We start from the raw sequence: 70614 nt of genomic DNA on the forward strand, positions 1-70614 counted from the left end.
GGATCAAAAAGGAGAGCTAGTGAAATTGTATTCTGGCCACAGATGAATAGTGAGATCAGAGAAATGTGAGCATATGGGGAACATGTCTGAAGTACAGAGATTCCCAGCAGAAAGAACTGCACAATACTGCAGTGATACTGCATAAACAACTCGCAATTCCACGGGACAAAATAGGAACTGACATGTTCACCTTGGGAAAGCATGATCACCTGGTTATAATCTTACCAATTTCTGAAAATTAGTCAAACTTGAAGACACCACAGTTATCAGGCACATTGAATCTGTATTTGCACATCATGGAATTCCAAGAACAGTAATAACTGACTATGGATCCCTGTTCAAGAATAGGGAATTCCAGGACTTTACTAAAATGTACAATTTTCATCATCAGACATATAGTCCCAGATAGTCTCAAACCAACGGATTAGCTAAGTGTGCAGTGTGTATAGTGAAAAACTTGCTTAAAAAGGTAACGGATGGAAGAGAAGATACATACATAGCACTATTTAACTATAGAGCTACTGCTGCACCGTGGAAAGTCACCCACAGAACTCTTCTACCACAGATGTATAAATATTCAATTTTTAGATATGGGATAAAAACAAAGAGGACTAAGGAGTCTGTGATAGTGAGGAGAAGACTGGGAAAATACAGTCAGACAAAATATTACAATAAAGGAGCAAAACCTCTTCCACTGCTGAAAAACAAAGATTTGGCAAGAATTTGGTAAGATGGGCACTAACCAGTCAAAGCTACAGTGATCTAAGAAAAGTCACCTCATTCATACTCAGTGATCACGGATGAAGGCTATGATAAATATTGCAACCTCCATCTTTGGGGACCATTGTATTAAATTTATGATTGGTTTAGGTATGATTGTGCTCTGCGCCATGAAGGAGGGTTACCACAGCTGCTCCAGGAATTAAAAAGAGGGTGGGGGGATTGATTACCTCCGGGATTGCAAATAATTCCAGAGAAGCACCATCCCCTAAAGTGCTTTGCATAGACTGATTCAAACTAGATTTTCCAGACTAGGAAACAAAGACAAGACTTTTGGTATGAAAGGATCAGCTGGAACTGACTTGTGATTCTTCCTTTTGATTCAACAAACTGACTATAACTTGGCTGGGCTCTAGGGTGATTCCAACCCTTGCTAAAGGATTGGAAAGGTTAATGCCTACCTATGCTGGAGTTAGGGGTGACCTCTGGCAATCTTTTAGTAAGCATGTAGGAACTTTTCTTACTTTTTATATGTTTCCTCTGTAATGCTTCTGCCTTAAGAATAAATTTACCTTGTTTTGGAAGGGCTGTATGGTAACTTATCACTGCTGGCAATACACTGTTTATAGCCCTTGGAGAGAAAGCATAGCCCATGTGCTGGCCTTTAGGCAGATTGGTTTGTTCTGGATATCACAGTGTACGTCAGGAGCTGTGCAGCTTTAAAACCCCCCAATCAGAAAGGAGTGGGGCAAGGTTTCCTGACCAGAGACAAGTGAGGTTGGAAGCCTGCAGCATGACTGGGCATGGGCACTCCTGGAGAGGAATAGAGAAGGAGAATACAGGTGCAGTTACCCTGAAACTGTGACAAAGGCAAATCTTACGAAGGAATCCTAAGCATCCGATCAAGACACCTGATAGCTTGGACTCTGTTATTGATCATATAAGACTGAATGGTCTGTTACAGACAAGGATTTGACTAGAGAGGTTTTGCAATACAGAAGATAGGGAAGATTGCTGAAACGCCCTAAGAGACGGATCAAGACATGTTAGAGTTGTGTTTAAGCAACCTGAGAAGTTGTTTGTTATCATATTTGCTATAGTTCAATTTATTAGCATTTTAGTTCAGTCCAGAAATTTTAAAAAGGGATCTAAAAAAGTGGGGAAGTGTTATAGAGCGAGTCTTCCAGGAAGTGTAGAGATGCCACACTTCTTTACACTCTAAATGCAGTCTTTGGTTTCCTGGGACAGTTGCCTGCTGAGGCAGAAACAAAGAACCCCAGGACAGGATAGGGCAATGGCAGACTGCAGCTACACAGGGTAGTAGCACATAGTTCTGTTCATCATAAAGCATTTACCTTGACACAGATTTGCTCATTGGTAAGATAATACACTGGACCAACTCATCCCTGGAGTGGCTACAAGGACAGCTGTGGGTGCTGGAATTCAGTCCCAAACAGTGAGGAAGGCACTATACTGGTCATGAATGGATGGACAGGAGCACCACTTTCACCACACTTTCACCATGTTAGGAGATTTCAGTGAGCAAGATCAAAAGGGTTTTCACCCTTTCTGTGGTGGGGTTGGAGGGACAGCAGCATTTTTAGAGAAAGGCCTTCACCTAAAGTGAGGATCAGGTCAGAGTGTTCATGTGTATGAGAACATCTGAATTAATACAAATTAAGGCTCCAAATCTACAACCACTTCAGTGGGAATACTCAGGCCTTGTCTATACTAGCACTTCTGTTGGCGAAATGTTTGTTGCTCAGGGGTGTGAAAAAAATATCCCCCTGAGTGACATAAGTTTTGCTGGCATAAGCACTTGTGCGAACAGCGCTACGTCGGTGGGAGATGCTTTCCTGCTGATATAACACGGCTACACAAGCACTCTTACAGCAGCACAGCTGTACCAATACAGCTCTGCTGCTGTATGTTTTAGGTGTACTCTAGCCCTTAGTCCCAACTGAGGAAAGTTATATACATGCTTTACTCTTGCTAGAATTCTGTGCCACTGCACAACGCAGAATTTGCACAGAATTAATGTTCTCCTCAGAATTTTATTTTTTCACACAGAACTTGTGATTTCCACCAAAATGCTTCCTTTTCCCATTTTTTTCCATGTCTGACCCTAGTGGCATTGCCTTACCTCATATATTTAGGGGTCTACCAAATTTGCGGCCATGAAAATCACGTCACAGACCACAAAATCTGGTCTCCCAAGTCCCCCATGAAATCTGGTCTCCAGCCACCCAGTTATGAGAAGGCTGAGTGGAGAGCTGCTGGCTGGGCAACCAGCTCTGAAGGCAACACTGCCACCAGCAGCAGCACAAAAGTAAGAGTGACATTTCCTGAATCTTTTTTGTTGTCTGTATAATTACAGACATACTTGCTGACAGGTATTTTGAAATAAATTATCAAAATAATTGAAATTGGTTGTTATTTTGACAAGTAAAATTATACAGAATTTTGCAGAATTTTAGAATATTGTGCACAGAACTTTTCATTTTTTGGCACAGAATTCCCCAGGAGTAATGCTTAAATGTCTTCAGAGCAAGGATTGGCTCTTACTATGTGTTTAAATAGTGTAGAAGAGTGAGACTCCTGATCTCTAAACACTATCATAATACAAATAAATAATAATAATGTGCTTAGATTAGAATCTAAAAACGAAGGGGTGACTAACACAGTGCTGCCCTGTAAGCGAAGGTGCATCCAGCATGTCTATCCAGATAGCCCCTTTTAGCCCAAGGGTTGCTGGGAATTGTAGTCTCTGGATAGAGCACATGATCAAGACGGCCTGTGACTAAACATCATCATGTGACTATCTGCTGGAAGGTATATAAATGATTGCTGCAGCCAACATCTCGACTGCTTAGAGAAAATGAGGGTGGAGGTAAGCATTAGAGGCAATTCCTGTATAGGGCTTTGGCAGGAGAACCTGGGAGGGCATCCTTTTCCTGCTAGGACAAGTGTTTTGAGTTGGAGGTAACTAGTATAATGCTCTCCCATGCAGAGGTTCTGAATGTGAAGTTCAGCCAAATGCTTGTCTCATATTGTTTGTAGCCTTCTAGGGGGAATGAGTCCCAGCTCCATCATTAACCAGTACTGATGGACTCCTGTATGTGGGGCCTCCTCCCTGCTGTGACTAGAACCATCTTGGAATAGTGCTGGTTCTGTCCTTGCCCAAGGAGGGGATTTCACTTCTTCTTATCAATGTCTTAAGAAAGTGTTAATGTAGCAGCAGCAGTCCCTGGCCAGCAACTAATCTGCACTGCACACAGGAACACCTCTGTGACAACCACCTGCCTCAAAAGAGGGATGAAAGTGGGGGGAAGGCCATGCCATGGGGGGGGGGGGGTGCCTGTACACTAGGTAATGGACCAGGAGCTCTGAGTGTCTGTGTGTAGGGGAGGAAGGTGTGTACACTGGGTGATGGACCCGGGGAGGGGGTGTGTGCATGTACACGGTGATGGAGCAGGAGCGGTGTGTGTGGGGAGGTGTGTACACTGGGTGATGGACCCGGGGAGGGGGTGTGTGCATGTACACGGTGATGGAGCAGGAGCTGGCTGGGGGTGGGATGCACGGGCACTTCTCGGTGAGGTACCAGCCCTGAGCAGGAGCTGCGGGCTGGCGGACAGGGGGATACCTACCTACACTAGGCAATGAGCAGCGAGCTACCGGTGTGGTCGTGAGGTGGGGGGAAGGGGCGCTGCACACTAGGCGAGGCCCCCGCTGCGCTGCGCTCGCCCGTCACACTAGGCCTCAGGCCTCTCTAGGAGCGGAACCCGAACAGCGCCCGGCGATCGATCGGCTCGGTGCTCCGCTACAGGCGGAGTGCCTCCCTGCCTCTCGTCCTGCGTTGGAGGCGCTCGGCGCTCGACTGGTTCTCCCTGGCCGCGGGCGTCTCAGAAAGTCTTTTTTTCCCCATTCGAAGATGGCGGCCGCAGGCAGCGGCGGAGGCGAGGCGGGAAGCGGCGGACCAGAGTGAAGCCCCCGCGCAGCCCTCCCGAGCAGGGCCGCTGCTTGTCAGGCAGCTCCGGCCTGCGCCGCCGCGGGGGATCCCGGGGCCTGCTGTAGGGGCAGAGCCGCGGGCTGGAGCGAGGCTGGAGCCCGCGGGGGTGAGAGGAGACGCGGGCAAGGGGCGGCGAAGCGGCCGCCGGCCCCGGGCTGTTGCTGGTCGTTCAAACCAAGGAGGAGGCGGGAAAGCGCGAGGAGGGGAGGCCGGCCCGTGCGCGAAGCTCTGGGCCGCGCGCATGCGCAGTTTTTGGGCAGCGCTGGGGGCAGGTGGAGTGCTGCCGGCAGGGGGCGCGGTGGGGGGAGGGGGGCGTTACTGCTGCTGCGCGTGTCCCACCGAAACGCAGGGGGCGCTGCCGAGCGGTGACTGCGATAGGACCCCGCATCGGGACCCTGCAACAGTGTTAATGGCAATAGTCCTGCAGAACTGTCCCCCCTGCAGCCTGGAGCTCCCCTGGCTGCTGTGCCGCGGGAAGGCAGAGAAGGCACCGGGCCCTGCCTAGGGCAGGCTGCCCCCAGTGCTTCTCTTGTCCGCCTCTCTCCTTACACCCCTCAGGGCTGCTATGCATTCTTTGGGGTGTCTGAGCGAGGACTTGATGCTACAGCCCTTAGGTGCATACGAGCTCCCGGGTCACACCGGTAACCCCCTGGGCTTCAGAGGGACTCCTCACATGAGAGTGGTTTGCTAACCCAGACCTTCTGCACCTTACATGTGCAAGTCCCATCAGAGTCCATAGGACCACTTGTGCTTGAAGTGAAGCATGTGCTTAAATGTTTGCAGGATCAGGGACTTAAGTTTGTGAGCCCTTCTGGGCAGGGACCTCGTCTTCTAAACCTCTACTCTTGCCTCTTCCTTTCCCTAAATGTTTTAAAAGGGACGAATAAGGTATGTACATAACCATACACAAATCTGCTTCCTGCTGGTGTAACATTCATCTTTCCCATCATGCACCAACATTCAATTGTTTCTTGATGAGTGTATCTATGTTAGGCCCTGATCCTGCAAACATGATCAAGTATAGTGCTTATTATCATGAATGGTCCCATTGAAGTCAGTGGGACAGATCACAGCAATAAACGTCATACCTTGTAGAGTTTGCAAGTTGTGACCTACAAGTTGTGGCCTTTAAGATTGTAAGCCCATTGGAGGGGAAGGGGGTCTGTCTTATTTTTATTTTTTTGTAAAGGGTCATGCTGTGGAGTTAAATAAATTCTGTTTCTGAAATGCCATGTATATCAATGGCATTGTAAACATTTTCAGAATACTGTACTGTTCTTTTTTAATTTCTGTGGTGGATGCTTTTCCTAAAATATTAAAATGAATGCAGATTAATCTCTACTCAATGTGAATTGTAACACAAATGTTTTCTACTTAGGTGGGGGGTGGTAGGTGGTGGGTTTTTTTTGTTTTTTTTAAAAGAAACCACTAAAACATTAATAAATATTTATATTATTGTATCCACCAATTGTTTTTAAAGCCTGTAGATATACACAAAACACACAAGACAAGTCCCTGCCCCAAAGAGTTTAAGCTCTTAACTCCAGTATGGTGTCAAGTCGTGTCTCAGCTAGTTAGAAAACCGGCTGCATGGTCTCTTATTCACAGATGAACCATTTTTTAAAAAGAAAAGAAACTTCAGCAGGTGAGAATTGGATTGTTCCTGGAAGGACAACTTAAGTTTTTAAAAGTTGCATTTCTACCAAGAAGCTGGTCTCTGACTGAAGAACACAAGTTGTTTTCTGTGAGATAATCTGAATCCAGCTATTCCACAATGACAAAAGGTGCAACTCTCCCTCTTACGTGCACCACCATCCCTAACATAGGGTGATTCAGACAGGAGAGACATGGAACTTCCTGAGCTGGCAGAGGCTGGGAGTGCTGCAGAATCCCTAGGAAAGGGGAGTGCTTTTTCCCCTTCTACTCCATCTCCCAGACTGGCAGTCAGAATTGCTACAGTGGCAGGGTGGGGGAATGCAGAAATTTCAGAAAAGATGCACACCTCTTCCTCAAAATCTCCTATTAATGTAATAGACCTAAGGTCATTGGACATTTCACAGGACTGGTACCCAACTGGGTTCTTCTTTCCCTCCACCCCTAATTCTTCATCCAAGATCCAGGGACTTAGAATTTGTTTCTTTAAAGACCCCACTCTTTGCTACAATGAATGCGCACAAGAAGGGGTCATAACACCAACTCTGTTTTTAATTGTTTGTATCAACATGGAAGCTAAAACAATCCATTTGATCACTCCTTTTACATTTTATTGAAATATATGACATGATGTTACCAATTTGAGGTTTCATAAGGAAGAGGGGGTCTTTGTTACCTCCCTGTAAAATCAAACCACCCTGTCCACACTTTTAACATGTGGATCAGTTAAAGCAAACTACCCTGAAATTTGGTCTTTCTCCACCAATCCTCCCATCCCTTACGTGTGAGCATGAGCAGACAAGGAGGTACACTTCCTTGCTTTCCTTCTGCCACTTTCTTCCTGAGAGTCTCCATTCAGTTCCCAATGGGAAGTTCCCTTTTCTCCATTATGATTCCACTTTATGGGAGGGTTATTCTCGTTCTCTGTTTCTTAGACCTTGTCCTGTAGACGGGAACGGGGGAAGGAGCCCAGACGTGGCAACACATTCTCAGGCTCCTGCAGGACCGCCATGGCTTATGATGACTCCAGGAAAAAAGAAGGTATGACTGCTTCATAATCTGAGAGGGTGTTCGAAAAGGGTACCCTCTGCAGCCCCTGCGAGCCCATGGAGTTGAGAGAGTGGGAATGGAAGCCGGTCTCCTGCATGGCAGTACAGAATGTGAAGCCCCAGGGTGTCAGGCTGGGTTTCTGCAGCATTCCAAGTCTCTCATGGCCACAGGAAGTGAGATACTGGCACTTGAACATGGGTTTCACAGGTAGTATTTCAGACTGCTAACACCTTCATCACTGAACTCTACCCTTGCAGCATTTATTGTCCCTGTCAACTCCATAGAACAGGAATGGGGGTAGACTTTAAATCTCCTTCACAGCAGCATAGTAATTTCTAGATTCTGGTTTTAATCTCAGCAGCATTAGCAGCTCCTGCTTTTTGGGAGAAAGAAACCAAGACTAGGAATGGAACTGTGATCTCTTGTAGGGAGGATACTGCACAGCACCGAGCCTTTTCCCTGCAGTTGGGGCAGTGCAGCACACTAATTCCTAGTCCCCAGTATTCTTTTGTTTTTGTTTTTTGTACATCAGTCTGCTTCAACTTTGGCCTCGTTGATTGTGTTGCTTTTTATGCGGAATGAATCTGCTTCCGTTGTTCCTTAATGGGGTGTTTCAATCCTTCCCTTTCTCACTACACCCACAAATGCTAGAGTGCTTAGAGGGTGACCGAAGTATTGACGACGTGGGGCTGGCAGCAGGTAGAACCCAGCGAGAAAAGAAACGTTCTTACAAGGATCTGCTGCGGGAAGAGGAGGAAATAGCAGCTCAGGTCAGAAAGACCTCAAAGAAAAGGTTGAAGGTGAGAAAATACACTTCAAATCTTCTGTTGGGATTGGGGTGGGGAGAGTTTGCTGTTTTCCTTTTGTAGAAATGGCTAGCAGTGGACCATAGAAAGCAGATGGAGTGCTTCACATCACTCAGTGGCAGCATACAATCCTTCAAAGAGTGGTGTTGATTAGCTCTGAGGGGAAGTCAGGCTCAGTTATCTGTGATGTGTGGCCTCAGGATGGATGACTAGGGAGATCCTCTCCCAGCCGTGAGAGGCATGGGAGAGCAGGATTTGTAAGTAGAGCCCTGTGCGGATACACAAATGTGGATCCATCCCAATCAGCTTATTTCCAACTGCCATCTGCAGTGTAGTGATCCACACCTGCAGTTCTGGGGCCCCCAGTCAGCTGTTTGGAGGCCCTCCCAGCTGCAGTTTCCACCGTTGATCAGCAGTTTGGGGGCCAGCTCCTCCAGGCAGCTGCTCAACAGCTGGTTGGTGGCTGGCAGGGGAGCCCAGCAGAACAGCTGATTGATTGGCAGCCGGCCTGAGAGCCCTCCCAAAGAGCTGTTCCAAGGGACTCCCCTGCCAGCCGCCGATCAGCTGCTTCCCCGCCTTTGAGATGCTCATTCGATCCACCGTCTGCAAAAAAAAAAAAAAAAGATCTGCGGATATCCACATCTGTGGATGCGGATATCCTCGGATTTTCAGGGCTCTACTTGTAAACTTTAATATAAAAAACAAAACTCTGGACATTAAGGTTACAAAGATAACCTTCAAAATATGAACAAAATAGATAAACTGATGCACTGTTGTCATTGTGATTCTGCAAATAGCCTGAAATGATAGCTCTGAGAGATGTGAACTGCCCTATTCATGATCTAGAGTTGTTAATACTGAAACCTAATAGTGACATTTAAGTTTTCCCTTTGAGCTGAAATTTCTGCTGCCTATTGTCAGCCCAGAGGTGACTAGTTTGAGGTTGGGGAGAAGTGGGGCTTAAGACCATTGCAAGTGTGGAAAAAATTGTCTATTTTTTTTTATTTTCCACCACTCAAATGGAATTCCCCAAATAAGCTTCATTTTTAAACTTCAGAACGCTCAATGAACAGAGAATGTATTTAGCGACAAGTATGGCTTCCAGAATTATCTGTGTCAACAGCCAGCATGAATTTGTTTTTGTTTCCCTACTGTTTTTTCAGCTCCTTTTCTTCTCTGATTCCAGGACAGCGACCTCTTCTTCCTGGGGACAGAATCTCACAAGAAGAAGAGGAAGCATTCCTCTGATGAGTTTTTCTACGGAGGTAAGGATAGGAAGCCTGCAGGATTGAGGCTGTAGGACAGGAAGGCTGATCGGTGACTGGTTTTAAATAAAGGGGGGATCATTGGCCTACATTAACAAGTTCTCTGTTCAGAGGTTGATTATTTTTGTTGTTGTTTTTTTCTTTTTGGAGCCTTCAGTTGGTGGGGAGTGGAAAGGCTGATAAGTGCTAAAGGAAGTGAAGATAAAGCCCTTACTTGGACAGGAGAGACAGAGGACTAATGTTTTTGGGGTCCAGAATAACAAATTCTCATTTGCAGTACTTGAGGGTCTCTCCCTTTCTCCTTCTTGACCAGTCACTGTTTTCTAGCACATCCAGACATGCCAACTTTCACTAATTTATCATGAGAGATGCCATTTCTAAGTAAAATTAAGCATCACTCGTGATCTTGGGCTAGAACTCTCAAATGTCAGGATCTTTTGTAGCCACGGCTGAAAAAAAAAGATCCTACCATTTGAGAGTTCTAGCCTGAGCTGATGAGTGAGGCTTAATTTTACTTAGACATCACTGTCGGCCCCCTGAGCAGGGGCTCCCGTTATCAACCTCCCCGTCCCTTCCTCTGGGGGCTGACAGCAGGAGCCCCTTGTCGCAGAGTTGTGGCTGTCAGTCTGGGAGGTCGAAGACCCCACTGCAACCCTGCTCCCCTCTCCCCCCAGGCTTGGAGGGGGTGAAGAACCCTAAGAGGAGCAGAGGTGAGGCTGGGAGGGCTGAACTATGGCCTAGTGGCTGCAGGGGAGCTGAAATGAGGAGGATGGAGTTAGAAGGGATCAGGGGCTATATTGATGGCAGGCTTTGAGTAGATGGGGTGAGTGCTGAGAGGGTGAATTGAGGGTGGTGGGGGTCGATAGGGTAGGGTGGCTGAACTGATGGGGTGTTGATGATAGGGGTTGGGGGACTGAACTAAGAGGGGACTGGAGGACAGGATTAATTGCTGGGCAGGAGATGGGCAGATGTGGGGGTGAGAGCTCCTGCACCAGGGGCCAAAATCACCTTATCCAGTACAAGTGGGAGGGTGGTCAATGCTAATTGTCACATGCGCACACACCCTGGGGATGGGCAGGGGGAGTTCAAAAATCAAGAGACTGACCTAAAACACGCAATACAATCTTTTTTTTAAAAAAATCTCATGGTTTTGGGGAGTCTGACTCATGATTTTTGATCTCTTGAAGTTGGCAGTGCTGCACATCTTTCCATGTGTGGCTTTGGTGTTTGTTTTTTTCTCTTTGAAAGATCAAGCTTTGGATTTTCTTCAGTGGTAAACTCTTTGGGACAGGGACTGTCTTTTTGCTCTGTTTATATAGTGTCTAGCACAATGGGTTCCTGATCTTTGATTGGGGCTCCTTGGTGTTACAACAGTACAAATAATTAATAATGACAATACTAATAATACTCAAGATAATACTGGCTCCTCTGAATTTTCAGTCACACTATATTTGTGCCATAGGATGGTCAAACCAGTCTCTCTGAGTTTAATCTGAAAACAGAGTTATCCTAACAGTTGATACTCATATCTAGCCAGGAGCCCACATCTTCCATTTTCTCTGTAGCTTTTTTCTTGTAACCAGCCTAATGGCAGTCTTCCTTTGCAACAAGATTCAGAGGACTTCTCTCTAAGCCAGAAGGGTGACCATTTAGCCCTAAGCATGAGGAATATTGGGGGACTTGGACTCTCTTCTTCAAGCCAGCATAGGAGGAGATATGTCACATACTGTCTCCCCTCAATTTGATTTATTTTGGTCTTTTTCAGACCTTTCACCTTTGGAGTTGCCATCAAAGAAGAAGAAAAAATCAGTGTCAAGCCCAACCTCTTCTGACACAGCCATGGATCTTCTCAAGGCTATTACCTCACCTCTTGCCACGGGTTCCAAGCCCTCAAAAAAGACATCTGAAAAATCATCCTTCTCTTCCTTTGCTGCCACTGGCTATTCAGAGAGCAAGAAGGAGCACCATAAGAAGAAGCTGAGTGGTAGCAGTGGAGAGCTGTCACTGGATGATGGCAGCTACCACAAATCCAAAAAGATGAAGCCGCTCTATGTAAACACAGAGACACTGACACTGCGTGAGCCTGATGGCTTGAAAATGAAGCTTATCCTTTCACCTAAAGAGAAAGGGGGCAGCACAATAGATGAGGAGTCATTCCCATACTCTTCACCACCACCAGCAGCAAAAAAATCCTCCAAGAAATCAGCTCGAGATGAACAAGGCTCATTCCTCCTGGGTCATGAGCTTCAAAGCTTCCTGAAATCAGCTCGGAAGAAACACAAGCCACCACCAGACCCACATCCACCTCCAGTCCCCGAGGGATTTGGCCCTGACACCTCCCTATTCTCAGAAGGTCACGGGAATGAGTATGACCTTTCAGGTATGGAGCCACCATTGGAATCAGGTTCATCATCTGGTGGGGAGCTGGAGGCCGGAGAGCTGGTGATAGATGACTCCTATCGGGAGATCAAGAAGAAGAAGAAGTCAAAGAAGAGCAAGAAAAAAAAGGACAAGGAGAAACACAAGGAGAAGAAGCACTCCAAGTCTAAGAAGAGTTCTGGATTCTCTCCCTCTGTGGCAGTAGCAGAAGTTATGGTGACACCGCCACCACCGCCTCCCCCCAGTACTCCATATGTCCTTCCTGTGCCTCCCCCCCCACCTCCTGTTTTCCACACAGATGGACAAAGTGAGAAGAAAAAGAAAAAAGAAGAGAAGGAGAAAGAAAAAGCTGAGAGAACAGACAAGGATAAAGAAAAGGTAAAGAGTAGTAGCAGATAAATAGATAGCAGAAATTGTGACTCCTAGAGGCTGTGATATTGGATAAGACGCCCTGTGTTTTGCACTCACAGAACTGGCCACTGAAGTGTTGCCATTGTTCCAGAAGCTGAGCTTTTGTTTAAAAAAAACAAAACCCAAGACATTTCTTGCTCTCATTGTTATGAAGATAACCTTCAAAATGTGAGCCAAATATAAACTGAAGCAGTAGGTCTTAGAGGCATGAACTGTCCTGTCCATCTCAAATAGTTGTTAACCCTGAAACCTAAAGATGAAAAATTAAGTATCAACATTAATTGTTTCACTGTTGAAACATTTTTGCAAAACATCAGTTATCATGCAATATACACAACCATGTGTCAGAGCATAAACCATCCCCTAACTCTGTCTACAAGGAGAAGTAAGAAACTTCTCCTATTAACGTGTTATACTATAATTGTCCTTTATGGGGTTTCTTGCACCTTTTTCTGAAGCATCTGATTCTGGCTACTGCCAGGCAGGCAATTGGAACAGTGTGGCCATGCAGCTGGTAAAGTATGGCAAGGGAAAATAATTCTATGCTGAAAGCGAAGCTATTTATCCATTATCTCTTAAATTAAAGAAAAATAAGATACTAATCTTGTGGAGGGACCACATTCCCAATTCCATCCTATGCTGAGAATCTAGGTTTCTAGAACATCAGATGTCCACGGCTAATTTATAAAACTGCGAGTGGGGAAAACTTTTGACACAGTATGAGTGGTGTGGCAGTAATTAAAACAGTGTCATTTTGCAGTATCCAGATGGGAGAGATGACAGACTGGACATAGAAAGTGTGAACTGGATTGTATCAGGAATTAAGGAGGAATAACCCAAGTGAACCAGCCTATAACTCCCCTCACGCAATAAAATAGCTTAAATATAATCTTAGAGCCTTTCTCTGAGCACAGATTGGCAACTGCCTCTCCACAGCTGCTATATTGCCAGTATCTTACTCCATTAGGAGTTCTAGGATTAGAATAAGAAAGGGTACTATCTGTGAGGATTGAGTTGAATTGACGGATCTCTTTGATGTCCTAGGCTACGTCTACACTACGAGTTTGGGATGTGAATCCCATATTCATGTCCACGTACCCTCCAGTGTCAGGCAGGTTTATTGGGCACAGCTCAGGCGTGCCTTCACTGCCACTATCTGTGCTACTGAGGCTACGCTGCTATTTGTACTCACACTAGCTTGATGATGGCTAGCACACGCATGTCTACTCTAGCAGGGGAATTGCACCCCTGGCTCATGTGGTAGATACAGCCCTAGGAATGGAATCAGAAGTGGTGCTGCGGGTTAAAATTGAGGTTTGTCAGTAGGACTGTATGTTGTTCCTGAACCAGAATAGCAGGGGTTGCCTCAGGTCAGGGATGAAATGCATTGGCAGAGATCTTGCAGGAGTAAAATAGATTATCCTTAAATTTAAATATGTTTCAGTATAATTAAAAATCTCCATTGTTTCTTTTCTCCTTGTGACTAGCCAAAAAAGAAGAACATGTCTGCCTACCAAGTGTTCTGTAAGGAATATCGGGTGACCATCGTAGCTGAGCATCCAGGCATAGGTAAGAGAATAACCAAGCTTCTTCTTCTGTTCATATACATCTGTCACTGGGACAGTCCAGCCAGACTGGTTACCAGGACATATCCTTACTTTGTTCCAATACCCACTATTGTTGACTGCAGTGCAAAGAGTCTGCCAGGATGGTTTAAATAAGAGGGAGCAAAGTGAAAAGGAGAGGCTCCCATGATCTGATACCATGGTGCTTCAACCCAACTGTAAATTTGGATAAATATCTGATCAAACCTCACTTCCTTTTATTATCAAACTCTCTCCGATAGTGTGTTGTGCAGCCTCCCATATACACATGTTCCCCAGTGCAGTTGTATGTGCCCAGAATCTGTTGTTTTAGGTTGAGACTATAGGAAATAGGCTTCAAGTATGGGTAGTTCTAGTTGTCGTACAGGCTCTTTACTAAAAGCATGTGCATAGGTCCATTTCCTGAGCTTTCAGTTTTTTTACAAACTTTCCTCTGTCTTCTCTTGGTTTTATATTTGATTTTTTTTATTAACCCTTCCCCTTTTATTGCTCCCTCCTCTTTTCCTCCTAGACTTTGGGGAGTTGAGCAAAAAACTGGCAGAAGTGTGGAAGCAGCTGCCTGAGAAGGATAAACTGGTAAGTATGCACCCAGAGATATTTTTTATAGAATAAATTCTATAAATGACCTGCCTAGATCACCTCACACTGCCAGCACTGTCTTCGCAGTGTAGGGGCCCTGGGTGTTATGGTAATACAAATAAATGCACTACCTCGTGTAGTAAGGGAATTGGATGATCTCAGCACCATGCTAACAAAAACGTCTGGTTTCTGCTTCTGAGAATTGCTTAGCTAGTCAACTACCCATAAAGTCACCCCACCTCCCAAATCCTGGCAGCAGGATTGCTTAATGGTTTGAATCCTGCCTTTCTTTCCGTGTTCTGTGCAGGTTTGGAAGCAGAAAGCTCAGTATCTGCAGCACAAGCAGAATAAAGCAGAGGCCACAACAGTGAAGAGGAAAGCAACCTCATCAGAGGGTGCTCCAAAAGTGAAAAGTAACAAACACACCCCATTTGCTCAAGTCTTTGGGGAAAGGGAAGAGTATTACCTGTGCATTAGGGAATAGAGAGAGCAGCTCCTGCTCTTTCCCACCTCCCTCCCCAAGAGCTTGGTTTTGATGTCTGATTATCCTGTTATTCAAAAATGACCCCTCTATAGGTTTGAGGAATGGTGTTGATAGGTTTCAAAAGGGCATCCTGTCCAGGCCTAAGCTCTAAAGATGGTACCATTCATACAGCACCTTGATGATGGAGGTGTAAAGCACAAGGGAACAGGTGGGAAGTTTGGGTTGGTGCTAGATGCTGAAATTAAACAAATGGTATAATTAGTTTAGCATTTCTGTTTAATGAGAGAATCTCTCACCACCTCTCTATCAATATTAGTTATTAATACAGTGTCAAGAAGAGGGGTTGGTGCTTTGCATATGTATGAGAGAGATCCCATCCCCAGAGAACTTACAATCCAAACAGATTTGTCAGTAAAGGAGTGAAAGAGAAAAGATAACAAGATTTTTTTTTTTACCCATCTATTTTAAGCTTCCCCAACAGGTATGCTTTCACCTCATAAGAAGTCACCCTCCAGCACTGTGGTGTTATCCTCCTCACCAGCCAAAGTCCCTGAGACAGATCCCATTGATGTAGCTGCACATCTACAGTTGCTGGGCGAATCTCTGAGCCTCATTGGACACAGGCTGCAAGAGACAGAGGTGAGTACAGAGCCAGTAGCAAATCATGGAATCTGTCACATAATCTCAACGTAGCATGTGTGTAACCTGGACTCTAAACTGCAGTGGGTTTAATGAGTAACAGTGTAGTCACACCTCCACTGTCCTGCACACTTTATCACCAATAAAACAAACATACTTGAACTGCTTTTTCCCAGTGTCCCAATTGGGAATTCCGTACAGGGGAGTAGCTCCCACCGTTGTAAAGGTGAAAACCTTTTCCTTCACAGTTGGATGTGGAAAAGTAATTCCTTGCTCCAAAAAATACCTCACCTTTAGGGCAAGCCTAGCCACAATCTTAACTCCTTGAGTCTGGAGAGGCAATATTCTTCAGTATGCTTCCTATTGCTAGGTCTGGGTTTAAATAAGTGTAGGTGACAGAAAGTGATTCTTTTTTTTCTTCAAATCACAAAAATTGTGGCCCTAACGACTCACTTACTCCAGTACTTTCTGACTTTGTTTTCTGTTGTTTCACACCCTTTTCCTGTATTTGTACATTGCTTATTGAGATCCTGTCGTATACTGTTTGGATCAGTGATATATGTGTATGAAGTACCTCTTGTGGTTTTGTTTTGGTATAAACAGTAGAGAGAGAAGTGGGTTGGTGGATAAGCCCAAGAGAGAACCTGTGGTATCTGAGAGAATAGATTTTTGTGGTGACAAGATTGCAGTCTCCACTCCTCATCCCTATTCAATTCCTTTCTCCTTCCTTACTTCCAGGGGATGGTGGCTGTATCAGGAAGTTTGTCAGTTCTTCTAGATTCTATTATCTGTGCCCTGGGCCCTTTAGCATGTCTGACCACACAACTACCTGAGCTGAATGGCTGCCCTAAACAAGTTCTGGTGAGTTCCATGTGGTTCTTATTTCAGTTCTAAACCTATTAGTCTCCATGAGAAGACAGCTGGATTCCTTACTAGCATGGCTTTGTGACACTGGTGAGCCTCTACTGCTACACAGATGAATAAATAGTCCTGCTAATGCACTGTTACTTTGGGAAGGATTTGTGTGTGGGAATTCACTGAGAAGTTCTGCCGTAGGATATTGTGCCATAGCTTTTCAGTAAAGGATATAGAGATGCTAACAGTTCAAGGGAACTTGACCTAGCCTTTAGTCCATTTATTGCAGTACTTGCAGCTCCTATTTCTCAGTGACTGAAACAGTAAATCTGGAGCAAATAAAACAACTGTGCACATGGCAGACATTTTAATAAGCTCCAAGTTTACATAAGAATTAAAAGGTCCTCTCCAACTGGTTTGTATACACACATTCAGTTTTTGTTTAGTAGTGTAAACATCATTCCAGTGACCTGTAACAACCCATGATTTCTTATGTGGAGGGTGGCCACCTCAAAAGAGTCAGTAAACTCCTCCAGGCAAAGGAGGCGTGGTGTGGTCTGTCACTTACAGCTGTTGGGTTCACAGCTGCAAACGCTCTCCTCCATTCCTAAACCACATTTCATAGTGAGCCCTCATTGGGCAATTAGCCTGACCAGTGGCAAATGCAAAATGGGAACATGAGAGTAAAGAGAGGGACAGAAGTCAGAGCACCAGCAAGGGAGATGAACAACACAAAAAGACAGGACAGAAACAGGAATCAGAAAGAGAAACCATAACCAGTCAAGTACACAGAAAATACTAGATGAAAAGCAAATCTGACAAGGAAGAGAAAAATATATGGGAAAAAAATGGGAGATAAGACACATGCTCCAGGGTGATGTGAGCGGTCTTGTTTTGGGGGGTAGTTCTGACACTGACTCATCACAGGAAGGGATGTCTAACCAAAAAAAAAAAAGAGTGTAGCAGTTTCTGCTGTAAACTCCCACAGTGGCCATGGGTACATCCACTAGTATGTCAGCCAGGCGCTGCCAGCTCAAGCCATGGCTATGTAACTGTTGAACAATGCGTCCTGCCCTTCGGTCCCTCCCACTTGCCAAAAGCATTCTGAGTACTGATACCCCCCTCTCCACATCGTTGATGGAACTGGAAACTGGAACCTCTTTTTATTTCTGTTAAGAAGTAGGCAGCTGTAGGTGGGTTAAGGCACTAATAGATGAGTTCTAAATTAGCTGTTACAACACAAGGAAGAGATCTTGGAGTCATTGTGGACAGTTCTCTGAAAACATTCACTCAATGTGCAGCGGCAGTCAAAAAAACTAACAGTTTGTTAGGAATCATTAGGAAAGGGATAGATAATAAAACAGAAAATATCATATTGCCTCTTTATAATTTCATGGTACACCTGCATCTTGAATACTGCGTGCAGATCTGGTCATCCCATCTCAAAAAAGATATATCAGAATTGGAAGAGGGCAACAAAAATGATTAGCAGTATGGAAAAGCTTCCATATTAGGAGAGATTAATAAGACTAGGACTTTTCAGCTTGGAAAAGAGATTTAGTAACTAAGGGGGGCACATGATAGAGGTCTATAAAATCATGACTGGTGTGGCGAAAGTAAATAAGGAAGTGTTATTTATTCCTCATAACAAGAACTAGAAGCCACCAAATGAAATTAATAGGCAGCAGGTTTAAAATGAACAAAAGGAAGTATTTCTTCATACAGCGCACAGTCAACCTGTGGAACTCCTTGCCAGAGGATGTTGGGAAGGCCACAGCTATAATGGAGTTAAAAAAAGACAATTAAGGATAGGTCCATCAATGGCTGCTAGCCAGATGGGCAGGGACTGCTGTTTGCTAGAAGCTGTGAATAGCTGGTGGGATGGATCACTTGAAGCACCAGGCATTGGCCGCTGTCAGAAGACGGAATACTGGGCCAGAAGGATCATTGGTCTGACCCAGAATGGCCGTTCTTATGTAATCTTTCACTTCTGGAGACGTGATCTCAGACCAGGTCACAAGTGCAGTTAGTTTGGTAGTTCCAGGCTAGTTTCCTATGAGACATTTGTCCACATCGGTAAATGTGCTGTCCCCACAGTGAGCTAGAGTTGGCAGGGCTTGTCTCTCATGTAAGGTGCTGTTCATCTCTTCAGCCAGTAGGTGGCACTGCTAAATTACGGGACCCATCAAGAGACTACCAACATTCCAGTTTCTTTTTCTTCAAGCCTTAACAGGAATGTGTATCAAAGATACAGCTACCTGAAATTTGTCAGCCAAAACTTTTTCAGCAAAGGATGCAGATTCAGCAACACTAAAGCATTTTGCAAATTTGTTGAATTATTCAGTTTAAAAAACATCAGAAAAAGGCAAAACATTTCAATTTGACATTGAAATGAAGCATTTTGTTTTGAATTGAATGAAATATTTTGTTTGACCCAAAATGAAATTTTTTCAATTTGCTGAAAATGATGAAAAAGGTGGGTTTTTTTAGGTCCACCCAAAATGAGTTTCTCTTAATTTTTTTTTTCTGGAATTGCCAGAGAACTGAAAAGTCTGTTATTCGCATAGCTCTAGTCTGAGGCATCTTTTGGGTAGCCAGCCATACATCTGGGATTACTGGTGTATTGCAGTCATAGACACTAGATAGACTCACTGGAACATGTTTGCTGAGATACAGGGGACCACAACAATGCCCTTCAGGCTGCCAACAGCATTTGCAAAGAAAATCCAGAAGTCCAGACAAACTTTTTTTCCCACCCACCTTTCTTCTGAACTATTTTTCTTTTTTCACATTACAAATTCTAGCAGAGTTTTTCATGCTTGTGTGTAGGCAGGGCATTTGTCCTGGAAGTAACAGGGGAATCCATCACCCTGGGTTGGGTCCCTCCTCACTGATCATTCCTCTGGTGGATGTGGGCTGGATATGGATTGCTTCCCAGTTCATCTACACTGCTCCTAGCACTGTCCAGGTGGGATAAAGAATCACTTGAAGGCGATATGAGTGTTTCCCTTACTTCCAGTTGGCCCCCACTGTGCTCACAGTCCCTGAAACTACCTTTCAGATAGGTCAAGTATTTCCAAAACTTTGAAGGTTAACCAACAGTACTGATAACTTCCAAGAGAATGGAGTCCCACCCTGTAGAAAATTGTATGACAAGATGGGGATCTCCACACCCCACTGCTCTGTTACACTGAAGCATTGTTTCTGTAGGATTTGCAATCACAACCAATTCTTTTAAAATATATTAAATGTTCTCTTTCCAGTCAAACACACTAGACAACATCGCCTACATCATGCCTGGACTCTGACAGGAAAGGATCCTGGGACGTACCCGCTTCCATATTACTGACTTGTGTACATAGGCACTATACCGGCACTCTCTAAGGGCTCCGTGTGTAGGGTTTTAAAGTTTTATATCTGTATAGTATATACATAGGATTGTAACTATTTTACTTTTATTAAATTGTATGAAAAGTTGTGAAGTGTAAGCTGAGAGAATCCTTTCCTGTTGGTGGGAGAAACCTGCTCAATATATTCTTCAGTCTGAAGGTTTTTGCATGGGTGGAGTTCATAAAACTTTTGATATATCAGCCTTAAATTCAAAGAAGCCTTTTACTGGGAACTGGCCTGAGCGCAGACTATGTCTGCCGATGGACGAGTACACACGTTAGTTTATTTTGGACCAAGCAATAGCGGTGGACTCATCACCAGCTCTGTTTCTCACTCTCTGCTCTGGGGGAGGACTGGACGGCTGATGGAATATAGAGCCTTTGACCTCTGGGTCATTTCTTCGAATCCCCAGATCATTAGTGACTGAAAGTTGAGACTGTCGGCTGGCTGGCTGGGCGCTGACGTTGAAATAGTTGTGGAGATGGTGAAGAATCTGTACTCCTCTAGTGGACTTGCACCTGCATCGTCATTAACACTAGATGCCAACCACAGAAGAGGGCCAAAGATTGAATGGACTGAGGAGAGTGAACCACCCTCTAATTCCTCCAGATCAGGGCTGGGCCACCCTGGTGGGGAGGAGAGAACAATAGTTGGGTGAAACTTGCACTGCCTCTGCCCATCTGTACCTGTTTTGTAAGTAGAAGACTTGTTTTGAAGAATGTTGGTCCCATCATCCCTTTCACCAGCAGTGTTAAAAAGAGTTATGGAATCCTCCTCGTGCTGCTGTATTATCTAGAGGGGTTCTTGCTGAGTGGAACATGGGTTGAGCGGACAGATCCCATCTGAGTTCCTCCTCCTCCAAAGAGAGCTGCAGGAAAGCATGTGATTCTCACATAGGCGTGGGTGTGGCATATTTAACTTTTACCAATATCTGTAATGGATTTTAATTTATCCTGTATATCTCTGTATATATATGTGTGTGTGTGTGTGTATATATATATATATAATTTAAAAAGAAAAAAGCCTTCCCTCCACCAATCATGTGTGGAAAACATGAATCAGCTGTGCTCACCCCCCACCACCACCCCGCAGTAATTAGTTGCTCTTGTTGTAGCAAGCATGACTCTGTAAGGGGGAATAGCAACAACAGGGCATTAAGCCCTTGTGAAGAACAGTGTGTCCAGGGATGTTGGGTGGAAGCTGAAATGGGTGAGACCGTTTTATTCTGGCCCAACCACCCCATCCCTTATAAATTACAGGTTTTAAAGTTGCAGAAGGACACTTCTGCTTCTATTTTGAATTCTAGTTTCTCTCTTTTCCAGGGCAGCTCGAAATGAGCTGTACCTCACTATGGCTGAGCTCTAAATCTATTGTGTTTAAGCAAATCCTCAGGTGTGTAGAGGAATGCTTCCACTCAAAGCTCTCAACTGTGTATTCCCCAGCTGCACATACAAGGTATAGGCTGTCTTGCAGGGCTTCCTCTCTTCCTAGTTCAATGCTGCTTTGTTGGTCAGTCAACAGGGCTGGGTTGGTGGATGAAACAGAAGACTCTTGTAGAGGATATAGAAGATCTGGGCCCGGGCTTCAGACTCAGGCATACACATCTCAAAAAATATGTGGTAATCTCAAGCAGCATTTGAGGGAGCCTTGGGGGGGGGGGAACGCGGAGAGATCTCAGTGTGGCTTCTGGCCCCTTACCAAAGCTTGTATTCTTAAAAATGGCATAAAACACCTGGCTCTGTTTCCAGTTCTCCACAATGGAGATTGTTGTAATGAAGGATAGATACTCAGATCTCTAAGGAACAGAAGGGGATCAATCATCTTTAGCTTTTGCCATCTATATAATGATAAACTCTTGAAGAGTTTAAAAAAGAAACAACCACACACTCAAACCCTAATATATTGTATTTTTATTTAAAATTTGTAAACATTTTGTATAATCTGTATCTTGTGGTATTTGGTACTAGAGGGAAAATTTTGGACTGAGACCTAGCAGTTTTTATATTTTTGTTATTTTTCTTGCCATTTGGTCCAGATTGCATTACAGTTGTATAAAGAAACCTTTTTGTACTGTACTTACATATAATTTTTTTTAACATTTGGCGTTTGTGTCATTATTTTGTATTTATAATGTGCTCTGCATCTTCTCCCCCAACAAAGGGGGCTACTAGTGTTTAGCATTACTAAATAGAGCATAGTGGTCTGTTTTATCAGCCTCTCCTGTTGTTCTATGGGCAATGTGTTCCAATACCTCATTTCTAATAGCACAATCTGCTTGATACATCTCTTGAAGATTACTGATAATTTAGAACCATACTCCATACTTCTTAGCGTCTTCAGAGACCCGTCATCTAGCATTGCAACCATCCCACTGTGGCCCTCCCTGCAGCTCAATTCATGTGTTGCAAGGAATAGTACTGGTTGTTCAGGATCAGTATAGTAAAGCACCAGTTATGGGAAAGGGGCACAGGAACAGTAGGAATACATCTTGTCATGATATTCTTTAAAAAGTCTACATTTTCAAGAGTTGAGACTCATGGGCCAGTTGCAGCCTCAGAACTTATGTGCAGGGATGTCTCAACCATGATGATGTTGCAGAATATGACACTTCACCAACCCAAATTGTATTCTTTGTATTTCAACACAAGTTGACGAGATAAATTTTAAAATACCTAACCACCTACCCTCACACATTTCAACACTCCAGGAAAACCACTGCCTGATGTTCTACGTTAAGAGAACTATTTAACGCATGTTGGAGGAAAAAGGCTTAAATAGTGACAGTGGTTGTTACTTCATTCTACCATCATGTGTGAAATATCAGAAACAAACTCTAAAGCTAAAAGATTCAGCATTTAGAACTGTTCTGTGTATGTTAAAAACTGCAGGCTGCATTCTAATCCACCTCTCACTCTCAACATAGCAAATGTAGATTGGTTGGAGCTGGTGTTGGCCAGTTTAAAAGAGAGCTCTTATGTGGAGAGAAGAGTCCTAAACTCCCCAGCGCAATCCCCACAGCAAAGGAAGCAGTTCCTTCCATCACTCCAGCAGCCTCCACCCTGTCACCAGTGCCTACAAAAGTAATAAGCTTGGTTTGATTCAGAGACAAGTAGAACCCAAACTATTAGGTCTGTTTCAAGAATAGATATGACACATACATAGAGTGTTGTTATGTGAGTCAATAATTTGCATGGGTTAATACATTAATTAGTACATTCAGATGTTTGGAGTAACACAATGTATTGTTTTAACATAGTCTATTTGATTTCTGTCTCTCCAAAAAAGTCTTGATTCTGAAACATTTTATGGATGTCCTTGCTCCAGAAATATTTTCAAATGTTTCCCTTGTATGTAATAATTACAATAGAGGCATATTCTTTAGTATCCAGTGCCCTTGTTTTCAGGAATAACAAATGAGTCTGGTATTTCGATTGTCACATCTACTAAAGTCTGTTATTTTGGTTGAAAACCACCTGTGTGCTGGGCTTGGTATGAAGAGTAGGTCCTCTTGCCTGAAAATTTCCATTTTAGGTCATTAGGGAGAATCAATTCCTGTGAGGGTATTCACATACTTTTCCCCTCTTCCCACACTGATATTCTCTATAGTATCCACACAGAAATGACACTGGTTTAAACCAGTTATTAAACTGGTGCAGCTTTTGTGTGTGGACTCCCTCACATGGGTTTCAACAGATTGTATCGGTTTAGCTTTCATTTGTAAATTTATGGACAAGCCCAAGTGCTATACATCAGGTTTAATCTGATAGCATCCACACACAAAGTTGCACCAGTTTCACTAACAGTATAAAATAAGACCCGTAGCTAAACCAGTATAACTTTTATGTAGGTCAGGCCTTTGTGGAGTCACTGACATCCTCAAACTTATGAAAGTGAACATAACTGGAAAACATTTAACTGAACCATTTAACAACCATTCCTGAGGAAAGCCTTACTTCGGTGGCAGGCAGGTGCCAGCTCACCCTTTGGCATGCTGACAGAACTAGGCTCTGCCAGTGCACCTTCCAGCTGCACACCTTTCCAAACATTAGGCAAAGGTGGGCAGTCTTCCATTTGGTAGACTGGGAAACCATTGGAGTGGGCAGGGCACAGGGTATTTCACAGCCCCCTTGATGAGCCTGCAGCACCATGACGTGCTCTGTGACATCTTAGGTGACCAGCCAGCAGGTGTGAAACATCAGGACAGGGGGTGGGAGGGTGGGGGGAGCGATGGGTAATAGGCACCTATACAAGACAAAGCCCCAAATATCGGAACTGTCCCTATAACATCGGGACATCTGGTCACCCTACATCATGCTGTGAGGTCACAGGGGCACAGCTCTGTGACATCATTGGGACGGCTCAGGCTACAGGCCCTCACCCAGTCCCATCATTCGCTCGCTCTCTGACATTGAACCCACCCCCCCTTCCTCCCCAGCTCGCGCTCCCTGCCTCCCTCCCCGCCCCCGTACAAGACAAGGCCGGTTGCTTTCGTCATGCAGGGGCGGGGCTGCGAGACACGCCCCGGCCCGAGCCGAGGGGGTCACGTGACGGGCGCTCGAGCGGTCAGCTGATTCCCGGGCTGTGCGGCGATGGCAATGGAGTTTCTCCTGGGCAGCCCCTTCAGCTCCCCCGTGGGGCAGCGCGTCGGTGAGTTCCTCAACCCCGCACCCCGGCCGCTCGGACTCTGACACCAACTTAGCTCCCTCCTCTGGGGGGTAGCGACAGCGGCGGGGTAGGCGCGAGCGGCTGGGCGGGTCCTACAGCCTCTAGGCGGGATGGACACGGCTCCGGCCAATAGAAAGGCGAGGCTGATTTGATTGACGAGTTCCAGCGGCCAATAGGGAGCGGGCGGGGAGGCGGGCTCCGGCGGCCGTCCTTCCAGCCAATCCGCGTGCGCGGGGGTCTCGGAAGTTTTTTTGTTTAAAGGGCCCCGGCGATAGCTTAGTACCGGGGACCGTGTTCACACTTCCGCTGGGGCGGGGCATGGCATCCTTCTACTGGACGTGGCGACCCTACCATAACAAACCCCGTGCCTCCGCCTGCCTGGCGGGCGTTAGAGGGAATTCACTGGAGCCGGGCTCCCCCGCTTCGGTTGGGGTGGCAGGAGTCTGTGGAGGGGCGGAAGGGGGGAGACAAGCTAATGCGTGCCCCTTGTGGGGAAGGGACCGGCTGTAATTCTCTGCTCCCTGAATTTGGTGCCACCCATCCCGAGTCCGGTGGAATTACTGAGGTGGCTCCTCGGTTAGTGGGGGGTGGAGGTGGGAAGGACACATGCTCAGCTCATTGCAGCTTCACAGGCAGCTCTTCAGGGCAAGGGTTGTTGTATGCATGCATGCATGCTTTTCTAAGTTTATGGCACTGTAATAACTGCATGCACCTGGCCCCACTTGTATGCTAATTCCCTACTTGGCTCCTCACACCCTCTATCTCATGGAATTATCGTTCTCCCCTCTGCTTCCTGCCACAAGACCCGTGATCAGTATGGCTAGAAATCTGTGGGGAAACTTTGGCAAAATGTGTGGAATTTCTAACAGGGAGGTTTTGTTTGTATTTTCTAATCTGTTTAACTGGACTCTGTTAATTGGGGCATCTTGCCTGGTTGAAGAATGGGGTCATTTAGCCTAAACACATTACATTGTACTACTGCATTGATTTCTACTAATTGAATCAGTTACTAGCTAGCATTTTTGCAGGATTTGGCCTTTTATACAGCACCATGGATTTACCCCAGTGCTTTACAGGCAGATGAATACACATTCCCTGCCCTATTAAGTTTCTAGGAAGGCAGGATATCAAAAACATAAATCACATCTAAGAACTTCAGAATGAATAGGGTCCAATCCGAAACCTTGCAAATCTAAGAAGAACAGCATTCTTCTTAGTCTTTTGGTTGAGTTTAACTAAAGGAAGATAAGAAATTAATGTAAAGATAAGGAACAAATAAGAAACAAGGTAGAAAACATGAAACTGGAAAGTTGTTTTAGAGAGAAAGTACAAGAAAGGCCTGGAGAAACAAAGCATGGAGGGATACACAGTAAGTTTAAAAAGTATTTAACGAAGTATTCTTCCACTGTTTAAAAAAGTGTATATATAGACTGTGCCTGCTTGTATGGTGTAATAGTTTTAATTTTTCAATGAAATCTTGTGTCCCTGAGAACTGGGCCTGTCCTTGGTTTCTGGTCCTTTCCTTGTTTACCTGTCAGTTCCACAATGTTTTGTCTCAGGCTTTGTAACCCATGGCAGACTTTCTTTGACTGCCTGAAGAAGTCACTGGCTAATTGAACCAGTGATATTGATGACAGACTGTTTAAGCACATATTCATCTCAAGAATCCCCACCACCTCCAAGCCTCTCTCATGTCAGAGACATGCATTCCTCCCACTGTGGGGCCTTCTAGTTCATTCCACGCTAATTAGCTCTTCCTCACACTCATAGCTGAGTCTACAGGGTGTCATAGAAGAAGAGGGAAGGAGTTTGCTTAGCTGAAGAGGGGAAGGAGGAGCAGATACTCTTTTCTCTCTTCTCTTCCCAGCCTGCCCCAGATTCAAAAACCCTCTCCTTGACCCGCACCAGAATTATCCAGTGGGCTTCCCACTCCCCCTTGTCATGACATTCTATTCTACTTGGCTTCTTACAGTGAAAATGCGCTCATTGGTGTAGTATCTGAACACCTTCCAGTCGTGCATTAAGCAGTGTGACTAACACCTGTCATGTGCTTGTTTCTCATCCACTCCTCAGGAGAAGCATTTGCAATTGAGTGTCTTATTGTGGAATTTACACCCACACACACCCATGTTGCTAGCTAATGTCAGGCACCAAGACAGAGTGCCTTGGTTTTTCATCTTGAAAAGTTGGCTCCATGTTTATGTTGTTATAAGTGCCATTCATTTCAAACAGCCCAAAGCACTGTGCAAACCACATAAATAGAGCACTGCTGAAGTGTGGCACAGTTTGGAATGGAGGGCAGCAGCCAGGTCCACAGCATGCAGTACAGCAACATGGGGGAAGGGTTGTTTTGGCCAAGAACACCAGGGAAAGCTCCTACTATGATAGAAAGTTCTATAACAGAGAGCAGGCACATGCATCGTCCACTATATTCTGGAGGAGCATTCTCCTAGACTCCTTTAAAATAAGTGACCTTTTGATTCCCGAAGTGAATGGATCCTGCATGTTACATTTGGTCAGGTTTGCCTGTACCCACCCTTAGATGCTACCAGCCTCCCCTTCTTTCTCTACTTATTGTCCTGGTTGGACTAGTAGCCAGATCATAAGCAAGTTCCCCCTGGTTCCTGTTTCTGATGTAGAGGGGTTTCCAGGCAACAAACTGGCAGCAAAGGAGAGGAGGGCAAAGTATCCAGGGCTGTTGACAGAGGAGGAGAGAGGAGCCTCATGTCTGCAGAACCTGAGATGTGGAGGAAATGGAGTGGGGTTAAGAGAGCCCAAAGAGGTGAGGGTGTTGTAGCCAGTCATGAAGAAGCCAGTGTGGAAAGGGTCACGGTTCTACAAAGGTGGTGAGGAAAGGGTTGGTAATTATAATTTGGAACATGTTCTTTCCTTCTTTTGGGCACTGCCTCACAATGCCCCTGTGATATGGGTAAATACTATTATACCCACTTTACAGATGGGTAAACCTGAGGTGTAAGAGAGTGACTTGCCCAATGTCATGCAGCAGAACAATGGCTAAGTTGGCTATAGAACCCATCGATTTTGAGCACTAGACCAGCATAGTGCTACTATTTCAAACTGTCTGCAGACTCAGAAGGATAATAGTGCAACAGCTTAAACAACTAGTTGAATGAAGCAACTCTGTCTGTGGTTTGTAAAGCCCGTAAAATAATTTGCAATGAAAGACACTGAATGCAATAATAAAAATACTTTGCACTTCTATGGTGCCTTCCATCTGAGGATCTCAGTGCTTTACAAATATTAATGTGTTAAAGTCCCCTGAGGTAGAAAAGTAGTATATCCCCATTATTTTGCAGTTGGGGAAACTGAGGCTCAGAGGATCTCAGTGATTTGCCCAGTGTTGCTTAGCAAGTCAGTTGAAGGCCAGGAATAGTTTCTCCAGCTTCCTGACTCCAAGTCCTGTGATTTAACCACAAGATGAGGCTCTATCATGTTGTTATATGCTGAAGGCCCTTCTCAACCAAGGGGCCAGAAATTTCCTTTTAAAGTGAGAGCTTTGACCAAGGAAAGAAACTTCCCAACCTGGAAAGAAACCTCTGTCTGCAGAGTTTGTGGATTTTCTGCATATGAGGGTTTTTGTGGTCCCTATCTAAAAGCTACAAGAATATCCCAGAGAGGAAAAACACAAAAATACAAGGAAGCTCTCCATGTGTAACAAGGCCTCAGAGACCTTAGGGAAAGGGGCAGGGAACTGTCCATACCCCACATTCCCAGACCTTGAAACTTGGAGCTTAGAGAAAATTGCAGCCACAATGCAGAAGAAAAGCAGCTTGGTTGCACCAGTGGGTGGGGGCAGCTTGGGGAGAAAGATGGCAAACTGGGGTGGGAGTGGGGAGGGAGGCATGGAGGAGTGAAGTATTTAAGGAAGATGAGAAATAGGAAGAACTAAGGTTGGAGGGGGTGTGGCAAAGGCCATGGAGATTTGGGGCCATCGGCTGAGAGGTACAGAGGGGAGCAAATTAAAATAAAATGCACCAGAAAACCTCCCACAAGCAGTGAGAGGAGCGAAGTGAAGCCAGTGCAGCATTCCCCACCCCACCTCTTAGAGGTCTTTCCATCTCAGCTCCATGGACATGGGGGCTTCTTGGAGTTTCAGGGGTTGAGAGAGAGGAAAGAATCAGAGAGCAGCTGTTCTCTGCAGCGTGCCTCCCTCAGAACCACACAGGTACCTGAAAGCCAAGGCTGCTCAGATAAGCATTAATGCCTTTTCTGTGGCTGCATCCCTCGAAAGAGCCTATCAAAGAGCAGGCACTATCTGAGGAGCCATTTGCAGTACTGCTTAGGAAGCCAAGACATGCTGCCTGATGGGAGGGGAGCATGGGAAGAAGTGCAGAGGCCCCGCTGCCCACAGGCATGGAGCAGCCTGTCTCTGGGTATCCTCAGCCTGGACATGGTTTTGAACCGCACTCCTCTCCTCTCTCTAAAGTGGAAATTCCTCCCTTTGAGGGAAGAATGCAGATAAGAGTTTGAACTGTGGAGCCCTTCTGGAGCTTGTACCTCCTCCAATAGGTTTCTTCACGGGAGGGAAGAGCACAGGGAGATGTTGTACAGGATTGTGAGTTGGACAGGAAGCCCGGGAGAACTTGGATGGTGGCGGGGGAAAGTTGCAGTGTCTCTTGTGTCACCTTCTGTGGATCTCCATGGTCAGGATCCCATGAAACGCTGAGCACCCTCCACTTGTATTGAAGTCAGTGGGAGTTGTGAGTGCTCAGCACTTGCAGCACCATTTAAAACTAGGCTGAACAAAGCACTATAGGTAACGTTGGCAAAGGGCATGAGGATAAATTGGAGGAGATTATAGACTCACTGGGGAGCATTTGAGAATATAGGTGAGGAATTCCTGGGTGCTGCCTGGCTTGTAATGGATGCTTCAATTCTTAAGGGAGGGAGGAAGGAGACAGAGGTCTTGGAGGCTGATTGGTCTCTTCTGTCTCTAGTTTCTTCAGTATTCTGACTTGTTTGCCACTTGGTATCTTGCTGCAATAGGAGTGGTTGTATGAGATCACAAATCCAGCACCCATGTTGTCCCCAGCAGGATTGGGAACGATGAGGAGAGAGACTGGCAAATTAATAAAGTCCCTAGGTCAAATTCAGTCTTGGATTAGCAGGTGTACCTCCACTGTACCACTTATGCCGAATTTGGAATTGACTCCCCTCTTTCAAACACAAATAGGTTTGACAACTTAGCCAAAATAGGCAGAAAAACATTAAATAGCAGATGAAAAGAAAATGAGGTTCTGTTCTTCGCTAATATATGCCTTGGCCCTGAAGCTGCTGTTTGAGGGCAAAGGATAAATGATTTGGGTTTGGAGCATGCCAGAATTCCCAGCAGCCTGGATTAACCTGACCAGCGCATAGAGCAATATGGTTCAGTTCATTGGTTAAAGAAACACCAACATCGCCACATCCTGGAGCTAGACCTACTGCCAAAATAAAATGGCTCTGAAGTTTCTATGGTGCAAAGACACTGTCAGCTTGGAATGTGCTGTAGCCAATCAGATTCTGGCTGTTGGGAATGCCATAGTATATTCTTTGATGACCACTGCAATTTGGAATGTTCAGTGGCCAATCATATTCAGGCTTTTTTGTGCCTCCTGCCTTTAGGAATCTATCCCTGTTCTGTGCAGCATTCTCAGGCTCAGCAGGGTGAGTTTTCATGAGGTGCAGACAGCTCCTGTGCTAATTACAGCTCATGAAACAGGACCCGGCTTCCTGATGCCTCACGTGATCAAGAAACAGATTTCGTTTTACCCCCAAAGCTCCAATAAAGCAGGAAAGTCCAGGATTTCCTGTCTTGGAGGAAACGCCAAGGTCTCTTACTCAACTCAGACAGTCCATTATTGCATGGGAGCCAGAAGAATTAGAAGGGAATTAACTCCAGATATCTCAAGGGGCAGCCTGGATGTGCAATGCTGAGAACAGGGCTTTTAAAATGGTCCGCCATGGGATAATAGAAGTTAGAGACGGAAAAGGCCTATTAGATCAGCTAGTCCTGCCCCTACACTGTATATTGGGTTGTTCTGTGTGCTTTGTCCTTAACCTATTTCTCAACCACACTTATCCTTCCCTGTGCTCCCATGCTACTCTCTGCTCTGGTTTTTGAGTGTGGATTACATTTTTAGCAGATGTACCACCTGTCATTGGTCCCCGTCAGACAGGATGGCTGAGTCCGTGAACCATTGGTGCATTCGAGTGTGGCCATTTATGTACATATATGTCACTTATTTGGAATCCTCTCTTTCTGCTAAGTGAAAGCCAGCTAGAGGAGTTTGTGCAGCTTGTTTGCATTCCTTTCTGAAAAGTAAATACCCTCCCAGACCTCGAAAGTATCTCTTCGCAAGGGGGCGATATAGCTATCTGTGTGAAATCAGGCATGGGGAGAGGGGGTGCCTGCAGAGTCTGTTCAGGGTTGGGGAGGGTTAGGGGACCGTTGCATTGAAAGGAATCCATGATGGGTGTGAGCAATTTTCTTTCCATCCCCACCCTCCAGTTGCTGGTGCTGCTGAAGATTTTCCAACAAACAGCCCCATCCGCTGCTGCCTCTCCTCCTTTGCACAAGTGAGGTGGTTCCCTTTCTCCATCCACATGTGATTGGGGAGAATGGGATGCTTGGATACAAGCCCTTTACTGTATAGCGAGCATGGTGTTACTTATTTGTGCCCTTCAATGCAAGTGGTAACAGACAGTGTGGCAGAGTTTGCAGCCATCTTGGATTTTGTGCTGAGGTTTATAATGGGCAGGATGTACCCATCCAAGTATTGGGAAAGGGGACAAAGGGGGTATTTCATTTTTAAAAATTAATTCCTGAAATAGCAGATGGTCACCTGACCTGCCCGGAGTCTTCGGGGTATAGTAGTGGGGCAGGAGGAATCAGACTAGCCAGACTTTAAAAAGTGAAAAGCTACACTGGTATTCACCCACAACTCCTTCCTTGTTTGGCCTACCCCTTCTTGTTCCAACTGCCAGTGTGATTAATCTGTGTCTCCCCACATTTTGCCCTACCAAAAAGTGCAGATTGCCAGGTGCTCAAGGGCTGCATTAAATGGAGCAGATTACAGCTGCCCTTCAGTTCAGATTCTGATGGGCAATTGCCTGCCTAGATTTGTAATCTCTGTGTGATGCACAGCCATATAAAAAATGAAGGTAGCCATGGGCTGCATTGCAGAATCTGTGCCCACTTCTGGATTGGTGGCATCATATCCAAAAATTCAGGGATTTTCTTTTTCAATCTAGGAGTTGCTTCAGATAACCCTAGAGCAAAGACCTTCTTTAATCCTTCCCTCTCTGTCTTGTCCCTGCCTCTTTCGAATCCCAGCAGGGAGTGATGCACTGTAAGTGATTACAGCCTTCAGCAAGACCAGTAGCGTTGCTATGACAGTAGAATGGTTGGATCAGAAATGGGGAGAGAAGACAGATCAGCAGAGAGGGCTGTTCCTGAGCTGGAGGGAGAGGGGAATCCATGACTCAAAGGACCAGAGATTCATGAGAGCTCAGAATGCTGAGTGCGCAGCACTTTTGAAAATCTGGCCTTTAATTGGGTGCCTAAATGGGGCTGAGCTCTTCTGAAACTCTGGCCTGGTGTGATCAACGAGCATTTTAGAAGATGGAAGAGTTGGGAAGGATCCTTTCTGTTCCTTAGTATTTCTGTGTGTGCGGCATGCAGGTCAGTTGCATTGTGTTTACTTGTCTCCCCATGCCCACCCCTCAATTTTGCTATATATAGAGTCCCAGCTGCCTGTCTGCCTGGTTAGTGCTTATTTTCCCTCTGCAGGCTGGCAGTGTTCCTAGCCTATCCAGTCCTCTCGCCAATGGGTGCGGGGCGGGACTGAGGCTTGGCTGATTACAGGGTGGAGGCACTGGTAACTCTGAGTAATAACAGCTTGTTCCTTGGGACTTAGTCATGAATAACATTGTGGCAAATTCAGGAACTCCTAGTTAAAGGGGACACAGTCAACGTGAGACTGAAATTGCCCTGACTTGGTGCTGGAACCCACTCCCCTTCCTGCTCCCCACATTCTAAAGGGCGAGATGTTTTGGTCTTGTAGGAAGAGAAACTTAAAAGCTAAGTAGCTTTTTGTTTTTGTAGGGCCTACTTAAAAACAAGGGGCATGATTCTGCTCCCACTTAGAGTGATGTAAATCAAGAGTTAAACCAGTGTAATTGAGAGCAAGATCTGTCCCTTTGTGGTGTTGCTACCCTGGCTGGCTGTGCAGCAGCAGCGAAATGAAGGGGCACTGTTCCTAATTTGGTTTCACTGTATTTTGGAGTTCACTGGCCACGCCTTTGCATCTGAGCCTCTTCCCTTAAGTCTGCACCACTACCATATAGTGTGAAGCTCAGTGAGGTAGTAAACAAAGTGGATGTGCAATGTTGATGGCCCAAAAACCTTGTCAACCAGAAAAGCTATTTGCAATAGTGCCACCTACTGGGCTGCAGACTCCCCTCACCAGGCTGTGTGGGGATTTTACAGGGATATTCTAGCACATGTGCCTTTTGGTTAAGATTCCTGGAGGAGCATCATTTTGGCTCCCACCACCATCTGAGAGCAGCCTTTCACTCCCAGGTGTCCACTCTCCTCACAGGAGATTACTGAACAACAGGCAGCGGCAAACCAGGGCCATTCTTAGCCTTGTCCTGTTTCTCCTTTCCCCAGATAAAGCTACTGATGGATCCCTGCAGAGCGAGAACTGGGCCCTCAACATGGAGATTTGTGACATCATTAATGAGACGGAGGAAGGGTAAGGGAGCTGGCACCATGAACCTGTGTGCATGTACATGCTGCAGTCTCGGAGTCGGCTGTGTACGCACCTCCATAAACGCACACACTCGGTATAGTAAAATCTCCTGGCTGGGGAGGCAACATGTGTGGTGGGATTAAACAGCCAGGTCACTGGACTCCTGGGGTATGGGCTCTGTTAGAGGGATTTAAAGCTAATGTCAGCTGCCAAAGGCCTCATTAGTTATGATCCAGAATTCCAGTATGGGGAGCAGTTTATCAAATGGGCTATCAGGTTCCCCTTGTACACCCTATTCAAGCTAGTTCTCATCCTCTCTGATGAAAAGAAGTTTGAAATTCTTTTACTCTGTTGAATTCCTTCTTTATAGCCCTCTCTTTCCCTCCCTTTCTGGGAGTTTGAGTTTCTAAGCTGGTGATGACTCAGGACACGGGAAAATCTCAGTCTGCCATTCAGTTCTCTGACTTTGTCCAGCTCCGGCTAGGGTTCTGCTCTCAGGTATTTTCATATACAGTAAGTCAGACCCATGCAAGGGGACGGGAGGTCCAAGGTCTCCTCTCCCTGAGCAGCCCTGAGACAAGATATTCAGAAATCTGGGGAATGCCAGAAATGTTAACTCAAGACCCTATAAATAACCTGCAGTGGATTTGCTGGTGAGCTCAAAAGGGGCCATTCCCTCTGGCTGCAGAGACGTCAAGAACAGTATGTCACAGGAATGGTGCTATATGAAATCCAAAACGAGGGCTTCGCTGCTCCCTCAGTCCCCCCCACAGCAGAGTGAGGCTGGAGTGAGAGCTCCAGGGATGGCCCAGTCTCCAGTTACAAAGCTTTTTATTCTCTGTGTCACTCATCTTTGCCAGAGCATCTCAGCAGCAACCTGCAGTCCCCGTTCTGTTCCAGTTCTGGTGTCCTCACTGCACACACACTCCCAGCTCTGTCCATGTCCCTCAGTCCTAACCTGCAGTCCCCTTGCTGTGCCAGTACTGGGCCACAATCAGCTCAACCAATGCACCTCAGTCCTGACCTACAAAGCCCCTCACACTTCAGTCCTGACCTATCGCAGCCCTATTACTCTCATCCCCAAAGGCCTGCCAATGCACTTCATTCCTACCCCTCTTCCCCACCTGCTATTACAGCTTTGCTCCCTGTCTTCCTCAGCTCTGCCAGCACGTCAATGCATTGCCCTGTTCTCATGCAATATTGCAATGCACTTGTGCCACAGCGCTTTCATCTTGACTGTGAAAGTTTGAAAGGTACCAGCTCAGTTACAGCCTGTCTCTCTTCCTCTCCAACATGACACTGCCACTGCCTCTTCCCTGCATTGCAGCTGGACGTTCATTCCACCTGTGGAGCATTTCCTAAGGTTTTGGGATAACGTCTCTGTGTGGAAGTGGTGTGTTCATTTGTGGGGAGGAGGGGCTCTTGCAGTCCTCTCTCTTCTGCCCTTGCACCTTCCCCCCACACCTGTCCCTTTCTGGCATACACCCATGGAGCTGTAGATACTAAACTTCCCCCTTCTGCCACAAGATTTTGCTCTGTCCCAGTGGCGCTTTCTTAGCCCAGCTCCTTTTGTCCGTTATTTCTCACTCTCTCTGCGCATGTTGGATTGTTGATGTTGTTGGCACAGATGCCCATGGTTCTAGAAAATGAAACTTGCTAGTTTTCACTACTGCGTCTGTGGCAGAGCCACCACGGGGAGCCAGCTCACCTGTTGTTGCTTTTGGCAGCTCCAAAAGCCTGGGGGCCAATCATCGGCTGACTGCGACCCTCCCTGCAAGTCCCTGGAAACTGGCAGCCATATTGTTTGGTGTCTCTGCAGCCAGTCCAGACCTCTGTGTATTTTTTCTTCAGGCCCAAAGATGCCTTCCGAGCCATAAAGAAGAGGATCGTAGGAAATAAGAACTTCCATGAGGTCATGCTGGCTTTGACAGTGAGTGCTGTGATCCCTTTCTCAGCCCCATGAACTCTGCTGTGAGGTTAGGTCCTTGGATTGCTCTGTCAATAGCCCTTGTCATCTGCAGGGGCTACCACAGTACAGCTCCATTGGTCACGGGAGCAAATAAGACAGGGAGGATATGGTGGTGTCTGGAGCATCTTTGGGCAAGTGGTATTCACATTCTGGGCAGGGGGACAAAGGGGCTTGGACTAAGGTGCAGGAGGGCACTGTAAAGGGAGTCTGGGATGTGGAGTCAAGAGGATGGTGCAGCAGGGATGCTTGCCTTTTGGGAAATGCAGAGTGAGTGGCACTATGTGATTCCTGCTCTCTGAGTAGGTAGGTGCCAGGGCTCCCACCACACAGGCATGTGGCAAATGTGACAAGCTTTACTTCAGGTGTGATGAGGGATCCCATCATGTGGGATTTTCCTTTTAGAGCCCTGTGTACCAGCTGATTCCACATAGGCTCAGGGAAAGCAACTCCCCCACCCCCCATCAGCTAGGAATTTGAGCTAGTCAGCAGTTCTGAGGATCCCAACAGTGTGAAGGGTCCCTCCCGCCACCCCCACCTCCGTGCCACCTCTCTCACCTCTGCCATACGGACGTTCCATCTCCGAACCCTTGGAGGCTGTGTTGTGCACGTGTTAACACTTCCCGTCAAACTGAAAGTGGGGATTCAATTCCCTTTGGCTGGAGGAGCGAGGCAAACAGGCTGGGATGGAGAGAGCTGTGGCTAATGGCCTTCTGACTCTGCAGGTTCTGGAGACGTGTGTCAAAAACTGCGGCCATCGCTTCCACATTCTAGTGGCCAGCCAAGATTTCGTGGAAGGTGTCCTGGTGAGAATCATCCTCCCCAAGAACAATCCACCCACCATAGTGCATGACAAGGTGCTGACCCTCATACAGGTGAGTGAGGGAGCTCGACAAGTCTGATTGCTGGGCAGGGCCTCTCCTCCCTCCAAAGCACTTGGCAAGAGGCTGGTCATACAGAACAGCAGAGGAGCAAGGAACCAGGGTATCTCTCAGTGCTGTGCTGAATAGCAGCTCCTAGGCCCCCAGGCCTCACCCCCACAGCTCTTCCAGCCTTTGGAGCTGAGAATGGGATGTGGATCTCCTACATGGCAGCGCTAGTACTGATCTCCAGACATAGGCCCCGACCTGGGTTATGTTTTCCTTAGGTGCTTGCGTAGAAGGGTGCAGGCTTTAACTGGCCATGGGATGCGCCATCTGCTTCTCTCCCCAGTCCTGGGCAGACGCGTTCCGCAGCTCGCCAGACCTGACGGGCGTCGTAGCTGTCTATGAAGACCTGAGGAGGAAAGGCCTGGAGTTCCCCATGACTGACCTGGACATGCTGTCGCCCATCCATACACCACAGAGGGTAATGGGGGGGCCTCTAAGGGGAAGGGCTACGGCTGCTGCCATGTGGGGGCTCTGAGGAGGGGGCTGGGGCCGTGACCACAGCCAGCCCACAGAGCTCACCTTGGGAGTAAGGGTCTCTGATTGCTGCCTACTTGTGGGGCCCTGGGGAGCGGGAGGGGGAAAGGGGCTGTGTCCGGAGTGCAGAAGCCATGGAAGTGGGGCAGTGAAGGGCTGTGGCAGGCACATGGGGGGCTGTGGAAGATATGGTAAAGAGAAGCAGGCAGAGCTGTTGGAAACAGTAAGTTTGTATAAATGTCCCTCCCGCCCCTGGCGGTCGTGTCCTCTCATTTGTGAGCTATCTGATTCCTCTCTGTTGCGCTGTGCTTGCTTCTCTCTCTCTCTAGACTGTCTATAGCTCTGACTCCCCATCTGAACAGAACTCACTTGCTGGCGACACCCCTCAGAGAATAGACTCCATCCTGCATCCTGTTTCCTTGCCAGGGGGGGCAAGTGCCTCCAGCGACACCCCCATCATACCCACACCAGAGCAGGTAAGCAGAACGCAGGCCCAGTCTTGCTACTACCACCTCCCCTCACTTTGAAGTGTTTTGTCCCATCACTGCTGCCCCTGAGCTCCACCTTCCTGAAGGAGAGCGTCCTGCCACTCTAGAATGTCCTAGGGACTCAGTCACTCCCCAGTGACAAGCTGTGATGTTACCAACCCTGAGCAGTGACATCCCAAAGGGATCCGCCCATGGTGAGCGTAGCCGGCTAGAAAGGAGATGGCATCTCCTGATGCACAGCCATGCAGGTGAGGAGTGGTGCTGGGACACAGAAATTTTAAAGGAACAGGCTCCTGGCGTCTGTTTCCTCCACATTGCATCATGGCAACAGTTTGCTCAACCAGTACCTCATGTTCATCTGTTTGCCCCATCCGCAGCTGATTTTCCTCCACATGTATAAATGACTTTTCTGGCCATTGGCTTTGCCCAGGGAGGAAGTATCTGGGAGCCCGTGCTTCCACCCCTTTCCCTGTCCCTGTCTCCTCTGCAGTCCCATCGACTCAACATGACATCAGATTTTCACCCACTCCCCCTGCAAAGAAGGAATTCTCCATCTTCTAGCAGACTGTGTCCCTGCACTAATGGGAGGTGAATTAACTGCTCTCCTGAGGCTCATTAGCAGCCTCTAGCACGCAGCGCAGGCTCACACTTGGACAGAGGTTTATTTTGTTCTCCTGCACTGTTCATTTTGCCAGTGAGACTATTGGAATGGCTGCAAAGGGGAACCTGGGTCACCACAGCAGCTTGTGCTAGCCCATAAAATGCAGGGACGCAGCCTGGAGATTGAGGCCTGGTAGCAAAAGGTGTTGGTGATGGCCTGGGTTTGGTCTCCAGCAAGTGGAGGCCCTTGAGACGGTAACTAGAGGGCCTGGAGAACGCCCGGCTGGTAGAGCTTCTGAGACTGTAACCAAGGAGTTGGAGTCCAGTCCCTAGCAGCAGCAGTTCCCGGAGCCCCATAACCTGTACCCCTCCTTAGCCCAGGCTGCGGGCAGTCAGAAACTGATCAGCACTTTCCTCTTGCATTTGCAGATTGGGAAGCTGCGCAGCGAGCTGGAAGTGGTGAATGGGAACATGAAGGTGATGTCCGAGATGCTGACAGAGCTGATGCCGGGACAAGCTGATCCCTCTGATCTTGAACTACTTCAGGTAAGGAATGTCCAGCATATGTCAGGGGAGGAGAGAGAAAAATGGAGTGCTCGGCTAAGCGATGACTCAATGAACTGGATGGGGGTTCACACCATGGTGAGGGGAGAAGTTGCATTTAGCTATGAGGAGGATGGGTGTGTTACAGAGGGAATTATTTCGGGTGGCTCCAGTGGAGTATAACTAGGAGTGACAGGGTGAAATTAAGAAAGGGGAAAATTTAGTCTGAACTGAAAGGAAAAACTGCCCCTCAGTGAGAGCTATTAGGCTGTGGAATGGTCTCCCAAGGGGGTTGACTCTCTCTTTCTCACTGGGCAATTGGGCATTTCTACCTACCCGGGGGCCCAGGTTCAGCTTTCCCCAACAGGGAGAGCCAACCAGGCCAGTAACCGAAAGAGCCACTCACACTAGTGTCCATGGAGCCTGGCTTTTACCCCTTTGCTGGTAGAGACCCATTAGTCTGAGACTATTAAACCCAGGCCCCCCAAAGCTGTGAACTCTCAGGCTACCCTTGCGTCCTTGGCCGAATCATCGCAGTTCCTTCTTCCCCGTGGGCAGGAACTGAACCGGACGTGTAAAGCGATGCAGCAGCGCGTGCTGGAGCTGATCCCCCGTATCCTCCACGAACAGCTAACGGAGGAGCTGCTCATCGTCAACGACAACCTCAACAACATCTTCCTGCGCTATGAACGGTACCCCTAAAGCCGCGTGCGCCCATCCGCTCCCCTCCCTTGCCCCACACAGAGCAGCCCAGCTCTTTCCCAAGGAACAAGCCACAGGCTCTTTCTGCCTTATGTTTAGAGTCTGTCTTTCTATGAATGTAATGGGCAAGGCCTAGCAACTTGGGTCTGCCATCTTCCCTCTACTCAAGAAAACACATGGTTCTCTCTGCTCCAGTCCATGTTGTTTCATCTCTGTCCCTTTGTGTAATTATTGATGGGACATAAAGAGATCTCTGCTGCACAGCCCTGAGGGGGCAGCTGGAAGGAGGAAGCTGCCTAGGAGGGCTGCAGAGCAGAGCAGAGAGGATAGACACCCAGACCTCTAGCACGTGCAGCAGGTGTCGGCCACTCTCCTCCATTCCACCACCCCCTCCTGTGTTTCTAGTGGGAGATTGGAATGAATCTTAGGAGGAAGCAAAGGGATTTCTCCTTCTCTCGTCGAAAAGGCATAGCTGCTCCTGGGTCATTTTGGGTAGGAGTACTTCCAGAGGGGCATTAGACACTTCCCTGTGCTATCCCCCAGGAGATGCCCCCTTTGCATTTCCTCCAGTATCTGTTACCTTGGGTTGGAATCCTCCAGGTGTGAAAGGGGCAGGCTGAGCCAGCCTTTGGGGACGGGCTAAGCCAGAAGGATCAGAGTGAATAACTGCTTGAAATGCTTGGGAGCCATGAAAGCTCTTGCCATTGAAACTCATCTCATTTCACCTTTCCCTTGCAGGTTCGAGCGGCTCCGGGCTGGCCAGCCCATTAAGGTAACTCTGAGCTCCCTCCCCATGCAGAGTTTTCTGCATCTTGCAGATAGGAATATATGGAAGCCTGGTTTGCATCCTCCATGCCCTGCCGTTTCTGGGTTGGGTGGAGGGAGAACCACTGTGCCTTGCTCACAAGCTGCAAGCCCGGTTCTGAAACACAGCAGCCCTGCTGCATTGGCTTGGCCTGCAGTGGCATGTGGGAGACTGTTCCATTCCCAGTCCCAGCCTCTCACCTAGGGCTGGCAGAGAGGTGGGTATCCAGCATCGGTCATGGTGGGGTCGTAACCCAAAGATGGATGACAGACAGGTGTCTGGGGGTAGCAACCACCATGCTCATCGTGTATTGCTCTGTGAGGGGTAGGTCCCGGCATGGAAAAGCTTGAGAACCACCAGTATCAACATAGCTACGGCCTCTCAGTTAGCACCTGACTACTGGTATCCAGGAGAGATGGGAGGATGGTGATCTAGGGAGAATCTGCTTTGATGCCATTCACAGCAACACAATTCACAGCATTTCCTGCAAGGATCAGGGGAGAGTCCCTGTGGCTTACATCTCTTGCTGAGGAGGGCCTCACTCTCAGATATATGTGGTGAGGGAACGGGCAGGGATCAGCGAGGACTGGACCCAGGCTGCAGGAGTAGAGACTAACTCTCCTCTCTCCCCGAAGGTCCCAAACGAGGTGGAAAATAGTTTGATCAACATGGGGCCCAGTGCTCCTCCGACAGCAAAACAGCCCCCCGCTGCCAGTAGCCTCTCCTCTCAGCTGGCTGGAATAAGTAAGTAACCAAGCAAGCAGTGACCCCTATTTGCTCTGGGGAGCTCCTCGGGGAGGGTCGCGTGGTGTCTATTGGCTAATGTGTGTACAGTGCTCTGGAGATAGGGGAGGTGTGATGGAAATCTGATGCATTGTTCCTAATTATTAGGGAGTCACTCGCCCTGTCTTCACTGTTCTGAAGGGGCATCCACCCAGGAATCAGTGCAATAAGTTGGTGAACCTGGTGCTCTGGATGGGCCGTTGTGAACTGCAAATGTATCCACTGAATAGCCATAGTGGTGGATTTCCCCCCACCCACTGCCCAGAGGGAAGACAGGAAGGGGGCCCCGGAGCAGAATTTAACCTGTTTTAATTAGCCTCAAGCTTTCAAACTAGCTCCACAAGCCCCCACTGTAGGTCTTGCGGTGTTTCTCTTGTGCAGTGTATGTACCTTGCTCCCCTCTTGCTCCTGCAGATCTGGGCTCCGGGAGCGTCAGTATGGGGCTGCAGTCCCTAGACAGCTCTGGCAAACTGGAAGAAGAGTTTGACATGTTTGCATTGACCCGGGGCAACTCTCTTGCTGAGCAGCGCAAAGAGTAAGTGGTGGCATCTCCTTGTTCCACTCCCCATCAAGTTCTCTTGAGATGTTCAGTTGCAGGGCATGGTGAGGAAAAGGGTCACCTGAGTCGCAAGAAGATGGTCCTGGATTCCCAGCTGCTAATCATTCACAAGTGTCCTGAGGATGCGGAGGGCTGCTAGCTCTTTCCATGTACTGTTGTGGGGCAGAGTTTCTGCTCTCATCACTTGGCTCCTAGCTATTTCCCCCCAAGTCAGTGGTCTTCAACCTTTTTTCATTTGCGGATCCCTAAAAAACGTCAAATGGGAGTGCAAACCCCTTTGGAAATCTTAGACATAGTCTGCAGACCCCCCAGGGGTCCACAGGTCGAAAACCACTCTTCTAAGGTAACAACTGCCTTTTGCGGACCGCGTAGATATAGTCTGTGGATCCCCCAGGGCAGCAATGGGAATTGAACTTGGGACCTCTGGATCTCAAACCATGAGCACTTATTGGATGGCAGTGTGACCTGGTAGGTAGAGTATTAGACTGAGACTCAGGAGATGTGGGTTCTATTGCTAGCTCTGCCACTGGCTTGCTGTGACTCAGGTAAGTCGCTGCCCCTCGCTATGCCTCAGTTTCCCCATCTGTAAAAAGGCAGGTGATGATACTGCTCTTCTCTGTCAAGTGCTTTGAGATCTACTGATGAAAAGTGCCATGTAAGAATTAGGTGTACTATTACTGCTTCAGCTAAAGAGTCCAGCTTCCACAGTTCAGCCTCTGTACATGGACTAGCCACTAGAAGGGGGACAGTGATTGACACTGTTGGGTTCATCTTGATTCTGGCGCTTGTGCTCCAGGTTTTAAAACCACAAGCTCCCAGGCTTTAACCCACAGGAGCACACTGTACCATCATGTGTTCCTTGCGGCAGACTGAGGACATCTTTAGGATTGACTCTTTCCCTACCTAGTGTGCCTCTCACACTGCTTCTGGGAATTGCAGCTGCAATGAAATGGATGGTTGACTTATAGACTCATGGTCCCTTCTGATCTTAAAGTCTATCATGATCATCTTGTCTGACCATTGCAGGCCACAGAACCTTACCCACCATTCCTGAAATAGACCCCTAACCTCTGGCTGTGTTACTGAAGTCCTCAAATCATGATTTAAAGACTTCAAGTTACAGAGAATCCACCGTTTACCTTAGTTTAAACCTGCAAGTGACCAATGTCAAAAAAAGGCCCAGGTTTTCTGCCAATCTGACCCAGGGAAAATTCTTTCCTGATCTCAAATATGGCAATCAGTTAGACCCCAAAGCATGTGGCCAAGACCCACCAGGCAGACACTGGGGAACGAATTCTCTGTAGTAATTCAGAGTCTTCCCCATCTAGTGTCCCATCACCTGCCATTGGAGATATTTGCTGCTAGTAGTCACAGACCAGCTACATACCATTGTAGGCAGTTTCGTTATACCATCCCCTCCATAAACTGATCAAGCTCAGTCTTGAAGCCAGTTAAGTTTTTTCCCTCCACTGCTCCCCTTGGAAGCCTGTTCCAGAACTTCACTCCTCTGATGGTTAGAAACCTTCGTCTAATTTCAAGTCTCAACTTGTTGATGGCCAGTTTATACCCATTTGTTCTTGTGTCCACATTGACGCTGAACTGAAATAACTAAATAGCGTTAGTTGATTCAGTCTTAGCAGCATTAGCCAAGCGAGATGGAGTTTATAATCCTTTGACGTAGGAGACTTGCTGCTGAAAAGCAGATCTCTGGGTTAGGAATACCAAGTTCCCCCTAGGTAGGCCAATACTGGAGAATCCCGCACCCTGCTGTTCTGGTTTAGATTCTTGGTTCTTCTAGCCTGGTGCCCTGTTTCCAGGAAGTCAAACCATTACAAATTTTGGTTCATTTCTGGTTCATGTTCATCAATATTTCCTAACTCTCTGGTTTGGCTCCGCTTCAGACGCTAGCTTAGAATGATGGTTCGGTAACAGGTTCAGCCACATTGAACCTGCTAGAACTGGTTCAGATACGTTTCCTGCGGATTAATGTTACCCACTCCTATGCTTGCACTGTAACTCCTAGCAAAAGAATGCAATGATAAATATTTCTTTCTCTGTAGAGAAATTATTTATTTTTTAAATGAGTTAGTTGCACACGCATTAATACAACATCCTTCAGAACTCAGTCATATTTGACCACTGAGGTGACAAACTGAATGTCAGCCCAGAAAACGCCTTTTTTATATTGCCTTGTGTAGCAAGAACAAGCAGGGAGGAGGAAGGAGACCAAGAGGAAAGGGAGATGTTCTGGGAGTTGTAGTTCCCTTCCATGGGCAGTCCTCTACCTGGGCATAACAGACGAGAACTACCAATCCCAGAACCTCTCTCTTCCCCCTCCTTCCTCTCATCTTATCTCCTCCAATGGCTTCCTGGGATCTGTAGTCTCTTCCCCCTTTCTAGGTGTGGAGCCGGGAAAGATCCTTCCTCAGCACCACCAAGAAACGCTCCCTCAGTGCCTGATTATTGAATGTGTTGTTTTGACATAGTTAGCCGTTTTGCCTTTTTGGGTTCGATTCCAGTTTGGGTTCAGTGCGAATGAGAGGTTTTCAGGGCAGGGTTCGCTCTGGTTCACTCAGAAAACCTCTCTGACTCAGTTTTCAGGTTCGGGTCAACTCCCTGCTTGTTTCTGCTGCTGGCCAGTGCTGGCTGGCACAGAGAAAGTGGGTAATCTTGTCACAGCCCTTCTTAAAAGCAGACTGGACCAGACTCCACCGGTAGAGTTTACCAAGTGCACATGAAAACGTGCAATTGTGTCACAGAAACCCTGGTTCCCAGAGTCTATCCAGGCAGCATTTTGGCTTGGTAACTAACTCTCTCTGCTGCTGCTGGGATGTGTGTAATTGTGGGGGGCGGGAGGTTGTGCTTGAATGCACACACCCATGCAAAGATTGGCAAACTCGGCGGGCTCCCAGCATGTTTCCTGGATGTACTTGGCATGGCACTTAGCACCAAAAGGCTTAACCCTGGGATCTGAACCCCTGTCACTTGTGCGGTTGGGCCACAAGCTGAAAGCAGCCATATGGGGACAAGGGTGCAAGGGCTGTGCACAGGATGGGCTGCAGGAAGAGTGCTTTCGATGGGCTATCTGCAGTGGAGCTGCATGGACAGAGGCAGGATGGCATCCTAGCAAACAGCACTTGATCTTGTAATGAAACCTGACCTCCTGGCACGTGCTCAGTGTGCTCCCTTCCCCCACTGTGCTGGACGGCCGTCTCGGGGCTGGGCAGGAATGGAAGCGTACCCTCTCCAGCATAACCCGATCCTTCAAGGACAGGGACTTGAGATCTTTCCAAAAACAAGGCTTCTTCTATTTATTCCGTGCCACCCTCTTCAGCCTGCTCTTGCTGCCCCTGCGCTGGCTCTTCTGCAAGCCAGCCTCTGCACTTGCTGAATCAGGCTTCCTGTGCCACCAGCTCCGCACTAGCTGCATCTCCCTCTCTCTCTGCTGAGCTGCTCCCCCGCTGCTGTCAGACCGGGACGCTTCGGCTGGAGATCCCAGTGGCGGGACCAGGGCGTCTCTTCCCTCCCCATGCGCTGTGGCTTATGAGTCCCTTCATGCAGCAGTGCTGGAAGCACCTCAAGCCCTTCCTGCCCTTCTTCCTCATCAGTGGCATGGTGGCGGCGCTCTACTTCATCCTCCACGCCATCGTCCACAGCGGGCCCTTCACTGATAAGAACTTCTTCGACAAGTTTGAGCGCAAGTGGCCCAAGCCCCTGCCCTCCAACCAGAGCAGCTCCAGGTGACTCCCCCTCTACGCCACAGGAGGGCCTCAGCTGGCAGACATCCAGCGGTGGGGCATCATCCAAGCAGGCTTCGTTCTCCTGGCATCAGAACTGGGCTTCCTGGCCTGCGCTGCTCTGATGGGGACTGCAAGCTGCTTGAGCGGGACCAACCTAAAGGAGGAGGTAGATAGGTGGAGTGTGTCTGTGAGAGAGATCTTGGATGAGATGTGTTTGTGCATGGAGAGGTCCTTGTATTTGCTCATTGATCAACGGTAAGGCCAGAAGTGACCCTTCTGCTCATCTGTTCTGACCTCCTGCCTTACAGGCCCTGGAATCTCAGCCGCCAGTGGTTCCTGACTGCCAGTGAGGGCTTTGGTGGGTGGGGTCTTTTGGGGAGATGTGAGGTGTGCCTGTGTATGTGAAGGTGAGTTTGGCTGTAGGCCCTCATCCAGCCATTGTAACCCACTGCTCAGTGTATGTTGTGGTCTCTGTGCCCAATCCACAGAGGATGTCAGTCTGTTCCAGATCTCATCTCGAGAGGGCTGGCTCTTTAGCTCAAGCTGTGGCTTCTAGCTCTGGCGGTCCCTTGTTTCATCCTTGATGTTGGCCAAGATGGTGGCCCAGCCATCATACAATCATGTCCCAGAGCCTTCTTGTGGTACCTCAGTCTTGCTGCAGTGCTGGGGCTGGACCTCACGGGTAGTGTTTCTAACAAGCCAGGGTTTGCACACATCTGAGATCTCTGGAGTGTCCCGGGGAGATCTCCAGGGTCACAGCAAGTGTGCGGTGGTGCAGCCAGCAGCCCTGAATATTTATATGTATGAATTCTGCTAGGAGACCAGTCCCCCACAGCTTGCCCCTGGCGTATTCCTGCTACTCCTGTGTGTTCACTTTAAATGGCTGCTTTCTTTCAGGGTAAAGTACGAAGATCCCCAAGCAAACAAAGGGCTGGCTAGAGCCCTAGATGCCCGGCAGCAGAGCACAGGAGCGGTAAGTGGCCATGGGGCTTTGCACACCCCACCAGTAATGGGCCCATCCTCCCTGCCCACCAGGCGTGCCAACTGCGAGGTCTGTTAGGACAGTCTCCCAAAGTCTTTAATGCAGGCCAATCCGATGGCGGTCATTTCCAATCCTTGCTAACCTGAGGCTGGATTGGATTTGGTATCTGAATGACGTGAGGCTCCATAGCCCCTTCTCCAAGCCCCTCAGCAGGGACAAGGGTGGACTCCTTTTCTTTGTCCTGTAGACTCCCCGTCCCCACCCTCCTGGCGTTCTAGAAGGTCAGGGACTGACTTGTTCTGCTAATGGGGCAGCCTCCTAAATCCACTGGGAACCTCGAGGAAGGGGGAAGAATATTGGGGTGAGGAGGTCTTCAGATCCAGTCATCCCCCTTCTTCAGAGGAGGTGTGTTGACCACTGGACAGACCCCTCACCACTGAACAGCCCCCCTGTTCTCTCTTCACCTGCTCCTGTGTCCTTTTTCCACCCCTCAATCCCTCCCCACCTTAAAAACCGTTCTCAGTGCACACTCTCTCTTAACCAGATGGAACCTAGTGCTTCCACTGACGGAGCCTCACTAACTAACTGGATGGTGCAGCAAGGAATGGTGAGAAGGCCTGTAGCCAGTGGAGAGGAAAGAGAGCCAGGGCTGCCGGGCTAGGGTGTGAAACTGGCACAGCATCTGGGCACGCACAACAGGCTGGCCAACGAGGAGCCTGGCCAAACCAGTGTTCATGAAAGGGACCCTGGTCTGGGCAGGTGGTAGAGACTAAGAGGAAAGAATCCAGATGCTGTGCCCCCCTCTCCTGATGTAATCATGCCCCTGGGGAAGTCTGTGATCCAAAAGCACGAGCCTCTGTAGCTTGAGCTAAAGGGCCAGGTCTGCCTAGGTGCACAGGTCTGGCGTTCGTCAGTCTAAGCATTATGAGTGCTGGTGCCCAGAGGGGGATTTGAACAGCTGCTGACCTCTGATCCTCGGGACTGGAGAGCGTGCTGTGCATGTTTACCCAGCATGGGGTGTTGTTCCTTTCTAGTAGCTGGGCCGTGTAAATTGGTTTGAGGCTGCTACTGCCTTGAAACTAATGCCCCTGCTGCCTGAGCTGAAGGACCAGCCTCTTGTGCTTTTAGATCCAGAGGTCTCCGGTTCAGGCTCTGCAAATGAGCTGGCCGGGGCACCAATATACTCACAGCACTTCCCCTTTCAGGCTGAGGCTTCAGGCTTCCTCGTAGAGTCACGCCCGCAGAAACCTCTGGTCTGGGGAGTCCCCACATGCTGTTAGCTTGTGTAAATCTCTACCCTCTGTGACCTTGGCGATCCCACTGGGAGAGAGTGAAACCTCCCTAATTGCAGCCTGGTAACTGCTCGAGGGCTGCGCCTCCCACAGGAGCTTCATCTTGACACCTGGGAGGCTGCAGCAGCATCTGTTCAGAGGCTGGCGACTGGTCTGGAGGAACCTGCTCTTGGGAGGAGAGGGATGCCGCTGTTGCTTTGCTATTGGCTTTGTTATTCCTTGTGGAGGGTCCTGTGGATTTGGGAGATGAAGGGACAATGTCCTTTAAAGCACCACCGCCTACTTCTGCTTGGGGAACCCTCTGCAACTGCTGCTTTTCTCTCAGCTGGTCCTGGGGCTTGCTCTTGGGATAAGGATCTGAGGCTTCTGACTGGCGTTGGGTGACTGGTGACCCCTGGCCACAAGAAGGGCCCCTGTCCCCTTTCACAGCGGAATCAGCTGATGGCAAAAGCACCCGTGACAGAGCCACTTCCACGGTGGAGCCAGGCATCAAGTATCTCCACCTTAAATGTAGAGGAGCTTCCCCTCCTGTGTGCATTTCCATAGCTTGGCTTGACATGTCGAGTACCACAGCGATCCACGGTTAGACCTGGGCCTTCCTCCTTGCCAGGCTCACCTCTTCCTCACCTCTGACCCCAGAGTCGGGCTGTGACGCCAAACCTGTGACAGCCCTGTTGTTGGCAGTGCAGTGGTCTTTAACATCACGCTGTGGAATGGCCTCAGAGGGGGGAGAGCATCTCTTTCTCTTTGGGGAACACTCTGCAGTGATAGCAAGGGGATTCCAGGAAAGTACCACCATGGTGGCTGAGTTTCAGTTTGCTGCCCTTCCAGACCGAGCAGGGCTGCAGAGGTGAATGAGCCCTGTCCGGGTGTAGGCCAGTGGCAGTGCCATAGCAGCAGTCTCAAACCTCCCAATCCTTCCAACCCCTGTGTGCTGGAAAACACATCTGTGGGTAGGGAGAAGGCATACAATGATGCTGCTGGCTGGGAGAGCTGTGGTGGGATTGGCCAATGCAACAAGGGTCTGGGCTCAGTGAACCGCATGGGCGGGGGAGAGTTTCTGCAGGGATGGGTTGGAAAAACGTCCCCCCCTTTTTTTTTTCTGCCTCATTCCTCTCTTTCTTCCTTCTGCCCCAGATCCCGGTCTCCCAGGCCTGCTTCATGGAGGACGTCGAGCAGTGGCTCTCTACTGATGTGGTAAGTGAGGGGCAGAGCAGGGGCAGTTCTTTTGGCACTTCACTTACTACTCAGGGCTGGCCATGAACTGTGTGTCTGCTCTGGCCCCTGGAGAGGCTTGAAATCCCCTATGTGTTGGCGATGACTTTCCAAGGCTCTTGCAGGTGGCAGTGTGGGCCAGGTCGACTTGAGCAGGGGTTTCCCTCACATTCCCTTCTTCATAGCACACCACGCTGACCTTCCCCTGCTCCTTCCTTCCACACTGCCACCCTCCTCCCCGTCTCTCCTGATTGCCACTACACACCTCCCTTACCTGCAAACTCTGAGGCACGTGCTTAGCTCTACGGGCGTGCATTGCCCCAGTGAAGTCAGCCAGGGTCTTAGAGCAGGACCTCCTGACTAAGGGGAGAGGGTGGGTAACAGAACCAGGACACACTGTGCAGCGTGCCTACACTACACTGCTGGGAGAGGACAGCTGAGGAAACAGCAGGGTGACACAGGTCACCAAAGGTCTCCTGGCTATGGGGTGAGCAAGGGGATTGGTGGGGTCTCTCGTGTGACATGGAAGCAGGGCGTGTCTCCTGGAGGCCCTGTGACCAGGCCCTCTGGCTGGCAAAAGGCTTCCAGAGAAATCTGATATGGGTGAAGAACTTTCTTGCCCTCCTGCCAGCACTGCCAGCTTTTACTGCTGGGGTGGGATAGAGAAACCTCCGCGTTTCCTGTTGCGGGGGATGGGGATCACAGTCCCATTTGCCTGGGTGGAGTGGAGCGCTGTGTCCACCTGGGGCGCTCAGTGCTCGGGCCTGCTTTCCAATGTGCCTTCCTTCTCCTTTCCCAGGGGAACAAGACGGAAGATGCTAAGGGCGTCACCAGCGAAGGTAAAAGCCACCAGCCCCTCTCCTTCTTCCTGAGCCCTTCTCAGGCCAGCTCCATCCTCCTCCTCGTCGCTAACTCTGTCTTCCCATCCCAGAGTTCGACAAGTTCCTGGAAGAGCGTGCCAAGGTGGCGGACCAACTGCCCACGCTCCCCAGCCCCGCAACAGGGACACCTGCCGCCTCCAGCCCGCGTCGGAAGCAGGAGAAGGAAGACGACACTATGTTTGCCTTATGAACCCTACAGACTGGTGTGCGGTGGAGCAAGAGGACGCGTGCTGTTGTGCTCCGTTCCTGCCGGGGAGGAGAGAGGAAGGGCCCTGCGCCCCCTTTGCTCTCCTCTGACTCCTACCCCCCCCCCCTTTACCGATTTTAGGCTGCTTTGGGGTTAAGTTAATCATTGCTGTGTTTGGGATATCACAGAGCAGGCTCATGAAGGGCGCTGGCGAAGCTGCTGGATATGTCGCCAGACAAGTCTGGGGGTGCTGGGGTTATGTTTTTGTGAAGGGGGCAAGCAGAGGGCTCTCCCCACCCCTTTTTCCGGTAAAATCACTGTAATCCCTCCTGAGAACTGGGAGCCGGGAGTTGCCTGCAGCTGGGATATTTCCTGCTCGTCTGCTCCCTTTGACGGGCTGTCTCTCCCACGTCGCGCTGGCGTGCTCTGTTCTGGGCTGCTCTTCACAGTGGGTCCCCACCCTTCTGACTGACCTTTGCCCATCCCTGGGTGCAGTGGGACGTGCAGGGGCGAGGCAGTTGCAGTGATTCTTATGGGGAGAGCACTGACAGCAGTGAGGGCTCGAGTATTCGTTTCCCTGTCACGTAAGCACATGTATGCAACAGCCCCACTCATGTCCCCAAAATCCCACCCGTGGGCCATGTGATTTTGTTGAACATAGTCCAGGTACCAAATCTCATGGTGGGATATGGGGATGTGGCTGCAAATGGTACCAAATCCAAGGGTGGAGGGGTGCATGCAGTCTAACCTTGGAAAGCAGGGGGCCAAGGGGCAGATGTGCCTTCAGAAAATGCTTTGAAGTGAATTGGCTTGACTCTTTGATTTCCTTGAGTCCCATCCCCCCCGCGGACTAAACTCACCCCCCGCCCCTTGTTTCCGCTGTGGACTGGGGGAGCGAGAGGAGAGAGAAGGGAGAACACTTTAAGCTAACGGTGCATGCTATGTTGGACAGCCGTGGTGGGTGAGGAGCGTGCCAGGCCCGGGGCTAATGCTGATTTTTCCATGTAATCTGGGAGACTTGCCTTTTGTATCGCACATTAAACAAGCAACATCCTGACCACCTTGGGGAGCGTGTGCTGCCGCAGTTGTGGGTGGAGGAACCTGGGGAGCCAGGCTGCTGAGAGCAGGCACTGGCCGGGCGTGAGAGGGAAGAAGGGTGCATTGGATGCTGCATCTTGGCATAGGAGGGGAGAAGGGTGCCATGCTGTTCAGATGGGCACTGTTTCGCCATAGGAGGCAAGAATGGTGCCATGTTGCTGAGTGCAGGCACCGGCTCAACATGGGAGGGGAGCAGGGGGCTAGGGCTGCTGGGAGTGGGCACCGGCTAGGGAAGAAGGGGGCCACAGTTGCTGGGAGCGGATACCATCTGAACCTTATTGCAATCTCCCTGAGTCTCTCAGAGACAGAGAAAAAGTGCAAGAGCTGGGAGCAGAGCGGGCACATGCATTTATGTACCTCTGCTGGCGCAAGTGCAGTGTCAGTTCAAGCTACCCTCTCCCTTTACAAAGCAGCTGGGCTTCAGGTCGAGTATGTGGCCTCTCCAGCTTTCCAAGATGATGGGAGCATCCCCACTGGGTTGCCCCTTAAGCCTGTGAAGCAGGATTCCTCATTCCAATGCCCACAGCTGTAAGGGTGACCTGCCTGTGATTTTTGAGGAAGGAGGAGTAAAGGACCATGAACAGGAACTCTCCCTCCAGCTGCTGCAGAGTGGGATTGGACATGAAGGTTCAGGCTGTGCAGCAGATCCAGCCTCTCATTCTCTTTGAATGCACTTTCATCTCTGCCAAGTTTACCATCCTTTTGCACATGGGTGGGTCCAGCAGAGGAGGGGAAGGAACTGCCAGTCGCCCTCAGTCCCACTTCTCCTAGTTACCCCATGATGTCTTGGTGAGGTGCCCTACTGATGTCCTGGAGCAAGGAGGAAGTGTATTTGTTGTCGCTGACTCCCAAAGATTTGTCTCCCTCTGGCTGTAATGATTTTGGGTGTCTCAGTCAAGCCCCTGATTGGGACAATTGTCCACATCACAAAAATGTACACCAGTTACCTAGGGCGTTGTAAGGGTTAATTGGGTCAGATTTGTAATGTAGGTTGTTGGAGTTGAAAAGCGATATGTAAGTGCTTCATGTCTCTTATGTTTATTACTAGAGGGCTTGCGGGTGCTTATTGCATCACGGGAAGAGCCAGTCAAAGTCCTCTGAAATGAAAGGCCCAAGCCTCAATTGGGGCGGGGAGGGAGGTGAGCCACAGAGCCCAGCGAGCACCTGATTCTAGGAGAATCAAATGCAAAAACAAAGATGGGAGTACAGGTCACAGGGCTCCAATGGGGGAAACGGAGCAGAGAATTCTGCACCCACGGCTCTTCTAAGGACTGCAGGGAGCCAGTGGACACCACCCAGGAACTCTGTTGGTTCACGTATCCAGGCAAAGGAAGAGCAGGCCAGCCCCTGCAGTCGCAGAGCACCCCTCCATCTTGGTGCCTGGCAGGAGCAGGATGACAAAGAGCTCTTGCGACTTTTTGGGGCCATGGATGGCATGTGCAAACTGCAGAGCCGGGGGGAAAAGGGCAGCCACAACCTCCACAGGAGGAGCTGGAAGAGGGGCTGTCACAAGTTTGCAGGAGGTGACCACTGAAGATAAGGTGGGTTTCACGGCAGCTTTCTGTTAGGACTCCATTTTCACGTGCTCATGGCTTGCTCAAACCTTCTCCTGTGGGGACTGAACTCAGGCTTGAGGAGCAACAGAACTAAAACACGGGGGAGGATGCTGTTTCTTGCAGGGATGGCCACATTAGAGGAGCCCCAATTCTAGCATCTGCTGTAGCCATCATCAAAAGAGCCTCAAAGCCACCTTAACCAGGAATATGGTCCCCTCCCCCATGCAAGCCCTAGTGTAGGGGCAGGAAAAGGAGGGTGGGGTGTGGCTGGAGCACAGGACTTATGAGGAGAGGCTAAGGGAACTGGGCTTGTTTAGTCTGCAAAAGAGAAGAGTGAGGGGGGATTTGATAGCGGCCTTTAACTACCTGAAAGGGGGTTCCAGGGAGGATGGGGCTAGGCTGTTCTCGGTGGTGGCAGATGACAGAACAAGGAGCAACGGTCTCAAGTTGCAGGGCGGGAGGTCTAGGTTGGACATTAGGAAAAAGTTTTTTACTAGGAGGGTGGTGAAGCACTGGAATGGGTTACCTAGGGAGGTGGTGGAATCTCCATCCTTAGAGGTTTTTAAGCTGAGGCTTGACAAAGCCCTGGTTGGGATGATATAGGAGAGGTTAGTCCTGCTTTGAGCAGGGGGTTGGACTAGATGACCTCCTGAGGTCCCTTCCAACTCTAATATTCTATGATTCTATGATTCTATGATTGCTCTCCTATACACGGCATGTCACAATGTCTCCTGTATTTCGACATCGTGGTCCAGCAAGGGCACCCACTCTCAGGCTTCCAGCTCCCCAGCTGTTGCCTCTCTTGGGTGGAGGCCTGCATCTCCCTTCCTTCTGACCAGGTATTTCCAGGCTGAACAGTTCCCTGCCTTCACTGTGTTACTCCCATCAGAGACAGGGACCCAAGGCCCCCTGCCTCCTTTCCCCTTCCTCCTTCAAGATGGTTAACAGGTGTAATTGCCACAGTTATGTTACCCACACAGCACTTCCTATGCAAGCTTACGTTACGCTTAAGGTAAAAAGTACTACAGAGAAAACATATTAAAAAGAATTAAAGAACCTGCATGTGTGCTAATAGCTTACCTGTGATCACCCTGACTCTAACATGGGCTCTCTCCGGAGCAGGCCTTCAACACCCTAGCCATGGGCTTTTCTTTGTGGTCACAAGTTCACTGCATCTTCAGCTCAGACCAAGCACCTAGTCTTATGGGGCCTCAGTAGACCCAGTTCTTCGAACCCTTCTTTTAAGGATTCCCTCTGTGGATCAGGGCTCCTGTCTGGTTGCTGGATCAGGAAGAAGGCCCTAAACCAGTTTAAAACCAGGCAATTTTATCCAAAACCTCTTTCTTTGTCTGTTGGTCCCTGGAATATCCAGTTTGAACTAGTATATGCATCTCTTGGGGATGGCTTCAAAGGGCTGACAGCAGAGGACATACACTAGCATCCCTGCCATTAGAGAACGTACATATAATGCCACAATAACACATACGCACTTGCATTTTTCATACAGGGGACTTCAAAAGTATAAACCCTAATTCAATAAGGTTTATCTTAATTCCTTAAAGTTTGTCCAGAATATACTACTGGGGGAATTTTGTGCCACTGCGCACACTCAGAATTCATGTGCTGTGCAGAATTTTTTTTTTCTCTGCAGAAAATACATTCTGCTGGAAATGTGCTGCAGTTACGTCTTTCACCCACCAGGGAACACTGTGGCACCAGAACAGACAGCAGCTGCTCCCAGGCCAGCGGCAGCTGGCAAAAGGGAAAAGAAGAGGCTGCCTTTCTCACAGTGCTCTGCCAATGGGGCCAGGTCAGGAGGCAAAGGATATTGGGGGATGGACAGCATGGGGCTGCTGGGGGGATCACAGACTGGGATTCAGAAAGGCTAGTGGGGGGGACAGACTGGGGCAGGAACTGGATGGGAATGGGGGTGCAGGGACACATGGGGATAGGGGGGAGGGGTGCATGGACACAAGGGGAAAGGAGGTGGCTGAGTGGGGTTGCAGCACCACATGGGGATGGGGCAGGGGGTAGCTAACTGAGGAGAGGGGTGCGGACACATGGGTTCAGGGAGAGGGGATGGCTGACTGGGGATGGGAAGGAGGTGAACATCCCGCAGTGCTGAAGGACCAGGTCCAAGACTATTTAGAAGGATTGGACATACACAAGTCCATGGGGCCAGATGCAATGCACCTGAGGGTGCTTAGGGAGTTGGCTGATGTAATTTCAGAGCCATTGGCTATTATCTTTGAAAGCTTGTGGCAACTGGGGGAGGTCCCTGATGACTGGAAAAAAGCAAATATAGTGCCCATCTTCAAGAAAGGAAGGAAAGAGGATTTAGGGAACTACAGACCGGTCAGCCTCACCTCAATCCCTGGAAAAATCATGGAGCAGGTCCTCAAGGAATCCATTTTAAGGCACTTGGAAGAGAGGAAGGTGATCAGGAACAGTCAACATGGATTCACAAACGGAAAGTCATTCCTGACCAACCTGATTGCTTTCTATGAAGAGGTGACTGGCTCTGTGGATGTAGGGAAGGCGGTGGACGTGATATACCTTGACTTTAGCAAAGCTTTTGATACGGTCTCTCACAGTATTCTTATCAGCAAGTTAAAGAAGTATGGCTTGGATGAATGGACTATAAAATGGATAGAGAACTGGCTAGGGCATAGGGCTCCATGTCTAGCTGGCAGCTGGTCACAAGTGGAGTGCCCCAGGGGTCGGTGTTGGGGCCGGTTTTGTTCAACATCTTCATCAATGATCTGGAGGATGGGGTAGATTGCACCCTCAGCAAGTTTGCAGATGACACTAAGCTGGGGAGGTGGTAGATACCCTGGAAGGTAGGGATAGGATACAGAAGGACCTAAACAAACTGGAGGACTGGGCCAAAAAAAATCTAATGAGATTCAACAAAGAAAAATGCAGAGTCCTCCACTTAGGAAGGAAGAATCCCATGCACAGCTATAGACTGGGGATCGATGAGCTAAGCAGAAGTTCTGCAGAAAAGGACCTGGGGGTTACAGTGGATAAGAAGCTGGATATGAGTCAGCAGTGTGCCCTGGTTGCCAAGAAGGCTAATAGCTTATTGGGCTACAGTAGTAGAAGCATTACCAGCAGGTCATGGGAAGTGATTATTCCCCTCTATTCGGCACTGGTGAGGCCACATTTGGAATATTGTGTCCAGTTTTGGGCCCCCCACTACAAAAAGGATGTGGAGAAGTTGGAGTGGGTCCAGCGGAGGGCAACAAAAATGATTAGGAGGCTGGAGCACAGGACTTATCAGGAGAGGCTGAGGGAACTGGGCTTGTTTAGTTTGCAGAAGACAAGAATAAGGGGGGATTTGATAGCGGCCTTTAACTACCTGAAAGGGGGTTCCAGGGAGGATGGAGCTAGGCTGTTCTCAGTAGTGGCAGATGACAGAACAAGGAGAAATGGTCTCAAATTGCAGGGCGGGAGGTCTAAGTTGGATATTAGGAAAAAGTTTTTTGCTAGGAGGGTGGTGAAGCACTGGAATGGGTTACCTAGAGAGGTGGTGAAATCTCTATCTTTAGAGGTTTTTAAGCTGCGGCTTGACAAAACCCTCACTGGGATTATTTAGCTGAGGTTAGTCTTGCTTTGAGCAGGGCATTGGACTAGATGATCTCCTGAGGTCCCTTCCAACTCTATGATTCTATGATGCAGGGATACAGGGGAGGGGGTGCAGGAATACAGGGAGCGGGGGAGGGGTGGCTGAGTGGGTGCAGGGACACATGGGGACAGGGGCAGATGTGCCTGACTGAATGAGAGAGGCTAGGGGTCAGCCAAGGTCTGTATGGTGGAGACTCCCTAACAATCCCTCCCCACCCAAAAAAACCCTGTTCCATAATTCTCGCACCCACACCTAATAACCCTCCAAATTCACACCCTGGATCCTTCTCAGCAATTCCCTCAGCTCCTGTGTTACTCCTGACTCCCCCCAAGCCTTCACACAGCTTCTGAAGGGTGCAGGAAATACATTTCTATATTGTAGTTTAAATGAATTATCACACAGGGTTCTGTTTTAATACGTCTAGTGGAGAATCTATTTGTCCAAAAAAACATTTCCTGACTCTTTTTTGTTGTCCGTATTGTTACAGATATAGTTGCTGGCAGGTATTTTGAAATAAATTACCAAAGTGATTGAAATTGGCATGATGATATTGTGTTGTTTTGACAAATAAAATATGCAGAATTTTGCAGAATTTTAGAATATTGGGTGGAGAATTTTAATTTTTTGTGCAGAATTTTTAAATTTTGGTTGCAGAATTCCCCCAGGAGCAAGGATGTTAGCCTGTCACAGGAGGCTGTGCCCAGATTTCAGGAGGTACAGAAGTGGTTTAAGGCTACTTTCTCCAACCACCAGGCTGTACTTTGGGAGAGATGCAGGTCAGAATCTGTAATGGAGAGTCTGCAGGTCCCTGCTGCCTCCACCCACAAATGAAGAATGTAATATAATGGAAAAGCTTATGTACCCTTTCCAGAGAAGATCAAAGATCAGCACTCTCTCTGAGCTCCCTATCTAGAATAGCCAGAGCCTGCAAGATAGAAGGCAATAATAAAAGAACTTGGAAGACCTGAGAGATGGTTCCTCTAACTGCAGACCCAGAGTGCTATAGGCAGAATGGCAACGAATACAGGGCTCTGTGTCTCCTTGCTGTCCTTCAGCTGACCCTCACCAGCTGGTTGGGTTAAGAAGAGTTTCTTCTTTAGAATACTTTTTGTTGTGAATTTATTTTAGAGCTTTTGAAAGGTGCCAGGCTATCAGATGACTGGGATTGGTGGGTGGAGTCCACCAAAGCACCAGAAGGCCTACCTCCTCAATTGAGGGAAGGCCACAGAGCCCAGGCATCAACTGTTAGCCCTGGAGAGTTGAGATGTTTTATTTGTCCAAAGAATATGTGCCATCCTGGCAGCAGAAGTGCAAGGTTCACACTACCCTACCAACACACTTTAAATCTGAGCTGGAGAGACCACCTTGTGGCCTGTTTGTTCCTTGGCCTCTCTGTTGAGACTACCAGCAAGGGTGCAATTGTAAAATTCAGGAAGCTATTTTTATGAGGACACCTGTCCACTGGGAACTGGACTGATGCTCTCTTACTAACTTAACAAGGCCCAACAGATGGTAAGAATGTGTGAGTGCTGCAAAGCTGGAGTCTGTTGGAAGCAATGACCGACAAGAGCAAGGTCCTGTATCACATTACCAACCCTCTGAGCCAGGCAAGTCCCTCGAAGTCTCGGTTCTGTCTAAAGAGTGTTCTGTTTAGGCTCAAAAAATAAACCAACTGGGCAGGTCACTCTTGGTTTAATTTGTGACTTAAAGAGTGATCAGGCAGTACATTTGATCATGGAAGTGGAGGGAGCGGGATTCTACGGTTCAGAGTAACTTTTATAAGTCTCATTGCATTCACCAAAGTAAAAGGTAGACAGAGAAAACATTACTAAGCTAGTGTGAAATGTTCCTTTACACTCAGCTGATCCAGAAATACCTCTGAATTCAGATGGAATTATACAAAGTCTTTTTCTTTTCAGATTCCTCCCAAAAATTGTGAAGTTACCCAGGAAACAACTTAAAATGCATGATTTCAACATTATGGCTATAACAAAGACAAAATTAGACCACATTTAAACTAAGTACAAATAAACTTTATACATTTGCCTTTTCTAATATTGATCTTTTTATTTTTAAGTAACTAGATTATTTTGTAAAACATGATGACCACCAGAGGTCAGCAGCAACCTACTGTGTTCAAAACATGCTGTCTAAAATCAGACCAACTATCATTCAGGGTTTTGGTTGCCAGTGATCTGGTTACCAAGCTGTGCACCCTAATGAAAACTAACAACTGAGTACAAAAGTTTCCTATCTTCCGTGTATTACATGCCAACCATAATTTTACTATTACACAAAATCCTAGGGTGACTCTTATAGAATGTACTTACACTGATCTTTTGATCAAATTGTACTGTCTGGGCTCAATTTAGCCAGGCTGCCAATATGCATAATGTGTTTACACGAGACCTGAATTTGGCCCGTGTCTGTAGAAAGTTATTCTCTAAAGCACATACTCTTCTGCATTATATTCACAAGAATTTTACTCTCATTTGTGTATGTGCAGCTGTTAAAATATGAAAATCACACTCTAGAAGCATGAAAAATTAGGGTCATTTTGTATCTGATGCTCAAATCCAAAGAGTTTTAGGATTTCTTTTCAGGGACTCGGTTAAAATGCATCCTAATTCCTCAGTGACTGTACTGTAGTCTTGAGAATCTATTCCAATGTATCTCCTTCCATGCATAGTCCTATTTCAGTTCAGTATGGCTTTCAGGTGATTTGCCATCCAAATATTATCCTAAAAATACTTCTTTTTGAAAAATAAAGGAAATTGTTTTCCCACATGAAATTAAAATCAGTTTTGATTTCCTTTAGGTGATTCCTCTAAGATAGTGTCCCGTGTTAAATACTTGATGCCCTATAAAAGGCTGACATTATACTGGTGAGCTCTTTTATACCTTGTTGGATTATATACTGTGTAGCGACCAAATTCTATGAATTAACAACTGAACTTGATTTCCTTCTTAGTATTGCAAGTTTGAACCATGTGTCATTTGCAAGGGAATTTATCTTGTGTTTTCAGTGGAGTTTGGATTTAACCTATGACCTTGTTGACACAAGGTTTTAACCGCTGTAGGAGCAAACAGATCTATGCCGCTTGTTGATTTAGTAGAAATTGTATTAATTTAGAAGGATAAACTAAATTAGCAGAATCGTTCATTTCTCATATTTTACTTGCTTCCATTGACTATACGCATTTCTTACCTGGGGATCTTCACTGATACTAACCAGGTAAGATCCAAGAAATAGTACAAGGCAGAAGAGAATTTTTATTTCTGTGCTACACGCTGCTAACCTGCAGAGAGCGCCAATGGGCAGAGTCTTTTCTGGGTGAGCATCCAGCCAATAGACCTTTCTCCTGCAGCAGGTGCTATGAGGTGCTGCTCCCAGAAGCACTGGTGGGTGTCTCATTACTATGGTAACAGGTGACAAGGCTGATAAAAAAGCTGTATGTTACCATCAGCCAAGAGAAAGGGAGACGTACCTGTCAAGGCCTGAGTGTAGGATGCAGTGTGTGACAAAGGCCCAGAACACGGGACACAAAAATATTGTAATGAACCTGCTGGCTCTTCACTGGGCACAGTGCAACATCCGGCCAGGCTCCATAATCCCATTGTGTGTACACACAAACTCAGATTTTTAAGGACAGTTAAGCATGTACAGAGTAAATAAGTAACATAATTCCACAAGACGCTCTCATGGTTTGATTTAAATCTGTCACGTTCCTCTTCATCGCTATCGTGAAATGCAACACCAGAACATGTAGTGTTGCGGGTGAGGCGCAAATCGCTGTACAAGGAATAGTGCCTCAAGAAGCTGTCTTGCTACCACGACAACTTATCACGTCCAGGAGTCATTTTATGAGAGTGTTGCTGTGGTAAACTCGGCTTGGTGGGACCGTAGCAAGATTGCAGCAGTCGAGGCCTGTTCTGACAGCGGGCTTGCAGGGTGCTCCCTGCACAGCTGAGGGGCCCAAAGCACCAGGGCGTAAGATGAGGGGGAGGCTGAAGTCATCCTGGCCCAGCGAAGCAGAGACCCTGGGCCAGGACTGCAAGAAGGAGGGTCTATATCGCAATTTGTGAGACTGTGAGATATGTGCCTCACCTGTCAAGAAAGTCACCAGCTGCCACTGCCCCCCGAAACAGAGGTCAGAGGGTAAAGGGGAACCAGAGGCTTCAGGAGAGCAGGCCAGAGGCAACAGCCTGGGAGCTGGCTATGGAGGGAAGGCCAGGGGCTGGGATTCAAAAGCTCAGAGTCAAGCTGGGAAGCAGTTTGTGGCTGGCAAAGGGGCTAGCACTAGTCATGACAGGCACGTAACTGGGAGCCGCCTGCAAACAAGGGCACTGTGTGGATGGGCCTGAAGGAGACAATGGGTGCCAGACAAAAGGACTGGACTCCAGGGGATTTGCAGGCCAGTGCCTGAGTACCACTGGGAAAGGGGTGGCCTGGTGCGAGAATCCCTGACACTCAATCTGAGGAGCCTTTCTACATAGCCCTGGACTGGACTGACCCTAGGGGCTGGGAGAGACCTGCTGTGATGGGTGACCAGATAGCAAGTGTGAAAAATCGGGACAAAGGGTGGGGGGTAATAGGTGACTATATAAGACAAAGCCCGGAATAGCGGGACTGTGCCTCTAAAATTGGGACATCCGGTCACCCTACTGCTGTGTGTGGTGTATTATCCCCTTTTGTTAGCAGCTTTAAAGCAGTTGTGTCTCGGGTACCTACCTTGTTTCTGGGAGCCCTAGTAAAGCAATCCTTTATCTTTCATCTGAACCCGCTGAGGGCTACAGCCCAAAGGGTCTATTGCTCAGAGGGCCTATAGCACTTGCTCCAGGCAGACCTATACACAACCAAACCTCTAGGGCAGGTGTACCACACCACTTGCAGTGAGATTGGGTTCTTTAGAATATTAGCCATGAAGGAAATGGAAGCTGCTCTGGTTTCAATTCCTTTAATGCCAATGATTCTATTCATAGCCTCAGCTCTAGGATGTTTATTGCTGATGGAAATAACTTCCTCAAATAACAGTGATGGGGGCACCAAATCCATGTGGAATGTAGGGGACTTTGGGATTAAAAAGAGGGCTAGCGGAGAGGTATGTGCAAAGCGGCTCATCTGGACCACAGTGGCTGTGAAAGGAGAAAGCAGAATGGGAAATTGTGAGGAGAGAGTCAGCGAGGGAAAGCAAAACTATTATAACAGGAAGAGAGAAAAGAGACAGCAAAGAAAGAGGAATGAGGAAATGTACAGAAAAGGTGAGAAGATTGCAATTGCAGTGAGGTTTGGGGCAAGCAGATGCAGGGGGCATGCAGGGGCCAATCGACCCTAAGGGGGTACTCTAGCAAAAAAGGGGTGGGGAGGGTTTTGGAAGCCTGCTGGAACAGTAGATGAGCCTGTCTTTCCTCCCAGAGTGTGTCACAGACTGCAGGAATTGGTGGAGGATTGAATGATCTACCCAAACAACAACATATCACCCGCCACCAAAAATAAATCCCAATAGCCTCTTGCTGTTCCTGATAAAGAACAAGACAAAAATGCTGTCATGATCACCTTTCACTGGAGACACTAGCTTCTGACCAAATGCTGTGAAGCGGAAGCATTTGGTCTCTTTGAATTGAAAAAGGTAAGACTATGACTGCAATTATTTAGATAACCTGGGAAAAGGGGATATGCCTCAGCCTAAATCCCAGTGGAGTTGTGATAACCTGCATGTCTTTGTTTTTCTGACCTTTTCCAAGTCAGTCTCTTTTTGATTGTAGATTGTTCATTCGGCAGATGCCTGAATCACCGCTCTAGACTAGCTGCTGAAATAGAATTCTGGGTTAAGCAGCTGCTCTGAGCTACTGGAGAAGAGCACTTGTTGTTTAGCCATGTAGCCCCCTGCTGAAGCTTTACCACGTGGCTAAAATTTTCTGAGGAAAAGCTAAGCTATGTGTCCTGTCAGGTTGGAATGATCTGCCTAGTACAGAATAGTAGCAGCCCCATGAGGGAGTCACCACAGACCACCAGCTGACATCTGTAGACATGGATTGCTTTTTGGTGGAGGTTAGTAGAAGGAAGACTGAAGGTACCACAAAGGATCTTTGGACTTTGAGGGTACTTTGGAAAAAACTTCCATGGATTATAGCCTATCCACTGACCCATGGTATTATATTGCTCTGATTTAGGAAATCTGGGGTAGGGAGCAAGGATTTTATAGGCCCTGAATTCCCATCCCAACACTTCCTCTTTTCCATCTGTTCTTTGCCTTACAAAACCTTGTAAACAGGAGGCAGCTTCTGCTTCTGCTTCTTTCTGAAAGAGTCAGATTGGATTCACTTCCTTTTTCTGACTCCTGGGTTATTCAGAGTCACAGAACCAGAAGAGAAAAGGGGGAGGCTATCTGTTTGTTTCAATCAAAAAGTTCTTTATATGGTTGTGTCTTTGGGAGTAATACTTCTTCCATTCCATTTCTGTAGGCCTGCTCATTCCATTTCTCTCCTCTTTCTCTCTAGCTCTTATAGTTCCTTCGGTCCCTACTTGACAGTCCAGCCAGTGTCTCTGTTCGGTCCATGGTTTTTAGTGTCTAGCAGAGTTATGAATTTAAGCTCCAAGACTCATCTTTTGAAAGTGTTGTGCAGGTTTCCTTTGAGGATGAGGACTGACAGGTCACATATAGAGAGATCGCCTTGTGAAAAGTGTTCACCCACAGGTGATAGGCTGTTTTTGTCTTTTCATCATTTCCTGTGTGAGTTCATTTGAGAGCATAGTAATTGTCTGGTATCCCCCACATAGTTGTTATTGAGGCATTTAGTGCACTGGATGAGGTATACCACATATTGTGATAGATGTGTGTAGGATCCCTGGATTTTCAAGGTGTGTTGTGGGGGGCGTTGATAATGGTAGCAGTGGAGATATGACTGCAAGTTTTACATCTGTCATTCTTGCAGGGTCAGGTGCCACTTTGAGTTGGAATGTCCTGGTCCATAGGGAGCTTGCTTCTGATGATGAGCTTGGAGAGGTTGGAGGGTTGTTTGAAGGACAGAAGTGGGGGTTATGGGATTATAGTTGTTTCAGAATGGGGTGCCCATCAAGTAAGGGTTGCAGTTGTTTAATGATACCTTGTGTGAATTCCAATATGGGGTGACAACTAGGCATGTGTGGTCAGAGGGGATTTTATTTCTGTATTGAAGCAGGTTCTCTTGGGATATTTGAGTGGCCATTCTATGATGGGATCTACTTCTCTGGTGGAGTGTCCTTGTTTGGTGAAGGTGGTTTTAAGTGTGTTAAGGTGTATATCCCGGACTTTCTCCTCAGAACGTGTTCTATGGAATCTGAGTGCCTGGCTGTAGATAACAGATTTCTTGGTATGTTTGGGGTGATTATGGGATCTATGAAGTGATCCATGGGTTTCTGGTATATAGTTGTCTGTAGGGTTCCGTTGTTGAAGCTGATTGTGATGTCCAGGAAATTGATGCTAGTGTGGGAGTTGTTGAGAGTACAGTAGACAATAACTATCGTGTGATGCTGGAGAACATGGCGAGAGAGTCTTGCCATGCAGAGAATGGAGGCTGCTCTAGCTTAGTCTGCAGCACCAATAAGTGCAGTATCTAAGCACTGCTGTCCCTGAAATCTTTAGGCCTTAAACTCTGTTTAACAGTGAGACGCTCTCTGTTAAGGTCTTTTTGGGGAGGTTGGGTCAAATTCAAAGACCTCCATGAGGTCTTCCACTGGCTGCTCACCAAATAATCTGGTATGTTCCTGACGGCCTTCTGCCTTTCTAGTCTGTAGTAATGTTACTGAATAATAATTAGTATCGACATAGTATTTTTAATCAACAAAGCACTTTACAGATACGAACTTGGTCTGTCAAAATTACTCCTGTCTGCTTGCCCTTGTGCATTTTTTTTTTTTAATGCACAAGTAAAAAAAAACATTTCTGGCCTGGCCACACACTTCCTGAGCAGCCTGAGGCAAGTCACTTAATCTTCTGTGCCTCAGTTCCCTATCTCTAAAATAAGACTTCCTTTGTCTCCGGGGCAGAGACTCTAATTACTGTGTATTTATACAGCACTGAACCCCATAATAATAATTATAATTATACCTCGTGCTTATCAACTATAAATCTCAAAGTGCTTTACAAACAAGTGTGGTATCATTCCTATTTTGCAAATGGGGAAATTGGGGCACTGGGAGGTGAAGTGATTTGCTGAAAATCACCCAGCAGGCAAGTGGTAGAGCCAGGAATAGAACCCAAATCCCCAGAGTGCTTGTTCAGCTTTATCTACTAGGCTGCACTGCCTCAGTGGCCCAGATCTTGGATGGGGCCTTTCTGAGCTACTATAATGCAAATAATAATTATGGTTCATTATCCTCAGTGAACATGGCAAAGAATAGATGTGTATCTATGTGACCCATCTATGCCTAGGGTAGAGTACCTGAAAATGCCAAGATCAGGGCAGGCTGCAAAAGGAGAGCAGATTCTCCCAGCACTGGTGGGTGACTCTGAAGTCGGACTTCCCAACCAGTCACAAACAATGCTTCTGATTCCCCACACTGGTCATCAAGAAGCTAAAACAAAATATACACACCCCCTTTACTGCATTTCAGTCTCTGCCTCCCAATCAATCACTAGGTCCAGTAAAGAGATAAGTTATTTAAAACTCTATGCTTTTTACAAAAAAGGTTCTCCTGACCCCAAAGTATCAGCCACATTACCAGATCAATATAAGTTTGGATCTTACCCAAAATCCCACGTTGTCAACCAATCCTTTAGTAACTAAAATTAAAGGTTTATTATTAAAGGAAATAAACAAACTATAAGAGAAATGTTAAAGGATTAAAGCAATCAGATATATACAAATGATTTGAAAGTCCATATATATGAGGTTTTCATTGAAATTGTGGAGTTTGCAGGCTGGTATAGTCTCTCTGGTGTACATCCAGTACCTGGATGGGTTTCAGTCCTTTGTTTCACAGTTTCAATTTAGGTGAGTTGATTCCAGAGGTGGGTGAAGACTGAAGAGTCAAGACCAAATGGATGTGGTGTGCAGCTGCCTTTTATGTCCCTTTTACATGCTGTTTTTGGAAATTTACAGAAATAAGATGGAGTCCAGGATCAAATGAGTAAATCACCTGGTGACTCATAAATTGTAGCCCCTGGGTCCTTTCCCTGGGCTTATTGTATCTTTGAGTTCCCTTAATGAGCCATTAAGCAGCTAGTGCTGCAACCATCCTGTCTGGGGTGTTGCCTAGAAACATAGCACAAGCTGAAAAACAGATATGCCTTACATATTTATAACCTACATTACATACAGAACACATACACATAAACAATATCATCATACTTGGCAAATTATACCCTTTCTAACGGTGCCTGACATGGCACACTTCATATGAACTATTGTAATTTTGAAATATTGATGTTAAATAATATCATAAATGGTCCCCCTAATCCAGACAGTGTCACAAATGATTGTGCCTGCCCTGGCAGATTTTGCAAGGGGGCATTAACTAATCCACTGCATCTGCTTGTTTAATAATCAGAGCATGTAAGACACATTTTCTTGTGGCTGTTACTCTTGCTTCCAGGATTGTTGCTGTTTGTCATTCTGAAGTCTAGAATGTTTGTTGAGCCAGTGTGAAGTGGTGGAAACAGCTGTAAGCATGGCTGAGAGCTATTTTTGTTCAGAACAGCACCAAGTTCAGTCATCATTGGGTTCGAGGTCTGTTACCATCCGTTTTTTAAGTTCTCAGCTATTTGACTTCACTAATCACACTCATGGGTGGCAGGTATAATAGACTGCCAGACATGTGAGACATAGTGGCCCTGCCTCTTTCCGTTCCTGCTCCACCCCTTCCCTGAGGCTTCCACACTGCCCGCTGCATTGCTTCTTTTGCTTCCCGGGATTCGGAGCTGTGCTGGGTGCTGGCTGGGGTTTGGGGCTAGGCTGGGTGGCAGTGGGCTGGCTGGAGTTCGGGGCTGCACTGGGGAAGGTGGAAAGGGCGGAGTGAGGGGAAGGCAGAAGGAGCAGGGTGGGGCCTCGTGGAAGGGGCGGGTAGCGGGCTAGCCTCCCCAAGGGGGGGTGCATGTGCCAACCATGATCACACCTATATAGTGTACAGCTACAGTAAGGCCTGTATCTACACCATGCCAAGAGTCCACCGACCATTGTGATATCAGAGGTAACTCAACCAACCACTACCGTTGTTCTACAGATAATTTGCATGCAACAGATTCATTGGTTGAATGAGGGAGGCAGCACAGATGGGGGATTACTTGGCCCAACAGCCACACCTGTGCACCCAACCACCATTTGCACAAATCAGCACAAATCTCCCAGTACACCCCACCAATACCAATCAACGCAACCACCCACACAACAACACAAAACAGTACACACAATAACCCCAAATATACACAGGCCCTCACTGCAGCACACACCCCTCATTCATCATACACACATGTCCACACAACGCTCCCAGCACAACACAAACCACACAAATCAACACAATCACCCACACAACCATCACACACAATAACCCCAAACTGAAGCCTAGAATGTCTGCTGAGTCAGTGTGAAGTGATGGAAACAGCTACAAGCACCATTGAGAGCTCGTTTTGTTGATAAAATGTCACCAGATTCAGTCAGCACTGGGATTCGCAGTTTGTTACTGTGCAGTTTTTAAGTTCTCAGCCATGTTTGGCTTTTTACACACATGACTTTATGAATTACACCCGTGTAACAACTTTCAGCTACTAGTATATGGTGCATTGCAATCTGACACTGCAGGCACTTCACTCACATGAGGAGTCCCATTGTAGTTTTTACATTGAAGACTCAAAACCAGGAATTCTGCTACTTTGAAGCACAGCAATTTACAGCTTGTTCTGGTGTAAAGTAGTGTTGTGAAGAGGTTGGGGAAGGCAGTTAGGTGGGTTGACTGATTTGTTTTTAAATGCCCATAGGCTCCTGGGCTCCTGGCAGGCTGCCCCCGACCTTGGCTCCCCATTCCCCACTGAGAGCAGTGGAAGCTGCCCGGAGCTTCTAGCCCTGGCTCCCAGCTGGGAACGTGGGGTCCAGCCAACCAGCTATCCAGGGTAATGTAGGGAAGCTGGGCTCTAGCGGCCCAGCTTTCTTGTCAATTTCTGGAGCTGTGAGATTGACAAGAATGACAGCCAACAGTTGATCTGCACAGACATTGCGTCGCCCTAACTACACCAACACAAGCCCTACGCCTCTCGCTGAGGTGGTTTTATGATGTCGGCATAGCAGGGGAGTTACATCAGCTGGAAGAGCATTTTAGCGTGTACACCTCTACTGTTTTGTCGACCAAAGCTGACTTTTGTTGACAAAACTATGTACCAGGCTTAGGCTGTGCTCTTTTGTTGGGGAGGAAATTTCTGATTTTCCTTGTTTTACAACCTCCTGCTGTTTATGAAGGTGAACAAAGCTGTATTTTATTTAGCTGGTCTGCCCCCTGACATGCTGGGCAGCTGCGCGTCTCTGTCAGAAATCCCATCCGTTTTGTGAACTCTGTAGCCACAGAACAGCAAACTCCAAAAATGCACAGAGCAACTGTGGGAGCCATGTGCTTGGATTATGCTGACTAACCCTTTCAAGGGCCTCCAAAAACATGTGCTCTCCTCATTTTGCTGAGTCATTGTACTATTCATTTGCCTCTCCAGATTGCTGTGTAAAGTTTCAGTCCCGGTGCTTATTTTGCTGAGTCACGGCAAGCCAGAGGCCCATGTGAGGCTGTGTATTAATCAAGCAGTTTCCTGTTTTCTTGCCTGAGGTTGCAGCTGCTTCAGTTGGCTCCATTCCCATTTTGAAAACAATCAGACCTCAGAATTAGCTGGAAATACGTCTAAACCAGTGGTTGCCAACCTTTTTGGCTCGAGGGCTACAAATATCGTTTTTACAACCCTGAAGGGCCACCAGTCTATCAATTCATTAAAAATGTATTGACGTATATACCATTAAAGGCTACAAATCACTATATATTTAAAGTAAACATTTTGATGCTACTGTGCTCATTTTTACATTCACTATTTTACACCTACAAATCACTCACAGTATGTCACACACTCAAAGACAAAGCAGTCGTGTAGATGTGACTGTCACTACACACCGAAGCACATGGCCCGGCAGCTAAGTTGGAAGGCACTGATTTTTAGAGCCCTGCCCTTCCTCAAGCATGGTGGGTCCTGGCTACTCCACCAGCAGCCCCCACACTGGAGCCAGGCTCTCCACCTGGGTCCCTAGGCAGTGGCTCCCTTCTGCAGTCAGGAGGATGGGAAACCCATGCTCCCCTCCCTCTGGCTCCAGCAGGGACCCCAGCGCCTATGGACCCAGGAGGAGCATTTTGCTGTGCTCCCTGCAACAGCCAGGGGGTGGGGGGTGTTGATTTCCCATCCCCTTGGGTGCAGCAAGGAGCCTGCACCGGTCTTGTAGCCCCGCAACAATGTGCTCCACCTGGCTTCTTAGGCAGAGGCTCCCTTCTGCAGCCAGCAGGAGGTGAGCAGTGGGCCACTCTTGGCCCCCAAGCCACAGGTTGGGAACCACTGGTCTAAACTGGTCCAGGGAGCCCCCTACATTACTGCTTCAAGGGGAAGGGAAAATGGCTCATCTTCCTTTATGTACCCTTATAGCAGGAAGAAAATGGGATCTTTGGTAAAGTGGAACTTGATTTCTAATTCCTGCTGGTTCCACTAATCTAAGAAAGACACACAACACGCCAGATAGATTTACCTGTTTGTGTGTGAGGTGTTCAAATGCTGCTTATTGCCCCAATCCGGCAAACACTTACACCCATCTTTCACTTTAGACACTTATAGTCTTGTTGATTCAAAGGGACAACACAGTTAAATACTAAGGGTTTGTGGGATCTGGTCATTATCTCGTTCTTTGTGGGTTGACTATGTGAGTTTCCACACACACACTCTCTCTCTCTCTTTCTCCCTCCCTCTCCCCCTCGGCCACGTGCATTTGTGAAGGTGCATTTGTGCCTGGAGGACCTGGCACAAGCAAACACTGCTAATACACAGCCTACATAGTTGATCATAGTGCTTGTTATGCCGAGTTTGTCAGTACTGCACTGCGCACTCCAAAGATCCTGTCAGTACTGTACATGCCCTAAGGACTTTATCTGTCCTATGTGCTCCCATCAAACTCTCAGAAGAATTTGTTGCTTCTTTGTGTGCTCTACCAATGTCCTAAAGAGTTCATTGTTCTTATGCCTCCTGTTATACAGAGAGCATATGTCTTGGGAAGTTTTTTCTCCGTTATCCACTCTCATCACAGTCCCTGCCACATGTACATGTCACATGTGTGCTCAGCACATTTGTCAGTACAAAGAGCTCTGGAATATTAGGAACCATTAACCTGTATATGCACTTCTGTCACGCTTGGAGCATTAATCCTGGGAATTCACCTAGACCTTGTTCTTCTGTCGCTTTAGCAATGTTTGTCCTAGGAGTTCATTTGTGCTATGTTCTCCAGAACCCTTGAAGTAAGTTGTCCTAGGAATTCATCTATAGTGTATGCTGTCATCTTGTTTGGAACATTTGTCCATGGAATTCATCTGTATTGTATGAAACCATTACCCTTGAAGTGTATAACCTAAGAATTTGTCTATACTGTGTGCACACCCATTACCCTAGAGATATGCATCTGTAAGAATTCAGCTATACTATGAGTCCATCCATCAATGTAGCAGTGTGCATCAGAGGAATTCTGCCATACTGTGTGCACATACCCGTCACCCTAGAGATATGCATGTATAGGAGTTCAGCCCTCGTGCTAGGAGCCACATCCCAGGAATTTTCAGTACTATGTACTCTGACTTCTGAACTGTGATTTCAGACGTTACACTTGATCTAGGCTTTGATTGTAAAATGACTGCCTACACCTGCACCACAGCTGTGTTGATTGTAGGCTGGGCCATCCTGCCCTTGGTAAACATAATTTTGTTCACTTTGGATTAATTTATCTCACCGTTATAATTGCCAGCTAAGCTGTAGGGTTGCTATAACCCTGGTCTCCCTATGGGTCATGTTTCTGTTTTGCTGGGGAAGCTTTTAGGCTCTATAAAGCTCCTGTCACCTCCATTAAATCTTTTAAACTGAATATTAACTGCTTTTTTTCTGTTACACTGCAGACTATAATTACAGAGTCAGCCTGGCCCTTCCAAACCAACAGGCTGCATTCTGCTGTGTCACGGTCTGGCAAATATTGCTAACCACTTGTTTACGTAGAAGGAGGAATGTTTTCTGAGCAATGTGTTCTCTTTGTAGTTCAGCCTCTGGCATTACTCACTGCTGCTGCAGCAGGGACAGCACTTCTCACAGAGAAATGAAACTTTTTAGCAGGTTTGATTTCACGTGTTGTAACTGGAAATATAACTTCTACTTGTAGAATTTGCTGTTAATCCTATATAAGGCTAAATGCCCCTTGATTTCTCCTTCCCCATCCCATTTAATGATCAGTAATTCTTTATCATCTGCTAAACCATCTGACTTCATGGTGTAACTTGCTCATCCACTAAGATTCATAGATTTTAAGATCAAAAGCAATCATTGTGAGTATCTTGTCTGATTTTCTGCCGGGCCATAGAATTTTACCAAGTGATCCTTGCAATTGAGCAAAAGCATATCTCTTAGACAGACACTCCCTCTTGATGTAAAGATTTCAAGTGACAGAGAATCCACTACATCTCTTGCTACATTGTTTCAGTGGTTAATTAAGCCTTACTGTTAAAAAAATTGCACCTCATTTCCTGTTTGTATTTTTCAAGCTTCAGTGTTGGAATTGCTCCTGCCCTTTTTGGATGTTGGATGTTGAACTCATAATAGGAAGAGAAAAGCCGTTGTCAAATCTGCGCTAGCACACTGGCCCACTCAAAACCTTTGTCCCTTCCACCACATGTCTCA

The 70614-nt window shown here is 47.5% G+C and overlaps 2 protein-coding genes across 5 annotated transcripts; both read left to right on the forward strand.

The window, feature by feature from the left end:
- Positions 1–3522: 3522 nt before the first annotated feature.
- On the forward strand, positions 3523–21942 carry HMGXB4 (HMG-box containing 4). Of its 4 annotated transcripts, none has more exons than XM_067559402.1 (11): positions 3523–3610; positions 7318–7423; positions 8084–8232; positions 9425–9503; positions 11269–12260; positions 13781–13862; positions 14409–14473; positions 14784–14889; positions 15430–15599; positions 16338–16460; positions 19718–21942. In XM_067559402.1, exons 1-11 carry the CDS (start codon positions 3599–3601, stop codon positions 19760–19762), a joined length of 1929 nt encoding a protein of 642 aa, XP_067415503.1. In that variant the 5' UTR covers positions 3523–3598; the 3' UTR covers positions 19763–21942. The 4 variants fall into 4 exon arrangements, with proteins under 4 accessions (XP_067415503.1, XP_067415504.1, XP_067415505.1 ...); XM_067559403.1 differs by having other exon boundaries at positions 20257–21942; XM_067559404.1 differs by lacking the exon at positions 3523–3610 and adding an exon at positions 4647–4835.
- Positions 21943–24310: 2368 nt separating this feature from the next.
- TOM1 (target of myb1 membrane trafficking protein) lies at positions 24311–49549 on the forward strand. The gene is made up of 15 exons (XM_067559406.1): positions 24311–24491; positions 33184–33268; positions 35117–35195; positions 35957–36106; positions 36444–36578; positions 36964–37110; positions 38152–38268; positions 38824–38957; positions 39706–39739; positions 40408–40516; positions 40970–41090; positions 45752–45827; positions 48266–48325; positions 49143–49182; positions 49275–49549. Exons 1-15 carry the CDS (start codon positions 24434–24436, stop codon positions 49412–49414), a joined length of 1485 nt encoding a protein of 494 aa, XP_067415507.1. The 5' UTR covers positions 24311–24433; the 3' UTR covers positions 49415–49549.
- The last annotated feature ends 21065 nt before the right edge of the window (positions 49550–70614 follow it).

The sequence above is a fragment of the Emydura macquarii genome, unplaced genomic scaffold (assembly GCF_026122565.2).
Source record: "Emydura macquarii macquarii isolate MOO-44397 ecotype Brisbane River unplaced genomic scaffold, CSIRO-AGI_Emac_v2 contig_2205, whole genome shotgun sequence".
Lineage (NCBI taxonomy): Eukaryota > Metazoa > Chordata > Testudines > Chelidae > Emydura > Emydura macquarii.

Excerpts from the sequence above, each read along its gene's own strand:
- HMGXB4 (XM_067559402.1), top strand. Across the intron at positions 7,424-8,083 it reads TGACTCCAGGAAAAAAGAAG|AGTGCTTAGAGGGTGACCGA; the intron begins GTATGACTGCTT and ends CACAAATGCTAG. Across the intron at positions 14,474-14,783 it reads TGCCTGAGAAGGATAAACTG|GTTTGGAAGCAGAAAGCTCA; the intron begins GTAAGTATGCAC and ends TGTTCTGTGCAG.
- TOM1 (XM_067559406.1), top strand. The coding sequence starts at position 24,434 with ATGGCAATGGAGTTTCTCCTGGGCAGCCCCTTCAGCTCCCCCGTGGGG. Across the intron at positions 37,111-38,151 it reads TCATACCCACACCAGAGCAG|ATTGGGAAGCTGCGCAGCGA; the intron begins GTAAGCAGAACG and ends TTGCATTTGCAG. Across the intron at positions 40,517-40,969 it reads CTCTCAGCTGGCTGGAATAA|ATCTGGGCTCCGGGAGCGTC; the intron begins GTAAGTAACCAA and ends TTGCTCCTGCAG.